General features: G+C 38.1%; 6 protein-coding genes across 12 annotated transcripts in view; 3 read left to right on the top strand and 3 right to left on the bottom strand.

Annotated features, from left to right (window-relative positions):
- Positions 1–24,444: 24,444 nt before the first annotated feature.
- Positions 24,445–24,852, bottom strand: LOC145637360 (uncharacterized). The gene has a single exon (XM_081688815.1). It carries the CDS (start codon positions 24,850–24,852, stop codon positions 24,445–24,447), a length of 408 nt encoding a protein of 135 aa, XP_081544941.1.
- A 5,285-nt stretch (positions 24,853–30,137) lies between these two features.
- LOC145636515 (uncharacterized) lies at positions 30,138–44,954 on the top strand. Of its 6 annotated transcripts, none has more exons than XM_081688095.1 (14): positions 30,138–30,257; positions 31,915–32,161; positions 32,891–32,972; positions 33,099–33,202; positions 33,291–33,417; positions 33,514–33,608; positions 34,158–34,281; positions 38,666–38,746; positions 41,231–41,329; positions 41,439–41,624; positions 42,073–42,213; positions 42,459–42,507; positions 42,977–43,104; positions 44,621–44,954. In XM_081688095.1, the coding sequence occupies exons 2-14, from the start codon at positions 32,097–32,099 to the stop codon at positions 44,783–44,785; spliced, it is 1,446 nt and encodes a 481-aa protein (XP_081544221.1). In that variant the 5' UTR covers positions 30,138–30,257; positions 31,915–32,096; the 3' UTR covers positions 44,786–44,954. The 6 variants fall into 6 exon arrangements, with proteins under 6 accessions (XP_081544221.1, XP_081544223.1, XP_081544222.1 ...); XM_081688097.1 differs by having other exon boundaries at positions 30,139–30,273; positions 38,672–38,746; XM_081688096.1 differs by having other exon boundaries at positions 30,139–30,273; positions 42,076–42,213.
- A 439-nt stretch (positions 44,955–45,393) lies between these two features.
- On the bottom strand, positions 45,394–48,762 carry LOC145636514 (glucan endo-1,3-beta-glucosidase 5-like). Its single transcript, XM_081688092.1, has 2 exons — positions 48,151–48,762; positions 45,394–46,531 (listed from the first exon to the last, which is right to left on the bottom strand). Exons 1-2 carry the CDS (start codon positions 48,501–48,503, stop codon positions 45,424–45,426), a joined length of 1,461 nt encoding a protein of 486 aa, XP_081544218.1. The 5' UTR covers positions 48,504–48,762; the 3' UTR covers positions 45,394–45,423.
- A 1,753-nt stretch (positions 48,763–50,515) lies between these two features.
- LOC145636513 (putative galacturonosyltransferase 4) lies at positions 50,516–54,393 on the top strand. Its single transcript, XM_081688091.1, has 9 exons — positions 50,516–50,894; positions 50,996–51,036; positions 51,152–51,193; positions 51,292–51,355; positions 51,462–51,712; positions 52,049–52,329; positions 52,449–52,806; positions 53,056–53,631; positions 53,744–54,393. Exons 1-9 carry the CDS (start codon positions 50,783–50,785, stop codon positions 54,017–54,019), a joined length of 2,001 nt encoding a protein of 666 aa, XP_081544217.1. The 5' UTR covers positions 50,516–50,782; the 3' UTR covers positions 54,020–54,393.
- A 5,660-nt stretch (positions 54,394–60,053) lies between these two features.
- LOC145636511 (myb family transcription factor PHL7-like) lies at positions 60,054–67,485 on the top strand. Of its 2 annotated transcripts, none has more exons than XM_081688090.1 (8): positions 60,054–60,903; positions 61,315–61,470; positions 63,752–63,828; positions 63,959–64,001; positions 64,218–64,263; positions 64,511–64,580; positions 66,412–66,907; positions 67,058–67,485. In XM_081688090.1, the coding sequence occupies exons 2-7, from the start codon at positions 61,344–61,346 to the stop codon at positions 66,889–66,891; spliced, it is 843 nt and encodes a 280-aa protein (XP_081544216.1). In that variant the 5' UTR covers positions 60,054–60,903; positions 61,315–61,343; the 3' UTR covers positions 66,892–66,907; positions 67,058–67,485. The 2 variants fall into 2 exon arrangements, with proteins under 2 accessions (XP_081544216.1, XP_081544215.1); XM_081688089.1 differs by having other exon boundaries at positions 64,206–64,263.
- Positions 67,486–71,246: 3,761 nt separating this feature from the next.
- LOC145636510 (C2 and GRAM domain-containing protein At1g03370-like) overlaps positions 71,247–71,390 on the bottom strand; it is a 7,183-nt gene continuing 7,039 nt past the window's right edge. Inside the window, exon 9 of the mRNA XM_081688088.1 lies at positions 71,247–71,390. This exon is cut by the window's right edge and continues 581 nt beyond it. The gene's annotated coding sequence lies outside the window, so the exon portion shown is untranslated.

The raw sequence follows: 71,390 nt of genomic DNA, 5'->3' as shown, positions 1-71,390 counted from the left end.
CACGGCTCCTAGTGCAAAGTCACTTGCATCACACATGATCTCGAAAGGAAGGTTCCAATCGGGAGCACATATGATGGGTGCCGATATCAAAGCCTGCTTGATCCTGTTGAAAGCCTCAAGACACTCGTCAGTAAAAATAAATGGGGCATCCTTGAGCAAAAGATGTGTCAGTGGTTTAGCAATTTTAGAAAAATCTGTGATAAAGCGGCGATAGAACCGCGCATGACCCAAGAAACTTCTAACTCCCTTAACATTAACTGGGGGAGGTAATTGCTCAATCACTGATATTTTAGCCTTGTCTACTTGTATGCCCTTATCAGATACAATATGACCTAGGACTACTCCCTCTGTCACCATAAAGTGACATTTTTCCCAATTAAGGACTAAGTTGCACTCTTCACATCTTTTCAAAATTTTAGCGAGATTAATTAAGCATGAATCAAATGAAGAACCATATACGCTAAAATCATCCATAAAGACCTCCATAATAGACTCTATGAAATCAGAAAAAATGCTCATCATACAACGTTGAAAGGTAGCGGGTGCATTACATAAACCAAAGGGCATTCTACGATATGCAAAAGTGCCATAAGGGCATGTAAAAGTAGTCTTTTCCTGATCTTCAGGGTGAATCGGAATTTGGAAAAATCCCGAATACCCATCCAAATAGCAAAAGAATTTATGATTGGCTAACCTCTCAAGCATTTGATCAATAAAGGGAAGAGGAAAGTGATCCTTTTTAGTGGCGATATTTAATCTACGATAGTCTATGCACATACGCCACCCTGTTACAGTTCTAGTGGGAACTAATTCATTCTTTTCATTTGTTATCACAGTCATCCCACCTTTCTTTGGCACTACCTGCACAGGACTTACCCACTTGGAGTCAGAAATAGGATAGATAATACCTGCATCAAGTAATTTCATCACCTCCTTCTTGACTACTTCCTGCATGTTGGGATTTAATCTTCGTTGGAGTTGAATGCAGGGCTTATAATTTTCCTCTAGATGTATCTTGTGCATACAAAAGTCAGGGCTAATACCCTTGAGATCATCAATACTGTACCCTATAGCCTTCTTATAGGTTTTGAGAACCCCTAGTAGTTGGGAAGATTGTAGGTCAGTAAGTGCAGTACTGATGATCACGGGGTGTAGTTCCTGTTCATCCAGAAAAACATATTTTAAATGAGAAGGGAGAGGTTTTAGCTCAGGTTTCTTGACCTCTGCAGGTTTTGATTCCTGAACTAAATTTACTACCTTCATTGATTCCTTGGGGCTTAACTCTTTTAAGGAAAGAGCCTTTTCAATATCCTGTACCTCACTACCCCAAATGCTTGCATTGTCGCTAGATAAATTCCCGCAGAGAACTTACATTAAGGGATCCTTCGCAAGAACCTGTGGCAAGATATCATCACAAATATCATCCATTATATCAATTATATCAATGTAGCAACAATTTTCCTCTAGCATAGGCCCTTTCAAAACCTTCCCTAAATTGAAAGTAACGTTGTCGTCACCTACAGAAAGGGTTAGTTTACCATTTTTAATATCAATAATCGCTCCTGCAGTATGGAGGAAGGGCCTACCTAATATAATGGGTATTTGTGTGTCCTCTGCCATGTCTAAAACAACAAAATCAACAGGAATAAAAAATTTACCAACTCTGACAGGTACGTCCTCTAAAATACCTAAGGGGTATTTTATCGAACGATCTGCCATTTGCAAAGTTATATTAGTAACTTTTAATTCCCCCATATTAATTTTAGCGCAGACAGACGAGGGCATGACACTGACACTAGCACCCAAATCACATAAAGCTTTATCAATAAAAACATTCCCAATATGACAAGGGATAGAAAAACTACCGGGATCCTTTAATTTAGGAGGGGATTTTTTTTGCAATAAAGCGCTACACTCCTTTGTGAAAGCTACAGTTTCTACTTCATTAAAGGCCCTTTTCCTAGTCAGAATGTCTTTCATAAATTTAGCATAAGCAGGAACTTGAGTGATTAAGTCAGTAAAAGGAACTGTTACCTGCAGGTTTTTCACGACTTCTAAAAACTTACCAAATTGTTTATCAAGCTTACTCTTTAGATGTCTATTAGGGAATGGAAGCTTGATAACTGGGCTCTGCACATCTCCTCCCTTATCCTGCGATTTACCCTGTACAGAAACATTAGTAGGGTTAGTATCTATTTGTAGCCCTGCAGGGCTACCAGGATTACCGTTTGGTATAGAGGAATCTAGATCAGGAACTGGTCTATCTTCCTTTGGCATAGGAGGTCCATCATAATGTGAACCACTCTTTAGAGTGATTACATTGGCATGATCTATAGGATGGATAGGTTGTGATGGTAGAGCTCCCTGCTGACGGGATTGTAGGGTAGATGAAAGTTGTGCAATTTGATTGTCCATGATTTTATTATGGGCTAGGATAGAATCAATTTGCGCATCCTTACTCTCCATATGCTTCTGCATGTTGGCAAGCATTGCTCTAATTTCTGTCATGGCAGGGTCGGAAGATGATGAGGGTGATGCTTGGTTTTTCTGGCTAGCATTAGGATGATAATATTTTTGCTGTGGTGGTATTTGCTGCTGTGGTTGTTGTGGAGGATTTTGTACATTGGTGCTCCGGTACGAAAGATAAGGATGATTTTTATAACCGACATTGTAGGAATTGGAATAGGGGTTATTCTGCCTATAGGTTTGAAAGGCATTAACTTGTTCCATAGAGCTCCTACAATCTTGCTCCCAATGACCTACAATTCCACAATTTTCACAAAAAGCTTTATGGTTAGCAACAGCAGAAACATAAGCTACAGAGTTAGGAGCAGCAGTAAGATTATCGAATTTCTGACAAATAGATGTTAATTGAGCTTGCAAAAAGGATACGGAATCGACACTATGTTTTCCTTTATTTGCAAACCCTCTCGGATTCCCATATTGGGAATTGTGTATTGCCATGTCTTCGATAACCTGTCCTGCATTATCCACATTTAAATTCATAAACCTCCCACTAGCTACCGAATCTAGCACTGATCTAGAAGAATTTCCAAGTCCATTATAGAATGCTTGGATCAATTGCCATTGTGCTAGATTGTGGTGGGGGCACTCTCTCTGTAGGTCCTTGAACCTCTCCCAAGCCTCATATAACGTTTCGTCGGCCTCTTGAGCGAAGTTCTGAATAGCACTCCTTAGCACCGCTGTTCTCTCTGTAGGATAATATTTATTATAGAAATTCAAAGCAAGAGTTTCTTAGTCAGTAATACCAAGTGCAGTTCTATTCAAACCATTAAACCATAATTTTTCTTTTCCACATAATGAAAAGGGAAAAATAATCTCCCTGATTTGGTCTTGCGTGACCCCGGCTTGTCTAATGGTGTTACAATATTGGCAGAAATCTGCGATGTGAAGATTAGGATCTTCACCCTTAGCTCCGCTGAACTGCTTCCTCTCTATCATAGTGATAAATTCGGGCTTGATCTCAAATTGAACTCCATCTAGAGCCGGAGTGGGAGTAAGGTGCGGGAAATCTGTGAGCTTCGGTTGCGAGTAGTCACTGAGTTTCTTCTGGGCCGTCATCTCTGATTCTGAATCTGAAGGAATATATGTGTCACTAGAATCAGAGGGAGGATCACGGTGATTATTGTTATTATCACCAGAATCCGCCAGGATTTGCTTGTAGAGATTTTTCTGTCTATGGAAGGAACGTTCGATCTCAGGATCGAATGGGATGTAACCTGATTTGGAACACCTGGGCATAAGCAAAAACTAGAAGCAAATATGAGAATTGCCTCGAAGAACTAACGTTCACTGAGGCAAAAAGGGGATAATCTAGACTACAAAAATATAATCAGAAAAAAAAAATAAAACCGTTTCCCCGGCAACGGCGCCAAATTTTGACAGGGTAAAGTTGTATCCCCTAATCAAAAGTAATTCCTAAGTCCTCTAACTAAAGTAGATAGGGAAGTAGGGTCGAACTCCACAGGGAAACAGATCTTTTCACTCCTAATTAATTATTACGGAGTATAGTCTAAATTATCTAAGTAACCAATATTTTTGGGAATAAATTCTATACTACGAAGAATAAGTTTAGGGAGGAAAGAAATAATAATAAGGAAGCCTAGGGTCACAGGTTCACCAACAATTAATATTCCGGGAACGAAGTAACTAATAATTAACAATGCACAAATAACATGATTAGCAGGCTCTCGCAATTTACTAATCAACATAGATCCAACAGGCTCTCGCAATTTACTAGATCTAAGTTCCTATTGAAAATAGCCTTTAATATTAAATTAACATCTGCTCGATTCACCAATTCAATATTGCTAAACATTCACAATCAAATTACATCTGCTCGATTCATAATCTAATTGCAAAGAATTAAAACAATTCAGTAAGAAATTATCATGCAATATCAATAATCAATAATAACAAACTATCCCTTCATATTAATTATGGATCCCCATAAACCCTAGAATGAAATTACTCATGCATCATCATAACTAAACTAATCAAATAATCAAATAAAGGCATAATCAAAGAAGCAAGTAAAATAGCTGAAATTAAAAGAGAAGAAATTGTTACCAAAAAGAAATCTAGAATTAATGGAATAATTAAGAACAAAAGTTGAGAGAGAATTTAAGAGAGAGAAAAATACTAAGTAGAGAGAGAAAGTCTAAGAAAGAAGGTAATCTAAAAATTCCGTACCAAATCGTCCTTAAACGTTTCCTAAAACAAGATTTAAAACTAAACTTAATCAGGTTTTCTAAAAACGCGCGCCCGATCGGGCGAAGGGCCGCCCGATCGAGCGCGCCTTTTTCTTCGCGTTCTTCCCAAGAAGCATCGCCCGATCGTGCTAGAGGTTGCCCGATCGGGCGGTTGCTTCTCCTTGTGCTTGGACTTCGATTGGGCTAGATTTCTCGGCCCAATCCGGATTTCCTCTTGGGTCTTAATACTTGGTCCAAATGCCTCGAGATCCCAATTACCGAGCCCTTAATCACCGGCTCTCACCGATCCTGGGCTCCAAAAGTGGTCGTGTCCTTCTAGCTTCCGTAGTTGATCCATAAAGCCCGGGAAAATGCTCCAAGAGTGCAATTTCCTGTAAAATACAACTAAAACTACGAAAAAACTAGAACACACAAATTAGTAATAAAAGTGGCTCGAAAGAGCCAAAAACACTACTAATAACGACCAAGGGACGGGGGTAAAACACTATATAAAATGGACATATCATAGAGCCTGAGTCCTTTGACGCCTGGGTCAACTCCAACAATGAGCCCCCCGCGCTTGAGCTACTTGGTCCGGGTGTAGCAGAAGAGATTCCCTCAGATGATGAGGAAGAGGATCAGGAGGCACCGTCTGCAGGCCAGAAGTGATTTTTCAGCGGCAGTATGCCAATCTCTGTTTTTTTTATTATTATTTTTTTTATTTCTGCGGTAGTATGCCAAAACTTACTTTTCCGGCCTGCGTGCCGAGTATCTTTGTATTTACCGGCTGTGGAGCCGGGTTAATTAACAATTTCTCTTTTCTCCCGGACGGGGTCCGGTTAACATTTGATCCACTACAACCGTTTGGTTGGGTGGACTTTTATGGAATGCACCGATTGAGTCGGTTTTGATCATTTTGCGTTTGCGTTTGAATTTCAATTTTTGCGAATTTCAATTTTTGCATTTTTTTCCTAACTTGTCAAAAGCGTGCGGCGATTCTTTGCCGAACTTCTCAAAAGCCTGGCTGTCCTTGCCCCTTAACGGCTGTGTGGTTGGTTTCAAATGGAGTTGGTTGATTGACTTAGGAACGTCTGATGCTGCAAAGAGCATGATACGTTCGTAAGTCGATCAATCAAAGTAGTGATTACCCCAAACCAAGTGCACAGCCGTACACCAACAGGCGTTCCAGTCACTACCCAGACAGAGTTTGTCCGTCTTGGTGGAGATTGCATAGTCATTGCTCAATTCTTTCGCCTAATTGGGATAGAAAGTGCAACTTTGGAATAAATAACCTAAGTGAGAACTTCAACCGGTGACCGACTGATGCCCTAAGGCATCCGGTAACTTGATCGTTCTTCACAGATCATTCTGGTTAGACGGCTATGAGACCAATTTGGTCATGCAATTTTTGCCGTCTACATAGATAAGTAGAACCGACAAATAGTCTGCTCTCTGCGACGATTGCACCCGGAGGGGTGTCGCCGGACACCTTTTTCCATGTTGGGACAGGCGATTTTATAAAATGAGCAACCATCCGGCCATTTTAGCCTTTGGTCTTGTTTGAGACCGGTTGTATAGCCACTAAGCGTTTTTGTGCTTAATTTTTAATCGGAGCATTGGCCGAACATTATTGAATTACACTAAGTGTCGAACTTAGTTAGTTAAACAGTAAGTCCGTCTGGATCATTACCCAGGCGAACAGGTAATTATTAAGTCAAGACGGTTAAGCAGCTATAACCCTTACTAAGTGTCAAACTTAGTTAGTTATATAAGAATCCGTCTAGATATTATCCAGGCGGAAAAATGAAAACAATTTTGCAAACAAAGTCTGAATTCTCATTAATTGACTCAATTGTTTACAAAAAACTGTCATTCTCAGAAGTAGTATTTTTTCAAATTGTCTACATTCCATGTTCTAGGCAGGCGCCTGCCGTCTGGAGTTTCCAGGAAATAGGTTCCGTCCCTTACTTTTCATAGATCCGGTAGGGACCTTCCCAATTTGGAGTTAGCTTTCCCAGCTCATTAGCCCTACCGGTTGCCTCCATTTTTCGTAACACTAAGTCGTCAACTTTCAAGGGACGCTTGTGTACTCTCTTGTTGTAGGCTCTGGTCATTCTCAGACGGTAAATCTCATGACGCAAGGCGGCATTGCCCCTGCGTTCTGGGAATGAATCCAATGCCAGGCGCATTGCTTCCTAGTTTGCCTCTTCATCATATAGCATGACTCTGATAGTCGGCTCATAATGTTCGATGGGCAAGACGGCTTCAGCACCGTAAACCATGAGAAATGGGGTTTCACCGGTTGCCCCTTTTGCTGTTGTCCGAATGGCCCATAGGACATGGATTAACTCTTCTGCCCACAAGCCACCGGCTTTTTCTATTTTCTTCTTAAAGTCGTCTGAGATGAGTTTGTTGAAAGCTTCAACTTGGCCGTTTGCTTGGGGTCGGCGACGGATGCAAAATATCTTGAGATCCCTTGATCTCCCAACTAAGTTTTTAGCTGAGGCGTCTCAAACTGAGGACCGTTATCAAACACCATAGACATAGGTACCCCGTACCGGGTGATAATGTTCTTCCAGATGAAGGAAATTACGTCTGAATTCTTGATGTTCTTAACCGCCTCAGCCTCCACCCACGTGGTGAAATAATCCACAGCCACCAAGATGTAGCGTTTTTCGCCTGGAGCAGGCGTGTAAGGACCTAGGATGTCCATGCCCCATTTTGCAAACGGGATTGGGCTGGGATGACCGTCAGATCAGTAGCCGGACGGTGAATAAGTTTGCCAAATTTTTGGCACTTGTCACATTTCTTCACCAACTCCTTGGCGTCTGCCTCAAGAGTAGGCCAAAAATAATGTCGTCTGGCTCTGATGGCTAGGGACCTGCCGCCTATGTGGGAGGCGCAGAATCCCGAGTGCAAGTCTTCGAGAACTTCCTTCCCTTTTTCTGGGGTGACACACTTCAACAAGGGGTTAAGAAACCCCGCCTTGAAGAGTTCTCCGTTTCTCAACTCGAAGCTTGCAGCTCGCTTTTTCAGGACGGCTGCCTCCTGTGGCGAATCAGGAAGTGTTCCGTCTGAAAGATAGGCCCGGATGCCATCCATCCAGGTAGAGCTTCGGTCCAGAATTCCAATGGGATCTTCATAGATGCTTCTCTTTTCAAGAACTTCCCAAAAGACTGACCGAGGCGTATCATGGCAGGCGAAAGATGCCAGTTTTGACAATGCATCCGCCTGGTTGTTTTCCGACCTAGGCACTTGATTCAGCCGGAATTCCTCAAGTGCCCTGGCCTCTTCTTTGACTGCCTGAAGATATTTGATCATAGTCGGATGAGTTGCCTCATAGCTTCCCTCATACTGGCTAACGACCAATTGGGAATCAGAGTAGGCGTCAATTTTCATGGCCCCTACCGCCTTACACATACGGATGCCAGCTAACAGAGCTTCATATTCCGCCTCATTATTAGAGGCCTGAAACTTGAAGCGTAGTGCATATTCAAATATGTCCCCTTCAGGAGACTCGTAGATTACGCCTGCACCACAGCCGTTCTTTGTAGAGCTCCCGTCTACATACACTTTCCAACCTGATCAAGATTATCCGGAGCCACCAGACGGGTCATTTCAACAATGAAGTCGGCAAACGCCTGACCTTTCACTGCCTTTCTTGGTTCGTAAGTGATTTCAAGGCTTTGCATTTCAATAGCCCATTTCAACATTCTCCCGGATGACTCCAAGGTAGACATTGGCCGCTTGAGTGGCTGGTTGGTGTAAATCACCACCGGATGTGCCAAAAAGTAAGGCTTCAGTTTTTTGAATGTCATATACAAAGCAAGGCCAAATTTTTCAACCATGGGGTACCGGAGTTCAGCATTTTTGAGAACATGGCTAATGAAGTAAACCGGGAGCTGCACGCCGTCTCGCTCAGCAAGGAGAACGACACTGAGGGCATGATCTGAGACGGCTAAATACATGTACAACGTCTCCCTAGGCAAAGGACTGACCAACCTAGGTAGAGAATGCAAATGTTCTTTCAACTTCTGGAATGCCGCCTCAGCATCATCCCCCCATTCAAACCTGGTCTTCTTCCTGATTGCTTGGAAGAAATAAAGGCATTTGTCGCCTGACCGGCTGAGGAACCTTCCCAAGGCGGCCAGGCAACCAGTGAGTCTCTGAACTTCCTTGACAGAACGGGGTGACTTCATGTTAATCACCGCCTGTATCTTTTCGGGGTTAGCCTCTATCCCTCTTTGATCAATCAGGAATCCGAGAAACTTCCCAGACTCAACACCAAAAACGCATTTCTTTGGATTCAACATGACCTTATGCCGCCTGAGGGTGGTGAATGTTTCTTGGAGATCAGCAAGGTGATCCGTCTGTAGCTTGGATTTGACTATCATGTCATCAATGTACGCCTCCACATTCCTCCTAATTTGATTAATGAAGACCGTATTAATCATCCGCTGGAAAGTGGAAGGTGCGTTTTTCAAGCCAAACGGCATCACAGTATAACAGAGCAACCCCTGATCAGTGACGAAGGTCGTCTTCTCTTGATCCTTTTTCCACAGGGGTATCTGATGGAAGCCGGAGTAGGCATCCATAAAGCTCATCAAGGCGTGGCCGGCTATAGAGTCGACCAGACTGTCGATCTTTGGAAGCGGGTAACTGTCCTTTGGATACGCCTTGTTGAGGTATGTGTAATCAACACACATGCGCCAGGTCCCATTCGGTTTCTTGACAAGGACCACATTGGCCACCCAGTCGGGAAAATTACAAGGCCGAATGAACCTGGCGTCTAGCAGCTTTTTGACTTCGGCAGCTGCCGCCTGACTTCTTTCCTCACCGTGGTTTCTTTTCTTTTGTCGGATAGGCTTCTTTTTGGGGTCCACGGCGAGTTTGTGGACAGCGAGATCCGGGTTGACGCCTGGCATCTCTTCCACTTCAAAGGCAAAGATGTCTTTGAATTCCTTCAGCAGGAGGTGCAAGCTTGCACCAAAGGTAGCATGAGCAACCGTCCCAACCTTTACAGTACGCTCTGGACGGCTGTCATCCAGAACGAGATCAATGTTTTCACCAGCCGGTTGGGGACGGAGCTCATCTGACCGTTCACCGGTCAGTGATTGCTATTTTTTCTCTTTCTTCACCTCCACCAGCAGAGGTGCCTTTCTTTTCTTCCCGACTGCTGGTGGGACAGGTGCTGGGTCGGCATCCTTGACATTGTCAAGGTCTATTGGTTCCTGGCCGCCTAGGGCCACAATATCTTTGACGGCTGAGAGATAGTACTCCCGGGCCGTCTTCTGATCCCCATTTAAGGAACCAACAGAGCCATCATCCCTCTCATACTTGATGAGCATGAGAGACGGGATGATTACCGTCTTGGCTTCGTTGAGAGTTGGCCAACCAAGGATAATGTTGTAGGCGGTCAACTCCTCAACGACCAAGAATCTGACGACAATATGTCGTCCCTGGCCTTTCTCTCCCAGCCGGATGGGTAAGTTAATTCTCCCGGCTGGGTAGACCATCCCGCCCCCAAAACCAACCAGGGGATGGGTGACCGGATGCATGCTGCTGACATTGTATTTTAGCTTTTGCAGGCACCGGAGGCTAATGATGTCTGATGAGTTGTCGGTGTCAATAAGGATTCTTCCAACCAGCTGGTTGGCAACCTTACATTCAATGATGACCGGGTCATCATGCGGACGGCGGACGCTGCCCCTGTCCTTCTCAGTGATCAAGACGTCTGGGAAGGAGGTGCTTGCAGACCGCCTGCTCATCATCATCCTTGTCCATCTTTCGAAGATGGCTCTTGGTGCCCCGGATGGTAGGGCCACCACAGGGGAACCCGCCTGCTATTGTGTAGACCGGCTCCTTGTCGGTATCCGAGCTACTAGCAGGCTGGGGGGTAGTCTTGGATGACTGACCCTTGTTCTTCTTTTTTGCCCCGGCTGGGGATTTAGAAATGTAGGACTTCAATATCCCCTTGTCGGCCAGACGGTCCAACGCCCATTGTAGGCTGAAGCAGTCATTGGTGTCATGGCCAACCTCCTCATGGTATTGGCAGAATTTGTTCTTGTTCCTTGATTGAATATAACTTTTCATTGGATTCGGCTTCTCTAAGGACAGCCGGTCCTTAATTTCCATGAGGATGGAGTTGCAGTCCTTGTTAAACACGTACTTAGGAACGTACGGTTTAAACTCTTTCTTTTTCTTCTGGGACGGCTGGTTAGAGTCATTAACCGCCCAAATTTCTTTTCTTTTCTTGCTCTCTTCTTTATTTTTGGCCGGCTGAGCGGGCCGGCTGTCTTTTTGCTTGTCGGACTTTTTGGAGTCCGACTGGTTACCAGGCAAGCAGAGGTCGGTAGCTTGAATGTAGCTTTCCGCCTCCCTCAGGGCCACCTGTAAGGTGAAAGCCCCTTTTCTGACTAGGTCGAACTTAAAGGTCGACCCGTCTCTCAGACCCTTGAAGAAGTCTGTAAAAGCTACCTCATCAGACAGTCCTTGAATCTGAATTCTGATCAGATTGAACCGCCTGACATATGAGCGCATCCCTTCTCTCTCTCCCTGCTTAACAGTGCTCAAGTCAAGGCTTGTTTTCTTAGCATGGATGTTCATTGAGAAGTTGGAAGCAAACAGGAAGGCGAGCTTCCTGAAATTGTCAATGGACTCGGCTGGCAAGTTGCCAAACCATTGTTGGGCAATGCCCTTCAATGTAGCCGAGAAGCACCGACACCAGGTGTCATCATCCAACCCCTGTAGGTACATGAGGTTGGTGTATGCCATAAGGTGATCTTCCGGGTTGGTGTTACCATCATAGGTACCCACCAATACATTCTTACCCTTGGCCGGATGTGCCGCCTCGGTTATCTCCCGGGTGAACGCAGAAGGTTGTTCACCCAGGCGTAGCAGACGGAGCTGCCAGTCCAGTGGCTGGACATTTTGATATGCCGCCTGACCTCCGAAGAGAGCCGGCTGCATGAAGTGAGGGGGATACTGACCGTAAACCTGAGTAGGTACATACGGCACAGTTCCAATCATCTGAGGGCCAGAATGGACGGTATTACCACCCGTATGGCTCTCATGCAGGGAGAGAGCATTCCCTGCAGAAGTATTGTTGAAGCTGTCAGGAAAGTTCGACGTTGAAGCCGACTCAGACAGCTGTTGATTTCTGTTCCGGTTGATTATTTCCCGGACATCAAGAGATGACTTTTTACTTCCCACCGGCTGTTGGGTCCGGCGGGTATTATTGTTATTCCTCTTAGGAAGAAGAATCTTGGACCAATCAATGGTCCCGGCTGCCTTCTCCTTTGGATGGGGAGTTGGCTGCCGATCTTTGACTGACTTCCCCTTTTCTAGAAGAGCCTTCTTGGCCGACTGACCTCTGCTTGGGCCAGCCCAGCTCTGGGTGATCAGCTCTTTAATCTCACCCTTGAAACTTGTCATGAACCTCATGAGTTCGTCTCGGGTGACAGGTGCTGATCCTGCGGCCGTATGGGTTTCCCCTTCCGGCTGCCCAGGGGGTCGACTTGTACCCGCTTGGGTGGCACCCCGCTCCAGAGTATCTTTGGGCCGGATGCGCTTGATTCTAAGAGAGCCATCATCGGCTGTAAAGGTTTCGACCTGAGGATCTTCATCCTCATGGTCTATAAAGACTTCTGGGTCATCGCCCAGACGGTTAGGGGGTACAGACTCTTGAACCATCTTCGAGGTACTCTCCCCACAGACGGCGCCAAATGTTTTAGGTGTTTTTGTCCCTCGGGAGAGTTACAGCATGAAGACTGATCCGGCGCGAGCTGTACCTGCAAAACAAACGGAGACACCATTTGGGTGGTGCTCCGCCTCCGACGCGCAAGTTAGTAACTTGAAGGGAGAGAAAAAGGTGCGGAAATTTAGGTGGGTATCTGCTCGGATTCCAAGCTCAGATGTATCTATCACAGGGACTGTTTGTAATAAATGGTAAAACGTGCTCCCAAAAAGAGGGAAATCTCCCTATTTATAAAGTCCTGGGGATTTGTGCCCCTAATTAGGTCACTGAACCTTAATCATTGGTGGGTTGCGCCGCTTTGCGGCTTTCGCGGGATTTGGGCCTGAAGGCCGCCATTTTCCCCCTAATTTCTGGAGTGACACAGGGATTGGTCCACTTTGGGCCAACCTGAGGCTGACACGTGTCAACCTCTGATTGGACCACGTGGCGGGGTAAAATTACCCTAAACAGCGGGTACAACTTAAAATCCACCCCCGCCCCATCACCCATGGCGGGTATGATTTTTATCCCCATCCCCGCCCCACCACCCGCCAAACCGAGACCCATCCCTAATGGGGCGGGGATGGGGCGGGTCTTTTACTTGACCCGCCCCACTGACATCCCTACCTATTTGGCAATTACTGCCGCGAAATAAAAAACTTGCAAATTACTATTGCAAAAAAATTTAAAAATTCGCTATTACTACTAGACTTCACTTTAGGCCAATTACTAGGTTAGGTCCTGTGCCATGTACGGTAATTTTCAATAACTATTTTTAAAAGTAACATTGTATTATATTTTTTTAACTTCCATATGTTATATTCATATCAATTGAATATTGAAAATCTACAAAAAAAAATTACAGGAAAAATTACACTAAGAATAATCAATATGTGTTGTTCTTGACATGTATTATTGAAGTATCTATACAGTACTAATGGATTGAAAATATAATCATAATCAAGGAAATAAAAATAAATAAATAAAGCATCATTTGATGATTTGATATTCGCATTTCGTTATTTAAGCTTGTAACTTCGTTCTATTACATAATTTAAAACAAAATAAAAAAAATATATATAATCTTGTTTTAATAAACGTACATAGTACCTAATATGTCTTTCTTACCAAAAATAGTCCATAACAAATTATGTTAAGACTTAAGAATTTATACTTACTTTTTTTTGCTTAAGTTTATGATTCTCAATCTGTTTTATTTTGGAAAGAATCATCAAAATCTTTTCTTACACTTTGTAGGAAATTAATATAATACTTTATATATTTAAAAAGATTTTTTTCTTAAATATTTTTTTTTTAAAAAAAAAAATCTAAGGACACACCAGGAGATGACACGTGTCATTGCTGGTGTGTCTTTTAGTATATAGTTATTGATGACGTCACCTTCCCCCCTTAACCAACGTTTAACCCTAGTTAAGCAATAAAACGATAAAAAAAAAAATCCCTCCTAACCTAAGGTTACCCAATTTACCCAACGTTCTTTTCTCTTTCATAGCTTCACTTTAAACCTTTACATTCAACCTCCATTAAAGAACACTATGCACTTTGACCCTTCTAATCTTCTTCCTAAATTATCTTTGATACAAGACTTCATAATTAAAGCCTTCACAGTTGCATTTCTATCCTATCGAACTTGTCAAATAACATATTATGCTTAATTCAAAGAAAAAAAAAATACAAAAGCCCTATGTTAATCAACAAAAATAATAATCCATAAACCCTAAATTGCAAAAACCCTAAAATTTGAAAACGAATTTGTTTGAGGCGAATTACACATGTGTCTGGAGCAATTGGAGAATAGATGAGAGGAATAATTAGTGTCAATTTTGGAGCACGAAGCTTGAAGGGACTTTAGCAATAGTGAAGGAGGAAGATCAATAAGAGAGAAAGAAAGGAAAAGGGGGTTAGTTAGGTTAGTTTGCTAGGGTGACCATGGGTTGGGGATTTTATTTTTCTTTTTTTAGGGTCATTTAAATGCTTAATTAAGGGTTAAACGTGGGTTAAGGGAATAAATGACGTCATAAATAATCTATGTTTCAATTTTTTAATATATATATATATATATATATATATATATATATATATATATATATATATATATATAGGGGAGGGATCCGGTAAGAACCCCTCCTTATATAAGAACCCTATTTATATAAGAACCAATCTCAGCCGTAGGATTAGATTGGGATGAGCGGTCGGGATTAAAACAAAATAAAAACCACTTTAATCTTTCAAATAAAAACGTAACCCATGACTTTCTCTCTCTTTCATAATTGTTCATGACTTTCTCTCTCCTCAAACTCCCAAAAGCTGCCATTGATGCTGCAATTCAAAGGTTTTTCAACGATTTTCCTTCAATTTTCCGCATAAGTTCTACGACATTAATAATGAAGCAAGTTAAATTGTTTAATCAAAGTACTAATTTGTTCGTCAATTTTGTATGATTGATTTCGTCATTCTTTTGCGATATTTGGCGATTTTATGTTAGATTTCTATTTGATTTCAAGAGGATAATATTTTTTAGATTTTTTCGTTTTTCTATTTAAACTTATTCATTTTTTATGGTTTGATTTTTGTGCGATTTTTTTTGGGGCGATTTTTTTGGTTGTTGATGTCGTTGTTGTGTGGGTACTTCTATTGTTTTGTGGCTGCTATGGTAGTGTGAATTTGGTGGTGATTGTTGGCTGTGATTGGTGGCAGAGGAATGAGAAGGTTGGTGATGTTGGCAGAGGTGGAGGGTTTTGCGTGAGGGAGCAGCAGGGGGTAGGCCGAATTGGGTGGCTGTGAGTGAGGGGTGTGGATTGGAGATGCGGTGTAGGATAAGATAGGGTGTGGTGAAGGTTTAGTGGCTGAGCAGCAAGGGAGAACATAAAAAAAATTTAGAGCACAGGTTTAGAACATAGGATAAATTTAGAACATAGGGAAAAAAAATTAAAGCACATGTTTAGAACATAGGAAAAAAAATTTAAAGCACATGTTTAGAACATAGGAAAACATTTAACATAGATAAAAAAAAAATAATTTAGAACATATGCAAAAGAAAATTTAAAACATTTGAAAAAAATTAGAACATAGGCCGAAGAAATCAAAATATAGAACATAGGTAAATTTAGAACATAGGCTAAATAATTAAAAAAAAAAATTTAAGGCACAGGTTTAGAACATAGGAAAACATTTAGAACATAGACAAAAATACAATTTAGAACATAAGAAGAAATGTAGAGTATACGTTTAGAATAAAGGAAAAAATTTAGAACATCGGAAAAAAAAATATTAGAACATAGGAAAAAAATTTAGAACATAAAAATAATATTTAGAACATAGGAAAAAAATAATATTTAGAACATAGGAAAAAAAAAATTAGAACATAGGTAGAAAAAATTTAGAACATAGGAAAATAGAACTTTAGAACATAAGTAGACTAAATTTAGAACATAGGAAAATAAAACTTTAGAACATAAGTAGACTAAATTTAGAACATAGAAAAATAAAACTTTAGAACATAAGTAGACTAATTTTTTTTTTTTTTTTTTTTAACGAGAAGTAGACTAAATTTAGAACATAGGAGTAGGCAAAAAAAACTTCAGAACGTAGGAAAATAAAACTTTAGAACATAAGTAGACTAAATTTAGATCATGATAATAAAACTTTAGAACATAAGTAGACTAAATTTAGAACATAGGAAAATAAAACTTTAGAACATAGGAGTAGGCAAAAAAAACTTTAGAACATAGAAAAAGAATATTCTGCCTATGTTCTAAAGTACGTAGTATGATTATACGAATCTTTTTTATTTTCTCGGTCATGCTTTAGAACAAATTCAGTAAATTTTAGAACAAATTTAGTATATTTTAGAACATATGCTAAACCTATTAGCTCAATTGGCAGAGCACTATGCAAATGCATAGAAGATGTAGGTTCGATTCCTACATAGGTTAACTCTAAAAATAATTTCAAAAAGAAAATTAAATTAGCACTAAGTTATATTTTGTACAAGAATAAATTGGTTGATCGAAATGATTAACGACTATGGAAACTTTGTTACAACTTAATTCACATACAAACTCTTGTCTCCACATTATGAAAATGAACCTACGTGGGATTCGAACCCACATCTTTTGCGCATTTGCACAATGCTCTACCCGTTGAGCTAGTAGGTTGATGTATTTAAAGTATTCGAACTAAAAAAAATTACAAAAAAGATAGACATTAAGTTTGCTTATACTGTCATTAGTAGTCCTTTAGTGCACATTTTGGGAGGGCAAGGACTATCCCATGTTAAGACTAGTACTAACCAAGCAAGCTTTAAGACAGACATTAAGTTTGCTTATACTGTCATTAGTAGTCCTTTAGTGCACATTTTGGGAGGGAAAGGATTATCCCATGTTAAGACTAGTACTAACCAAGCAAGCTTTGACAAAAATATGACTAACAATAAAGGGTAATGCTTAAATAAGAAAGTATACTCATGATTGATATGCATATTATGTGAGGTTGTTCGAGAAGAGTACACTTGTAGTGCTCATATGATATGCATAGTGATGATATAGTATGCCCAAGTATGCAAGTAATCAAAATCATATTCTATTTTTAACCCTAGATTTCACAATAATAAATTATTTAAAGTTGCAGCTAATTCAAACAAATCAACTTATGACATAAAAACATTCATTTAGATGCAAAAAGAACTATATTTGTTCAAACTTGCAGTCGATTTAAGGACTCAACTTCATAATCAATACTACTATACTAAATAGTCCTTGCTAGAAAATGCTTAACAGCCAAAAAGATATAGATCAATCTTTACAACATAAAGATCAAACTTTTGAACAGAGGGAAAATTTAGAACATATAGAATAACTTTGGAACATAGAGAGAAAACTTTAGAACATAAAGAAAAACTTAATAACATAAAATGATAAACTCTAAAATATATAAGCTAAACTTTAGAATATATATAGTAAGCTCTAGAACATAAAGAGTAAATTTTAGAATATTAAAGATTAACTTTAGAACATAAAAGGATAAACTTTCGAACATAGTGGATTTGATCCTATGAACAATAACTAAATGGGATCCCAATAAGGCAACAAATTAACCAAGGTCTATCAAAGGTTGTACTTTTCTAAAAAAAAAAAACCAAAAATTATATGATGAAATTAAAATTATAAACCTGAATTGAGATCAACAACAATATTAAAATTACAAACAAAATCAACATTCAAAACAATTGCAAAGTAGAAATTAGAATGAACCAAGCAACCAAACCAAGAGTATGCAATTTTGACAACCAAACTAAGCAATCAACCTTAGTATTATATTTAAACAAGATCTGGAATGATTAGAACAAAAATAAAAACAAGCAAATCAAACTGAAGAACAAAAAAAGGCAAAAAAATCGATCAAAAGAAAACAATAATGAAAAACTACACAATCGATTGAAATTGAATAAACAAAACTTGATATTCAACACAAAAATCAATGAAATTATAATTCGAATCAAACATAAATTCAATAAAAAAAAAGTATAGAAATTATAAGATTGATAAATAAACCCTAATTTAACATCATACCTTTAAAATAACACCATAACAAAAAATTTGTAAAAATTGATGATGATAATCAATGATATGTTGTAATATATCAATAGTTTACACAGATTTTATGAAGATTTTGAAGAAACTTGTATGATTTTGGGGGGAGATTAGAGGGGAAAATGTTGAGAGAAGAGAGAAAGATAGTTGTAAGAAGAGACAGAAAGTGTGCGGGGAAGCAAAAAACAAAGAAAATATCAAATTGTTAGTTGCTTAAAATTACAAAATTGCCATTACTAAAAGTGTGTTTTGTGCGGTTAGATCAAAGGAAATTAACGGTGCAGATAATTTTCTTAATATCAAATGATAATATTACTAATTTAAACTGAAAAATCTCATTCGCCAATTTTAGTTATGTGTTATTTAAATTATTTAATTCTAAAAAAAAATTAATATTCTCGTATTTAATTGGCTACCACTAAAATTTATAATCCTACATGGCGAGCTGAAAAAATTAAATCCTACGTGGCTCTCTAAAAATTCGGGAAAAAAACTCCCCTTTAAATATATACTCCCTCCGTTAATAGTTATGTGCAACTTTGGAGGGAATAACGGATACCAATGCAAAAGATGGAGGGCATAGATTAGAGGGAGATAAGGGAGGTAATTAATAAAAGTGGAGAGAGACAGTTGGTCGTCCCCCCCTGCAAATATGGAGGGGAAATCTGATTTGTTTTGGAGGGGTTTGTTTTCCCCATCAATTTTTTACAAAAAATTTGAATTTGGAAATTTTAAAATTCCCTCTAACTTCTTTTTTTTTAAAAAAAAGGAAGAATACATTCCCAAATTCTGATCTTCCCTTCAGCATTTATGAGGCTTATAAATACCAGCCTCCACTATTCATGAAGCATTCAATGCTTCTCATTAATTACAGAACCATGTTTTTTCAAAAGATTGTTCAAATCATCCAAAAATTAGAACTAATTACACCCGTTTAGCCCACATTAACCCCAAAAAATTACACCTAATCTAAAATTAGTGCTATACATAATTAGTCTTCAAATTAGTATTGCGTAATGTGAGGACAGCTTCATCTCCTCAAAAATCTTCATCAGCCACCCCCACACCATCTAAAGCAATCTGCAAGTTGAAACAACAAACAGAAGACATGGAAGACATAGATGATGATCTTTTTTTCAACATTGATCAATTAATCACAGAGGAAGAAATGACATATCTGTACTTTGAGCATGAAGAACAGATGCAAGTGCAGACTTTGAGGCATACAACTCAGAAAATGAAAACATGCAAGAAGAGGAAGACTCAAGCATGCACTACAACAATCAAACTCAGCAAGATGAAGCTCAAGCATCATTGTTTGCAGAAGGGACTCTCCAACCAAACAGAATACAACTCAACATGCATCAAAAGAGAGAGATAGTTGATGCAATGCCGCTGAAAATGCAAGATGGTAACTTACCTAGAGGCTACAAGATGGAATTATTAGTCAAATTCAAGGTTCACAAATCAACAATCACAAGAATTTTCACAGAAATAAAAAGGCAAATGGCAGAAGGGAATTTGATTGATGTCAGGTCCAAAAATATAGGGAGGACAGGTCAAAAGCCAAGGGAATTCTTTGATGAATTCCTACAGTCAGTTCCATTACACTTAAGGCAGACAAATTGATCATATGCTGCAGCACTGAATATTTCACATGTAACTCTTCATTATTTGAATAAAAAGGGAAGGCTCAGAACTCACACAGCAAGCAGTAAGCCAGCACTGACATCATATCACAAGGTTGTTAGAATGAAATGGGTTTTGTCTCACATAAACCCAATCCAAGGTAATGAGAACCCCACATTTGAGGACATGCAATATACCATACACATTGATGAGAAATGGTTTTATCTCAACCCAAATAAGAGGAGATTCTAATTGCTACCAAGTAAGGAAGATCCCTATATGGCTCAACAATCAAGGAGGTTCAAATTAAAAGCTATGTTCATGGCCATTATTGGGAAGCCTCTGTATGGGAGAAATGGGGAACTCCTATATGATGGGAAGTATGAGATATTCCCATTCACACAACAAGAAATGGCAAAGAAGTCAAGTAAAAACAGACCAGCTGGCACATTGGTCACTAAAGCCACTCAAAATGTGAACAGAGAGGCAATAAGACACATGTTATTGAACAAGGTCATACTAGCTATAGTGTCAAAATGGCTAGAAAGTGTGCCAAAAAATGTGGTCATACAGTGGGATAATGCAAGGCCACATCAAATACCAACAGATGAAGAGTTCATTGCAGCAACACAAGCACATGGATTTAACATTTAGTTTGTGTTCCAACCAGCACAATCACCAGATTTGAATGTATTGGATTTAGGTCTATTCAGATCAATTCAATCTTTGCAATATCAGTCTTTTCCTAAGAATGTAGATGAGCTAGTTGAAAAGGTTATTGAGTCTTATAACACTTTCAAACCAAAAGTAAACAAGTACATTTGGGTGACATTACAAAGATGCATGATCAAGATACTCAAGGCAAAGGGAGGGAACAAGCACAAAATTCCACATATGAACAAGAAAAAACTAGAGAATCTTGATATTATGCCAAATCTGATTGAAGTGGATAGGAAGATAGTTTTGGATGCTGTAGAGTACCTGAACACAATGTTTAGGCCAGCACCCTAAGGAAATCATGAGGCAGAAATAGAAGACATGGAGGTAGATGCAGACTTGTTACAGAGAGACACAGAAGACAACCAAACACCGCCACACATAACCACTTAGGAGCCTATAATGCTAGGTTTTATTTCTCCTTTGTTTAGTTCTTTTTTTGTAGGAAAAATTGACATTTGCTACCAACGAAAGCACCTTGAGTCACATTTGCTACCCGTTTAAAATTTTATTTTATAAAACTACCACCCATATCCCAAAAAAATATATATTGCTACCACTTAACAAATCTGTTAAGTTTCTGTTAAGTGGAACCCAATATTGCATTAGATAATTTAATTTATTAAAGTGGGACCCAACACCATTTTCTCTCTCCTGGTGTAACAATGGCGGCCGAGAATTTGCTTGGTTTTATGAGTACCAAATTCAAAAATGGCAGCCACCATTATCATCTAACAATTTAACAAAAACCCCAACTCACATTGGAAAATTGAAGACTCAAAACCATGATTTCAGCAAAAATTGCTCAAATTTCACGAAGATTTAAGATGCCCAGATGAAAATTGAAGCAGATTTCACATTTTCAACCCATAAATCAGCTTTTTTTTCCGCCAAAAAAAAATGTGGGAAATCATCCGAACTCTGCTGCAATCTTACATTCAAAGAAAAACCCAGAAAAATTCGAATCTTGTTGAGTAAATTTTGGGTAGTAGTAATTTAAATAAATCTAAACCATAATGAGCTAGGGCGAGGAGCGATTGAGAGGGTTAAGGAGGAGGGGTTTTTCTGGGTTTTGTGTGAGGGAAAGGGGATCGTGGTTTAGGGGCTAGGAGAGAAAGGGTGGTGTCGCACGAAAGGGGAGAAGGTGGTGCGCCGGCCACGGGAAGAGATTTGCGGCGTCGCCTGGGTTAGGGGTAGTCGGAAGGGGGGACATGGAGGAGGTAGGGTTTGCCAGCGTTGGGGGAATGTATGGACGCCGGCAAGGGTGGTGAGGAGGGTGGCAGAAGGGAAGGGGAGGTGTTTGGGAATTTATTAATTTTTTTAAGTTTTTTTTTAATAAAATAAATTATTATTTAATGAAATATTGGGTCCCACTTAACGGAACCTTAACGGATTCTGTTAAGTGGTAGTAATATATAATTTTTTAGGATTTGGGTGGTAGTAATGTAAAATAAAATTTTAAACGGGTAGCAAACGTGACACAAGGTGTTTTCGCTGGTAGCAAATGTCAATTTTTCCTTTTTTGTACCAATCAATAGGTGGTTAGGTGTATTTTGTATGTCGGTAATTGAAACAAACATCAAAGGCAGTGATGGTTTAGTTCTAATGCACATGTAACATGCTTTTTGTAGCCATATTTTGAATGGAATGAAAATGGGAATAATACTTAAGTTAATGAATCCATCAGGAGATAATTTTTTTTAAAACACAACTCTTCAAACATGGTTACCTCAACATCAATCAATATGTACTGATTGGTGGAGCAAAACCTTTGTTCAAAAAGTATTTCATAGGAATCCCTTCATCATTTGGATTCCACTTCAAGTTTGTAGTCAATTAAAAGGGGGGACCAACCATATCCACAACAAGAACCATAAAAAGGGAACTCCATTACACAATGTTCTCTACAATATGATCATTGAGAACAATTTACACATAATTATCCAAAATCCAAAACAACAATTCATCATAAAGGCTCATCATTCAACAATCAAATCCAGCAACCAACACATAAGGCAACCAACACAAACACTAATCCAGTTAGCAGGGCCAAGACAACCAATATCATCCACCATAAATTACTCCACTAGTCCTCAACACCAGCCAAAATCATCAAAATCAGCATAAACAAGCATCAAGATCAGAATAGATCCAGCATAAACAACCCACAAATAAAGGGGACTCATCAAAACAGAACAATTTAACCAACCACAATTGTGATAGATGGAGCAACATACTTGTTAAAATTGTTCTCTTCCAAAAAGATCATTGAGAACATTATATGCAACACACAAGCCAAAATAGCTTCATCATTCATCAATCATATTCCTTTAAAGGCCATAACTAACTCAAAAAGAGTAATCAAACATCAACTACAACAAAGGCCATTACCACACAACAAAACCCAACATTCTGTCCATATTCCAACAAACTCAAAAAATAAATCAACCAACAAACACCCACAAACATAATCAACAACAATAATCAGCCAACCAACAACAACAATAATCAGTCAACCAAAAATAAATCCACCATCCAAAATTTGTCATACTACATACTCCAACAACAATAATCAGTCAACCAACAGCACCCACAACCATAATCAAGGCCAAAATACAACAGATCCAAGAATTTATCCACAACCCAAAAGAATCATATACCATACTCCAACAACAACAATCAATCAACCAATAGAACCCACAAACAGCATTACTCAACAGCCAAAATAAACCATTAAATAGGGACTTAGCAACAAAATAACCAACACACAATCACACACAAACACCAGATCAATTCACCACCATACACAAGCATCAATAAAGAGGGACTCAAATAATTTAAGAAATAAGTTAGGGTTAGGAATCGTTACGAGAGTAGTCACTCAGAGGGTTGAACCCTAGGGTTCATCCGCCTCACATAGCAGTGCACAACAGGGACAGAACAAGAGCCAGCTTCAGGTTCCTTGGAAGGAGGTGCCTCATCAAGCTCCTCATCAGATGATAGGACGATGAGCTCCTCATCGGGAAGCCCACACATCCTTCTCAAAGCAACACGCGCCGCCTTCCGAGTAGCACGCACCTTGTAGGGAGGCCTTTCCCTCTTAGATCTAGGTTTTTTTAAAGCCACAACACTCCCCTCTCCACTCTCAGCAACCAGATCTACAAGAGCCTCAGAGAAATCGAGTGACTTCCTATGGGACTCACCCTGTCCCTTCTCCCTCTTCTGTTTTTCTTCCTCGTCAATACTTTTTAGGACTTGTCCCAGAGCTCTGTAGGTGTATAAGGTACAGTAGGGACCCGTTTTGCTTGACTCATAAAAACGACGAGGGAAGGGAGAACCAGTCTCAAAGCAGTGGATGAGATGCTGGATCAGATTCTCCTCTCCTTTGTCGTTGGTAGCCATGTACGCATCCTTCAAATGATCCAAGTTAACCATTGTTGAGAGGGGACTCGTGTTTGAGAAAGATCGAAGGAGAGAAGAATAGATCTGGAGAGATGAAGTGGGAAATCGAAGAAGAAGAGGAGAGAGCAAACGCCAAATGAAGAACTAGGGTTCATCTGGAGAAATCTCCAGAAGAAAAAGAGGAGCCCAAACATCGTCATAAATTTTAGGTAGTTGGGGGATGTGATTAAATGAAGAGAGTTGGGGGGAATTGGGGTAATAAATGGAGAGAGTCATTAGATTATGGAATGTGATTAGATTAGGTTAATGTAATTAGATTAGAATAAGGGCAAAGATTAAAAAATAAAAAAATGGTTAAGTAAGGGTAATATCGTAATTTCAGGATTTTTTTAAAACTAAAAATAGAAAGAAATCAGATAGTTGCACATAATACAAAATATCCTGAAAAGGCAAAAGTTGCACAAAACAATTAACGGAGGTAGTATATTAGATTGAAGTCTCGTAGTAAAATAAATTTTAAATTTTTTTACGGTAATATTCAAAAATTTTAAATTCATAGTAGCAATTTTCAAAATTACTTAAGCGATAGTAATTGACAAATTTTCCTTTTTTTTTTTAATAAAAGCCCTAAGGGCAACTAGATTTCATTCATATTAATATCAGAGTTGAGAAGAGATACAATGCAATCCGGGAAATCCGACAACCAAAGGCGTCTACCTATGCACCACGGACTCATGTGAGCAAGTTCGTGTGCAACCTTATTTCCTTCTCTGCGAATGAAATTAAAAGACACACTAACAAAGGATCGAAAAACATGATAAATATCGTCAAATATAATATGAAGAGAGCTGCCACCCCTTTCTTGTGATTTCAACGCGTTCATAAGGCCAAGACAGTCACCTTCCACAATCACCTTGCGAAACCCGTACTCTGCTGCTATTCTCAGGCCAAGCAAAACCGCCATAACTTCTGCAACTTCTGGCTGCCATCGTTCTTCTCTACCCCACGCTGCTGCCAGAAGAGCAGTTCCAGCATTGTTCCTCATAACAGCTCCCACCGAGGATCCTAACCCCTCCAACACCCCAACATCGACATTAAGCTTAACCAACTCTCCACCAGGAGGCTGCCAATGCTGCCTAGCAGCACTACCTCCCCCCACTGAACCCCTTTCCTCTCCTTATAGCTCCCCCATCAGTTTGTCAATGAACTTCGCCACGCTGCAAGGATCACATTGCTCACCCTCAAACAACCATTTATTACGGGCATTCCAGACAGACCAGCAAACAGTCATAAACCTACCATGCTCCTTCCTCGGCAACTGATCTAAACAAGATAAGGCCATGTCTCCAAAATTTAGATAAGGACCTTGAAGACTCACCACAGAACCATAAGTATCCCAGATTAGGCGTGCTAGAACACAATCCCTTAGACAGTGCAACTCAGATTCCTCCTCTACCTGGCAGAGAGAGCAGATTGGAGAAATGTTTGTCATCCTCCTATGCAAGCCCTTAGCAGTAGGCAACGCACCACAGCAGGCACGCCAAAAAAACATCTTGATCCGGGGTAAAGTGACAACATGCCAAAGTTTCATCCATGTGTTCGATGGACTAGAAGAAGAAGGCATCACCTCTCCATTTGAATCACCAAATATAGCACGATATGCAGAACGGACCGAATAATCCCCATTCTTCTCGAGATCCCAACATCACGTATCATTCGGAAGTTGGAAACTGATTGGAATACTAAGAATGCGATCTCTCTCAAAAGGAAAGAACAAATCGTTGATTAAACTCACATTCCACTTGGCCGTCGGCAGGTGGATTAAGTCACATACCATCAATTCTTCACTAGCATTGCCCCTAGGAGAAATAATTCTCCTAGTTTGAGTACCAGGAATCCAAGGACTGTTCCAAACCGAGATGTTTAGTCCATCCCCCACACACCATCTCACACCACAATTGACAACCCATTTGACACCACAAATACCGCGCCATGAATAACTCGAATTACTCCCCAATTCCGCACACAAATACTCCCCATTCGCATAATACTTTGCCTTGAGAACCTGAGCAACCAAACTATCCGGAAATGCCATGAGTCTCCAAGCTTGCTTAGCTAGGAGTGCCGAGTTAAACAATTTATAATCACGAAGTCCAAGACCCCCCCGCAGCTTTAGGCTCGCACAACTTCTTCCAAGCCAACTAATGTATTTTACGCTCACCTTGATTTTGACCCCACCAAAAATTTGCCACCAAAGAACGCAATTCATCACAAAAGGAGGAGGGAAATTTAAACACACTCATCGCATAGGTCGGAATAGATTGGGCCACGACCTTAATCAAAACTTCCCGACCCGCCTTAGAAAGAAATCCCCCCTTCTACCCTTGAAGTCTCTTCAACAACTTCTCCCTAACACCCTTCGTAAGCACTCTCTTAGACCTACCAATAACTGTAGGTAGCCCTAGATATTTATCATGGATATCCACAACATTCACAACCAACCGACTAGCAAGAGCCTCCCTTCTTTCTGATGGGACACCCTTACTAAAACTCACCGTAGTCTTCCCTAGATTCACCATTTGTCCCGAGGCCGACTATAAATTTTCAGAGTGTCCCGAATAGTACGTATTCACTTCCTACATACTTGCCTTAGAGAAAATAATACTATCATCGGCAAAAAGCAAATGAGAGATAGAAGGTGCTGACGGAGCCACCTTTATCCCATGTAATCCACCCTGTTCCACAGCTTTATTTAATAGGCCCGACAAAGCCTCAGCACACAGAATAAATAAATACGGGGATAGAGGGTCACCGTGCCGAATACCCCGAGACGGAGTAAACTCCCCTGAAGGTGTCCCATTTATAAGGACATAAAATGATACTGAGGAAACACAATGCATAACCCGATCAATCCAGTTATCAGCAAAACCAAATTTGACCATTACCGCTCGTAGAAAATCCCATTCAACTCTATCATATGCCTTGGCCATATCAAGCTTCAGAGCCATCGTACCCCTATCACTTCCCGAACATTTCATATGGTGGAAAACCTCAAAAGCAACTAGAATATTATCCGTAATCAATCTTCCCGGAGTAAAAGTAATCAATTTGTACACCACATTACATAAGCTTATTGGCCTAAACTCTGTCATTTTCTCGGGATCTTTTATTTTCGGAATCAAAACAATGAAAGTATTATTTATTGACTCCGGGATTGCATTACCATTAAGAATACCAAGAATTAAAGTAGTGACAGAAGGGCCAACAATATGCCAATAAGTCTGAAAAAACAATGGGCACATACCATCTGGACCAGGAGCTTTGAGCGGATGCATTTGCTTTAGAGCCGTATAAATCTCCCCTTCCGTATACTCTGCAGTAAGAACCCGATTCATGTCATCAGATACCCGTTGCTCAATACCCACCAAGGCTGCCTCGAAATCTGATGGGTTCGAAGAAGTGAACAGGTTCATAAAATAATCAACCGCCACCTTACTAATTCCCTCGTCATCACCCACTCTTTCCCCATCACCATTAACCAAAGATCGAATGCGATTTTTGGTCCTACGATTGGAAGCTTTCCTATGGAAAAAACTAGAGTTACGATCCCCCGAGTTGAGCCAAAGCACTCTAGACCTCTGGCGCCAATATATTTCCTCCATGTGCAATAATTCAGAGATCTCCTTCATCACTCTCCTACGCTCTATCACCCTATCAGCTGACCTTCCCCCTTTATTCAGTTGCGCTAGCTTCTTTCTTTTCTTTCTAATCTCCTTGAACACCTTGCTATACTCCTTATCACTCCAAGAAGCCAACAATTCGGCACAACATTTTATTTTACCATCAACGTTCGCACCACCAGTCAGCCAGGCTTGCTCCACCACCTCTTCGCACTTCGGGTTCTTGGTCCAAATTTGTTCAAAACGAAACAACTTTTCCTTGTTGACAGTGGGATTATCCTCATCACACAGCAAAAGTTTGGTCGGTGAGTGATCCGACCATTCCCTTTCCAAGTGAACAAGTTTAGCTTTCGGGAAGCTCTCAACCCATCTATGCACCGCTAGAGCCCTATCCAATCTACATTGGACGTTATCATCTCCACTTTGGCCATTGCCATATGTAAATTCATAGCCCAAGAACGGAACTTCTTGTAAAGCACATGTATCAACAACTTCTCTAAAATTCTCCATCTGCCATAGCGCCCTATCACGCCCTCCTTTTTTCTCCGACTCTAACAAAATTTCATTAAAATCCCCTAGACACACCCAACAATCATCCCCTCTGCCATATAGCTCCCCTAATAGCTTCCACGAAAGATGCCTGTTTTGTACTTCCGGCCACCCATAGAATCCAGTCAGCCGCCATTCCTCCACCCCTCCGACTTTCCTAACCAACACATCAATGTGATGTATTGACATCGATCGTAGAGTCACATCCAAACCCTTCAACCAGAACATAGCAATGCCCCCAGACCTGCCACGGCTATCAACTGTCAAACCATCATAGTTAAGAAGTTTCACCCGAATTTTTGACATCTCAATACTACTCAGCTTCGTCTCCATTAGAAAAATGATAGACGGGGCCTCTCTTCGGATCAAATTTCGAAGATTATTAACTGCAGGGGCGTTGCCCAAACCCCTACAGTTAAAGCTTAAGACACTCATTGAGCTAGGCGGGGTAGCTCATTAGTTACCGCCGCCAACCGCAATCCGTTTGAATTCCCATCAACCAAAGACTTTTTTGTAACACTCTCCATCTCCATCAAGTCATCCTTCCCTTCTCTATTTCGCTTCCCAAGAAGAACCTCCCCCTCATACTCCATTCTACACGCCTCCTCACTTTGAACCCCCTTCCCCCATCTTCTACCTTTTTTCACATAATGTTTCCCTGCTTTGCCTCCTTCTCCAGCTTTAAAAATTAAAACAGATGGCCTATCCCCTTCACTTTCATTCACCACATCCGTCCTCTCCCCCCTCCCCTCCTCCTCGTCCACCCCATTCAAGTCCCCTTCTCCCTCATTCCCACTATCCTTAGTCACTTCCAACACTTGAACACTCTGCTGTCCTGCCCCCTTCAACCCCCTATGCACCTCTGAAGCATCTGACATCCCACTCCCCACACTCCATTTCCCCAGGTAATTTTCTCCCTCTATCCCCGAATCTATTAAACTTGTATTTAATGTTCGTGATTCCCCTTCCAGACTCCCATCCCCTTCCCCTGCCTTCCTAGTCTTCTGAGGTTTATGCGTAAAAATCAGAGCTTTCTTGGCTGCAGACTTGAGCTTTCCTATTTCTTCTTCTAGTCTAGCTCTCCCTTTACGAGGAGAAGCTCTAAGCCACAACCCCCATTGCTTCTCATCCTCATCTTCGTCTTCTACTGTATTCGGGCAGTCTTTCTCTGTATGGTCCAAGATTCCACAGCCAAAGCAAAATGTAGAAAGTCGTTCGTATTTGATTTGAACAGCAGTAACAATCCCCTTTTTATTTCGAATCTTCTGTATTCTGAGCAGAGGTTTCGATGTGTCAACCAAAACACAAACCCTTTGAGAAACATCCCATCCCAACTCATCCTGTTCAACCTTCAACACTATGCCAATCTTCTCAGCCACGGTTTTAATATCATTGTTCGAGCGACAGTCCAGCGGGAGATTGTATAGCCTCACCCAAAAAGGGAAAAATTTCAGTTCAATAGAGTCAGGTTGCTCATCCCCATGTATTTCTCCCATCAATAGCAATTGATTATCAAAGTTCCAAGGGGCACCATCCAATACCTTCTCCTTGTCACGCCAATGGAAAAATTGGATGATAAATAAGTTATTTTCAATTTTACGAAAGATTACATCACGCTTCAAGGCCCAAATTTGTTTCAAGGTTCTTTGAAGAGCCTCGAAATTATATGATCTCACCGTTAACAATTTTGCAACAATCGAAAAGGCCATTTTGCTTTCCTAGGCATTCGAACTGGAATCGCCCAATTCTGCAATCTCTTCCTCCTCAGATGTTATTTTTAGACTAGACCACTTCTCAGTTAACTCCTCCGCCATCGATCACCGGTAAACACCCCGCAGTAGGGGAGTTAGGCTTGAACACGCAAGAGCACAACCTCAGACCTCCGCCGCAAGAAAGAAACCCTATTCTCCAAAGCGAGACTCTAAGTATTTTTGTAACAAATTTTCCTTTTTTGAATAAACTTAAAGCAAAGTAATTTTTTTTATAAACCGGTAGTAAATATAAAGCAAGGTGTTTTTTCTGATAGCAAATGTCAAAATTTCTAGAATGATAGACAGGAGAGAGGCAAAGAGCTAACTAACCTCGAAGGGTGTGAGAGTGGGGTTTAGTCACTTGCATTATAGGATTTCACTACTCAGACTCTCTCCTCCTCGCCCTGAAATTTTCACAACCGCAAACCATTCTCTTTTGCCAGATTTAAGCTGCATTCAACTAAGTTCTGGTGCGCCATTTTCAGCGTTAGTCTTCACTTTTCTCTTTCTTGCAATTTTCTAATTTGTTTGAGTTACTTCCGAACTTCTAATTTTTTTGTTTTGATAATTGAGTTTTGTGATCGGATTAGGGGTTTGGTAAATTAGTTAGATGATTACTTCATTTGGGTTGATTTGTTGGAAGATTAAACTTTGATCTTGTTTGGAAATCCAGGTTGAGTTTTCCAGTGATTTGTTTCTTACAAGTAGTTACTAGGTTGTGGATTGTTAAGTTCATTAGTAAATTGCTTTGTAAATTATTGTGAGCACCATTTAATTTTGTTTCATAGCTGGATTATTAAGCTATCAAACTAAATAAGGACTCAATTGTTTGATTTTGTATCTTTTTATTGCAATTTGACATGTTATTATTTTAGTTTGTGAATTGTTTGTTGCAACTATTGGTTTTATGGGGTTGGACTTGTGAGTAGTGGCGCGCCGCTTTTACCAAATTGCTTGATCTAACACCGTCAATTTCTAGTTTTTAGGTGGCAAGTTTGATTTGGAAGCTTTTGTTTGGGCGTTAGCATTGGGTGGGATTAGTACTAGTTCTTTTACTTAAACTACTATGTTGGGCCTAGGGGCTAGTAAGTCTCGTCCACATGTCTTCCTGCATTATGAATGACAAGGTTACCTTTTGTAGAGATTGTTTGCTATGTATTAAGAGGCATGGGTTTGCCCCTTGTTGGTAGTGGGTTGGTTAAAAATTAGTTTTGCAAGAGTTGGTATGGATGAAGAGAAGTTGTCGCACAATGCCATTATGGAAATTTTGTGGTGTATTTGTGTCTTTTTGTGTTCAAATTATAGCTGTTAATTTTGTAAAAAATAAAAAGTAAAAAAAGAAAAAACCCTCACACAGGTGTCTTAGCACCTATGCTAAGTACTCCCTCCAATTCTATACAATAGTCCCATATGGAATCAATCATATAAAATAAGAAAAGAAGAATATTTGGAATCCAACATTTAAATTTTTTTATTTTTTATTGGAAAGCATCAATCATACTTCCTCTAACGCTTGCCAATGTAAAACTTTAACGATCAATAACTTAAATTCTCCATAAGTAGAAATTATAAAAGTTATATATTATGATAGTACTTATTGAGACGAATCCAAAAAATCATACATGAATATATTTTTCCTTACATATTATTTACAAAAGACGGTCAAAGGAGGGGTGGTGAATAGTGTAAAAGTCAAACCGGGTCAAGTAATAAAGAACGGAGGAAGTAATTGCATAATTTATGGGAGAAAATTACTTACTTAATGCCATGCCATTAATCAACAATCAATTAATTTAACTAATAAGAATTTAATATGTATAAAATAGGAAATAAAGACTAAGTTAAAAACGGAATATGAGTAGATTATTTTGAAACGCCTAAAATAGTATATGGGACTAACATCATGAAACTGAGGGAGTATTATCTTTGTTGCTCCCTCCAAGTGGAAGGATTCAAATCATCTAATTTATTTCCTACAAAAAAATACGATAAAAAATTGAGAATTTGGGGATTGTGGACCTGGAATTTGTGTATAATGTTCCTTCAATCAGTGCGTGTTTCTATAGCGTTTCAGTTGGATATAAAGCTTCTTTTTTTAATGGATACATTTGTCAATGTCAAATTCAGGGATATTTTCTTATCAACTTGAAGCTGATGATATAAGAGTTAGCTATTTCCTCTGCCCAAGTTCTATCGTATTGCCGGGAGCTCTGATCAGCTGGCTCATTCTGGGGTCTGCATTGTTTTACATGCCAGTTGATTTTACAGAAGCACTTAAGAGAATTTATCATGGTTCTCACCCATAGTATATGTATACCATCATTGTCACAAATATGATTGAACAATTCATCAATTTTGTAATTCGACCTCCCAGGTATCAAGTTCATTTCTCCTGTATCAAGCTTATGTTGTTGTCAGCATGCCATCATTGACAAACATTTTTGTTGTTGCTTTGTAAAACACCAATTTGTATCCTCAACATCCTCTTAATATTACTTGAACTTACTACCAAAGTTTTGAAAAGTGAAAGATAATAGAGAGAATTTCTAGACAGACATGATTAAATCAGCATTGTCATCCCATCCTGAGAGAAGTAGACCCCCTCACTTCTCTTGGAAATCCTCGTGATAACCGGTTTCCAAAAGGATTTCTGCCCCAAAGAGGTAAACCCAAATTATGAGAACCAATGTTTAATAGGTTCACAAGTTCCTCTCAGAAAGGAAGGGGTACATCTCCCATCTGTTGCAGCTCATCTAATAATTATCTGGTCTTCTTTATGCTCACTCCACACATCATCGAACTCACCGTCTTGACCTCATGTCCTCTCATACCTGTGAGCATGTACTTGAGTAAGAGGGACAATACTGTTCTATGGCTTCTGCCCCCTCTAATTTTCCTCTGTAGCCACACGCCCGCACCCCCCTGATATGCGAATTCTTCATCCCCGTCTTTCTCTTATGTTTTTTTTTTCTTCCCATTTTTGAAAATATGAATTTTTACTTTAGAATTAGTAATGTTATTTTTATTTTGGTCATCATCATATAGTGTTGTTGTGTTATTGCTGTTACTACTATGGCTCTCTTACATGTTCTGTATTACATAGGGCCGTGTATGATCCAGATCAGTACTTATGGGAGAAGGATTTTACACTTGCTGGCAGAGCATACAAAAGAGAGGATTTGGAGGCAAGTATGGGAATTGTCTCATTGATATTCAATTTATTTTTTTCTTTAGTAGAAGTCATATGTGTTAATGCTGCATCATTTTGTCATTTAAACTTGGTACAATGCTTCCCCCATGAGAATTTGCAGCTTCAAAATGGAAGAGGCCAGACCTTGAAGTGTAGTCATTATGTCCCATCTCTTCTCCCAGAAGATTTTGCTCTTCCGTGTGTTGTATACTGTCACGGAAACAGGTCTGTCAAGAATTTTGATTTATATGTTTTTTTGATACATTAATATTACACATAAAATTTCCAAAAACCCATTTTGTTACTACTACAGCGGATGTCGGGCAGATGCAAATGAGGCTGCTGTAATACTTCTTCCAGCAAATATTACTGTCTTTACCCTGGACTTCTCTGGATCTGGCTTATCTGATGGTAATTATGTTAGCCTGGGATGGCATGAGGTTCGTTTATGTTCTAGATAACTGTCATTATCAGTAACTATAAAAGCATGGTTGCATGACCATCAATTTCATTCGCTCTCTTTTTATTTGTGACAGAAAGATGACCTCAGAGTTGTCGTCTCTTATTTAAGAAGTAACAAGCGCGTGTCGCAAATTGGTCTTTGGGGACGATCTATGGGTGCCATTACAAGGTACAAAGCACCTGGCGTCCTTTTTATTTCTTCTCCAATTATCAATCATCCAATAAATTGTATCTTTCTCTGTTGCAGTGTAATTTTATTCAAATTATTTGCCTGTTTATTATGTTCATATTTTGAGATTTTTCTTAAAAGTTTTCATCCTATATATGCTTATACGACTTTCATTATATCCAGTAGGCTTGTCAAAATTGGTAGAGCCATTATTATCAATGTTCTTTCAAGCGTTGTCGGAGGTGGTGATGAAACAATCAATTTCATTTTAAATTTCTTACCCTTTGAATGATTAGTTTGTTCTTTAGTCAGAGATTAATTACATGGATTTTGTCATGGTGTATATATTATTTAAATAAACTTGGGGCTTGATATTCTGTTAGTGACTTAGTGAGTACCGTTAGATCAAATTACAAACTTGAAACTTGTGTGAGCATTTCGAGTATTATGAATACGTGATTATGACTTTGTGGACGAAATAGTTTGAATTAGAGGACGATTTTGAGATTTGTTGAATAACTTATTGTTGCTGTTCTGTTTCTTATGCAGCCTTCTTTATGGATCAGAGGACCCTTCAATCTCTGGGATGGTTTTAGATAGTGCTTTCTCTAATTTATTTGATCTTATGATGGAACTTGTTGATGTTTACAAGATTCGGCTCCCAAAATTCACTGTATGTATTATTTCCTTGCAAGTATGGTGTAGTAGTAGACTTGTAAGATCGCCAAATTTTACTACTTGATATCATGCGCTATTTTCAAAGTTTTCTTGTTAGGCATTATTCTGTCTTTGCTCACCCAAGCTTTTTCTTTGCAAGCTGTTGCCAACCCTACCGTTGGGATGATAAAGTCACCACAAACAATAATGTACTCCCTCCGTCCCTTTATTTTTGCCCCAAGGACTTATGTTCACTTTATTAAGTTTTGGTTGATTGTAGTTGTGAGAGGGATAATTGGTGGGACTAAAAAAATTGTTTGTGAGAGTAGAGTAATGCTCCCAATAGCCATTTATGGAATGGAGCAAACTTAAGGGGACAGCCCAAAAAGGAAAAGCAAACTTTAAGGAACAGAGGGAGTACTTTGTATCATTCTAGCATAGCTCTGAGCATTCCTCCCATTTCAACAAAACCCATATTTGTTTTTGATACCAGCGTGCCAGAAAAATGCTAGAGCAAAATTTGTAGATGCCAACCTCCCGAATCCCAAATTTCTTTCTGCCTATGGACTACACACTTAATCTCAAAGCTGATCCTTCTTCACACACACACACACACACACACAATATATATATATATATATATATATATATATATATATATATATATATATATATATATATATATATATATATATATATATATATATATATATATATATATATATATATATCATTAATATGTTACTTTTACTTGCAATAATTTCCGGAATTTAGAATAGGGGGGTGACAATGTGAGTCTTGTATTAACTAGACTCTCATGAGCTTCTTCCACCTTCTAGTTTTCTGGAAATAATCATAACCTAGTTATTATTCACACCTGGATTGTCTATGTGGATCTTGATACCATGGTACAAACTTTATAATTTCAAACTCAAATGCTAAGCCTATTTGTTCTCCTTATTTCCACCTATTTTAGGAAAAATAAGTTCAATTAAGTACATATAAAGGCTGATTAGGCTACCAAGTTCAATTTAAATCTAGTTCTATTAAATATTTAAGTTAACATATGTTCAAATAAGGTTAGATTAGTAAAAACGAGATAAATAACTTCTCTCTTTCCACCTTAATCACACCCCCAACACTCTCATAGGATCCTCTCAATTATATAAACTATAAGAAAGTGAAAGAAAAGGTGTCGTAGGGTGCTCAGGGGTAAGAGATTTATTCTGTGGGGGTAATATTCACCATCATCAAAAAAATTATAATTACATTCTTTAATCTAGGGGTGAACCCCATGCTTAAACTAAGATTCATAAGCCTTCTTAAAATTTATCATAAAGTAATTCTCCAAACTACTTCATGATGTGCCTTTTCCATAACTTCATTGGCTTCCAAAGCCACCTCCAAAATTTTCCTTCACTCTACGGAAAAACGTGACAATGATATTGTTTTTTGATTTGCCAACACATTCGAGAGTCGTGACAATCTTGCATGCACTAGTAAGAAAATTGATGAGATGAGAATGTGTCTTAGATGATCAATCCCTAGTTAAAACTAGTAAGTGAAGTTAGATTTCATACTCTTCCCAGTAACCCTAGTTAGATTAAATTCTACAAAAGCTCCTAGCAAAATCATCCTTGACCACATCACAATAAGGCAAAGATCACAGCAAATAGCTGTTTTGAACCCATTCATAATGTTGCCTGATCGATCTCTAACCGCAATTCCGCTTATCTAGTACAGAAGGATATGGTTTCAATCCATTCTAATGGGAACATCTTACAAATAGCATGAACATCACTTAAAACCTCTCCAAACACTCTGTATCTCTTCAATAAATTTTGATGCCTCCTCCCATTTCACACCTTCAAGGAAAAGTTCTGGGGAAGCTTCCTTCCTCTTGCCACCTTAATCTTTATCATTTATAACTTGACTCTGCCTCTCCCTTTACGCTTCCTCATTCCTAAGATCCACAGTCTGTGTGCTAACTGCTTACTCTTCTTCTTCATCACAAAGTTTCTAATGAACTTAACAATTTCCTAAAAGAGAGTCACTTCTCACTTGTCATCTCTGAAAAATTCTTTTTCCACAACTTTCAGCTTCTCTTAAGAAATGCTACTTCTTTACGATATAAATTTCCCTCCAGCGTACTCTCAACATCTCATTCACCCCACCACTCCTTCATTACTTAAAATTCAGGTTTGTAGTCTACATTTTTTGTCAAAAGGAAACAGCGATGAAAATTAAGGTAATAATCACACCTAGGCTGGGGAAGTATCTCTTGAATTAACATAGGAAAGTCATCGTCAATAACAGTGATTTTTTATCTTGGAGATGGGATATAGTTGGGTGACGTCATTATTATACCTAAAGTGTTATTGGTATCCTCCCAATTCTCCTATTTCTTTTTTGTCACATCTGTATTTCCGACCTTTGAGTTCAATCATATGGGATGTCTTTTCTTTTTTGTTTTTTCTTTATCTCCTTCACAGGCTTTGGTGAGATTCAATAATGCGCTTCATTATTAATTTTGGAAAAACTTAATGAGTTAGAATTTTACTAGTTGTAGCTATATAATTATATGATTTGCTAAGATACAACATACAAGGGTGTTTTTGGCTGGAGGAACATCAGCTATTTGATAGATTTATACCAATTGTATATCTGTTAGCCTAGCATTTTCTAGAGAAGACTGGGATCTCATACTAGTAAGCTCCATAAATTATACTATCATTTGACCCCATCATGACCAATTAACCACAATAGTTGTAGATATGTAAAATCGTAAACTAAGAGAGGTCAGAGGGTAGCAAAGCAATTATGACCTCTTGAAACTAGGTATCAGTGTGTCACAAAAGCATGTAAACCTTGGGAAAGGTTTGTTTTAGGAGTTAAATACCTTTGAGCGATTTGCTGGAAATTTGTGATTATATATTGTGACTATGAAGTGTGCTGAGTGAAGAGGATAAATTGGTGGTAGTCTAGGTGATCGAAAATCCTTATAGTAAAGGTAAGGGGTTTTGGAATTTGTTGTTGAGAATAATAGGGCTCTAAGATGAAAGTGTTAGGGTCCTTTCATTTTCTTGTGTCTTCATTATTTCATTTCGTTTGTTTTTGTAGTATCTACTAACTACTTGTATAATTTTTGAGAGGCAGGGGTGGAGGGAGGGGGAATTACCACCCCTGAGGCATTTTAAAAATATCACTTCCAAGCTGCATTTCTGAATGATAATAGGACAGAACTTGGAAAGTAGTACCCCTTGATATTACATCTAATTGTATTCTTCTGGAGCTGTCCTTTAAAGGTCACGAGGTGAATTTTTGTTGATTTTTGGCCTCATTAGAGGCTAGACAAAAAAGGCAGCTGATACTTTTTTTTATAGTGCATTGGTTTTTGAAGTTGGCGATCTGACATTGACCAAGGGTAGTTATGGGCTGTTTTAAACTTTCAGATTTATTCTCCAAGTACGTATTGGGTTACCGTTACCACAAGACTAACACAATCCCACCACAACAGCTTGAAGTTTGTAGTTTTCCACCCATTTTTTGCACTTCAGCTGCTAGGTAATGGAGGTGAGAGGGAAAACCCTCGTCTTTTTATTGGGACATGAGAATGAGAGTAAGAGTTGAAAGAGAATTGTTGACAGTGGATGCTGATTTCAGCTATTAATACAGGCATTAAGTGGGATTTTCTTATTTTATGGGATTTTCTTATTTTACATTTGATACTATGCTCTTTGTAGTGTTGCCTGGTATGTGGTATATTTCATGTACTTTATATATTTTTGAAATGGAGAATGTGGGTTCTATTTTATATTTCCATGACCAAGTTTCAGTGTTAGTCAATGGATGATTGTCATGATTCTTATCAGGCTGATTTCGGACTTTTCTCTTCATTGATTCTGATAATCAAGGAGTCACTGATGTAGGCTTTCTATTTTTACTCTCCTGGCTAGTGTGGCTTTAAAGCTAGACAAAATTTGAATGAGACAAAAATTGAATGAGACTTTCTCTGGGTAACAACGATTGTGATTAGGGTTTTTATTGGGTTAAGTGGGAAGAATCACCAGAAGCATGTTGGAGGTCTTGGCATTAGGCCTATCCGAGCTGTGAATGAAGCTCTTATGGCGAAGGGGCTTTGAGAGTCCGAGGTGTATGAATGAAAATGAAGTAATGTGAAAGAACACCATCAAACTCAAGCACTGTATAGTACCCTCCTTGTTTGCTCAAACATTTTAATATTGTGAAATAAATGCATCAGTGAATTTGCTCCAAAATTGCTGTATTGTAATATGAAGGTTGACTTTTGTGTTTAGCAGAATATGCAAGTGATAATGAACTGGTAAGAGTAGAGAATATGATTTACTTAATGACAAGTTCTGACCGTGATTTCTGAATAGGTGAAGATGGCTGTGCAGTACATGCGGCGGGTGATTAAAAGGAGGGCAAAGTTTGATATCAAAGACCTCAATTCTTTGCAGGTTTAACAAAAATCAATTTACCGTACACATACTTACTTACAGATATTGAATTAGTCCCTTCTCACTTTTGCATTTATTAACCTCCTCCTCATCGGATCTCTCCTCATGGTGGGTGCATGTGTTTGTGTGTGTGCGCGTGTGAGAGAGAGAGAGAGAGAGAGAGTGTTTCGCATGCTTGTTACTGCGCATTCGTGCATGCTTGTGTTTGTCCATGAGTGCACTTGCATGTTTACCATTTAAAATAAACTTGATTTAAAATAGGAAGATTGATAAGGACTTGATAAGATATGTACAATGAAGATAAGATTGATAAGATATATGTACAATGAAGATAAGATTGATAAGATATTTTAGGCTCATTTTTAAAAAAAAATTAAGGATAACTTATCTTTTTGGAATTGCAAGAATCGGTTAATTTATCAATTTAAAACTTTCATAGCATGGATGAAATCAAGAAAACGACTAATTATTCATCTCAAACGTAGAACTAATGTGAGAAATAGTTTATACATCTACATATTATATTTACCTCTCTCATTGTTAAAGTTTTTCGAATTAGGATCTCCTAAGTTTTTTGATATAGAGGAACAGAGTAATTCGAGGGAATATTTGGGGAAATATAAGATTGGGTGGTATTCCGTTGAACACGTGGGTAGTCAACGCCTGCGTTTTCCGTTGAAAGGTATGATTTTGTAAAAAAAAATTTGATTAAGGTATGATCTTACAAAAATATTTTTATAAGGAGGTTTTTCACAAAAAAAATGCTTTTAAAAGGAGGTTTCTGACAAAATTTCCTTTTCAAAATTTAGCGTACCATTGGAGCCATTTTAGCACCGTCATAACCATTCGCAGTATATCAATGGTACAATTTCACCAATTAATGTTACTGATGCAGCTTTAAAAGTATTTCTTTAATACCATTATAACCATTTGTAGTTTCATTGTCAATGGTACAATTGCACAACTCAATGGTACCTATATTAACTTTCAAAATAATTAACTAAAACCATGTTACGCATATACAAATAACAAATGTATAACATTTATCACTTTGCACTTCCTCAAATTAACCCCACAACCTTCTACTAGACCATCCCACTCATCCGACTTAAAAAGACAACATGCCGGCTCGCAATGAAGAAAAACATGTGAGCAAGGTTCATAATTAACTCAACAAAGCAAAGCCATCTCTAGTCCATTTTTGGAGCGTATCATTCGTATTTGTCCTTCCCATAACTCCTAAAGGTTGTATCCTAAAGAAATTTGCTTAAGGCTTGATATTCAGGGAGCTTACTCAAGCAGCAAAACTAGGATTTTCATGTAGAAAACCCAAAAGAATCTCCCTTCCATAAATCGATATCCTAATTTTCTCCATTGTGATCACATAGAGGGGAGCTCCTTTAACTTTATCGGTTGGCCTTCGGAAGTACAAATCCAGTGCATCACTACAATAAAAGGCTAAATCTTAATTTAAAGTCGGAGCATCTAGTGGAGAAGATAGGCAGACTAGATGTGGAAATTTCCATACCTTAATATGTATCTCATAGTGGGGTTGAAAAGGGAAGTAAGTAATCAAAACTTGCTCTTAGTGACACTATAGTAGAAAAAGAAAGAGGTTCATGAGGACGCCCCATTTTATCCACCTAAGAAATGCTTTTGAAATCACCCATCTGAAAACTAAACCTCCATCGCCTTTGGTGACATAATAAATCTCATCTAACAAGGTGGTTCTTCCTTCTCTTGCTCCAGTTTATTAAAAAAAAAAATCCTCATTAGTTTCTCACCAAGGACATTTTTTTTGCTATAGCCACCGGAATATTGAACAAAGAGTGATAATATAGTGGTATACTTTACAAGCAAGGTCAGATTGGTGTAATCCTCACACCAAGGAAATTTTCTTCCATCTATGTAACCTTCGTGAAATGCTTAATAGTATCACTTCCCTACAAATTTCCGAGTTAACTTAGGGGCCCAATTTTCTACTTGCCATCCCACTAAAGCAGTAGGGTTTCTGGCCAATCCCCACTTAGCTACATTTAAAGAGTATCAATTCTTAAAACTTCAGAACACCTCAAAAATATTAAGGTTTGTAAGCACAATTTGAAATTCTGGAGATTAGTTATAGGTATAGATGGCTACATGAACATAGTGCAAATGGGACCCTAATTTTTTCTTACAAATTTGCTACAATATAAAGTACTTGACAGGCCCCTCATAGCTTAAATTTTGCTATCGTAATTTTAAATTTATTTGATTGTGGAAGATGGTTCCTTTTGCAGTTTGTGGTTGCACTTAGAAAGAAAAAAATCAATAGAATTTTGTGGGTAGTGTTTCCCCTAGTCAACGTTTCAATTCATTTTCAAGGCTTTGCTTATGAGCAATGTTTCTCGATTTTGTTATTAAAGCTTCGTATATAACAATATTTGTAAGAATAACTCTGAGTTTGCTCTTCTGCAATAATTATTTTGATCATGATTCCTGCAGGTTGCAAGCCAAACATTCATCCCTGTCTTATTTGGACATGCTAATGGGGATAAATTTATTCAACCACACCACTCTGATGTCATCTTTAAATTGTATGCGGTATATATACTAATATACATATGCATTTGTGTTGAAGTTTCTATACATTATACTGTTAGTGGCTGCTTCATGACTGCCTTTTGCTACTGGTGTCATTGTGTCAATGTAGGGTGATAAAAACATCATAAAATTTGATGGTGATCATAACTCTTCTAGGCCACAGTTCTACTATGACTCAGTTTCCATATTCTTCTATGATGCCCTACATCCTCCACAAGTTTCATCTGTTTGGTCCAATAAGATTCAGGAATATCATAGTCTGAAGGATCTGAGAGTTGATGCTGGTATGGATGAGGTAATTTGTTTTGAACATTATATACAAAGTCAGGTCATGAAATCAACCGCTTTGTTTTGGTATCTTTTAATATTTAATCAAAAATTTAAAGAAATATTATGTGGCACACAATTTTTGAATTTGAAAATCCCCCCAATGTGGAGGTAAAAGACTACTACTGGTGAACAAACGGTTTTATTCGCACTTTGGCAAGATAAAGAACATACACAAATTTTGTGAACTATCTTGTGCCTTATGTTGAGTTTGTAGATGTCATGGCTGTGACTCAATTGTGGTCAACTTTCAATAGAAATTTTCCTTCTATAGCTGACACCTCTTTCGTATACTGTATGCATATCTGTATAGTAATTACACAACAGGTGTATCTTTTCAAGTGCATTCTGAAAAGAACATGGTCATATTTTTCTTAATTTAAGACTAATATATGTGTATTTTATCATTTGTTTAGAAGCTGCTGTATGAGATAATATCTAATCTTCATATTGCGAGTACTGATGCTGCAAGCTCATCTTCTGCTCCGCCGAGCTTTTCAACTGCTAAGTCTGTCGGAGATTTTCTCTCTGAAATCGTACCAGTCTTGGGCACAAGTGTATGTAAAATTCTTGAACCTTTATTTGGATGTTGTTCATTAATTGGCTTTCGGGCTTACCGTAGCACACAATGGGTCTGTAGATGATATATGTCCTTATCAACTTGTACCTATGAACTAAACTTATAAGGAGCTATGACTTTATCAACACCTAGGCTGCAAGAAGAGACATGTATCATCTGAAAGTATTCTTCTCTTCGTGGAACATGGTTTCATCATTGACATGTTTCTGGTGGTAAATGCAGGACTTGATGTCTAATGAAGACATATGTGCTGCTGATGGGTATTTCCAGGTAAACTGTACTATGTGTGATGTGTCTTGTAGTATTTGATTGTGCTCATTCTATCATAAACGAGACTTGATTTGTCTGTGAACCTGTAATGAAAGAATTATTGTGTCCATTAAGCTTACAAACATGTTTAAGTCGGTTTGACTGTGTTACCTCTTGTTTGTTCTTTGTATATAAAAAGACCCAAAGGCCCTCCTTGATAACACTTTCCATTGTTTTGACTGCTTCTGTCCACTAGTACATACGTCTTGCATCAATATAGCACATTGATGTTATGTGAAAATTTTTGCTTGTCAAAATGTGTTTAAAGTAAAAAAATGACTTCTTCTGGAACGTTCCTGGTCCGTCCTTACATTTTTTTTGCAGAGATGTCTCTTCTTGACTTATTTATCACTGGGTTTATGTTTCTTTGACAACATGATATATATATCTACTTTAGAAATTTTCTTATAATGAATTGATCTCATTTTCAGATAAAATAAGTGGATCATTTGAAGAATGCTGCTCGCATGCTAGCTCTAACAAGGAGAGTTTAGGAAGATGTTCATCTTTAGAAGGCTATGATTACATAGAGTATGTTGATCCAAGTAACAGCCATCAGGTTTATGTCCTACTTTTACCATGAATTATTATTATTTTACTTATGCCTCCTGTAGACCTCTTGAAGGCCATGGTATAATAATTTCGTTCTTGTAGTTGTGCTAGGTTTTAGAGCAATTAAAAAAAAAAAAAAAATATTACTCTTGTTAAATGAACATAAAGTTTCCATTTTGGGATGTTGGATAATATACTTGCCCAACATTATACAGAGCAAGTTAGTACATTGTATAACATTTCCCCAACATTACATAGCATTCTCGTTTGCTCCTTAAAGGGCAATCACCTTGATGGGAGAATTGTTATGTATACGATCTATTATTAAAAGATAGGGATTTGCTTATAGAATCAAAGCAAGTTGCTTGAAGTGGAAGGGTACTATGGCGGTTTTATGTTATCCTGCATACCCCATAGATTAAAGGGAAAATTCTACTGTATGCTATGGGAATAAGGCATGCATTATTATATGGTACGAAATGTTGGCTATTTACCATTTACATTCATAAGATGAATGTGGAGGAGTTGCATATGTTGGGGTGGATTTGTAGCCATATAAAAAAGGATCAATTGAGGAATGAAATAATTAGGAAGAAAGTAATACGTATATTGAGAACATAATTTTTTTTTTTTTTTTTTTTTTGGGGGGGGGGGGGGGGGGGGGGGAGAATCATAGGTGGCTGAGATTGAGTGAGCTCCAGTAAGTAAACTTGAAGAGTGCAAAATGAAAAGATCATGATGGGTAGGGGAAGACTTTATTATTCTTGGAAAGGGTGATTAAGAGTAACATTAGCCTTTAAAGGATTGTGGAACTGGAAAGTGCGGAATAACTTTAAATTCATATACTTTTTTCTACCTAAACTCGCTGTGTTTTACAAACTTAAATTATTATCCTATGTTAAGATTTTCTCGACCTTATTATTTGTTTTTACTCGCTTGTTTTCCTCTCTATTTATATCCCCTTAGCTCCCTTTCATCTAATTTTATTTGTAAATCATATTTTGTGGTTTTCACTTTGCACTGCTCTCTGTTTTTGCTCACTATATTCTTTCTAGTTTTTCATCCACTTTCATCTATCACTTTTCTTTCTATGTTCCTATTTTTGGCGGATGGTTTATTATGATGATTCATGTTAGCTGACCTCAAATCATTTTGGGACTAAGGCTTTGTTGTTTTGCAAGCTTAAACTATTTACGTCCCGTTTGCCCGTTTGGTAGGTTTACATAAATGATGGTATTGAATTTGTATGTAAATTTTTAAGGAAAATCAAAGGTTTATTCATATGGTAATGATATTTTACCCTAAGTTGTCTTTTTCTCTAAATAAATCTTTATTCCCACCTTATACCTCCTCCCAAGTGGTAATAAATCTTTATTCCCACCTAAAACCTCCTCCAAAGTGGTAATCACCAACGATTGCCAAAATAGTGTGTGAATAATCCAACAGTCCTGATGTAATAAGCTTAGTGAATTTTGTGGCTAAGGTGTTATATAAGTTGTTTAAATTGCTTTACCTTTATGCAGATGAGCCCCAATGTGTCGAGTACCTGCACTGCGCAAGACGTAGGCAGATCACCCAAAGACAATGAGAAAAAGGTCCCTCTAGGGAAGTCGGAAAAACTTGGGACCTTGAGTCAACTTTTGCGCTTTTGCATTCTAAAGAGAGCTAATCATCGTAACTCCTGTTGATGAGTGTACATGCTCACACGAATTGAAATTTGTTCTATTGTACAACATCTGATCTTTCTAACTGCAGAATTATTTATGTACTATGACGAGTCTTAACAAAAAAAAAAAGTCAACATGATAGTTAGAAACGTTATGTTTGGATATGTATTATTCACTAATCATTCTTGTGGATAGGATTAGCAAAACTTTCCAATTTCGTTAATCTAATCCAATGGTGCATTGATTCGAACTAGAAGTCATGAACCTGGTCCGGATGTCTAGTTAGTTTCAGATAATTCATGTACTCGGAATTATTTTTTTAAAAAAGTGTTGTTTTCAAAATGATTTATTTATTATTTCATCATTAAATCATACTAGTAGTATATGACTAAGAAAGTAAATTAATTTTTGCTCCATCTGATGTACAAATTTTGTTTTGTTTCTAAAATAATTGATTTTTAATTTCATCATTTATGACTGGAAGATTGTAAAAATATTTCATTACCCTCGTCAGATATTTTTTTTTTATTCTGGAGTAATTTTTTTTTTATTCCGGAGTAATTTTTTTTGTATTATTTGGTTGTTCAAACAATCAAACCCAAATCATGACGTACTGACATGGAGAAAGATAAGCAAATATAACCCTGTTCTTTTTTGTCTTATTTGACCTGAAGTAGAATTACAATGCTCCCTGAAAAGAATAATGTCCAGATAATTATCCATTTGCCGCGCAATCCATGACTTGAAGAAGGGTTTATGATACCAACAAGAAATCGACATTGTCCAACTGAAGGATCCAAGAAAGTGACCACACCAAGACCGTCAAAGTCACAACTCTGTACATCTTGTTTCTGTAGCTGATAGTAGCTATTGAATGCGAATGATACATTCCCATTTACCCCGATTCCATTGCATGAACCACCATAATTAAGTCTGGTGCAGTCAGCAGCACTACAAGCAAGTTTTAAATGGTTTGACACACGAGATAGATCCTTTGATGGATTTGCAATGCACCATCTAGCTGGGAGATACCTAACATCCATAGCATTTTTCAATAACCCACCACCTAGACCAAGATTCAGTTGATACTTAGCTTGCCCATCAAAGGAGAAAATTCCCCAATGCCTTTCAAAGTTCCCAGGGAGAGTGCTCTTTGAGTCTTCATCAAGAAGGCTGAAGATATAAACGTCCATAGGTGGGGCCCCGGGCTTGAGAGGAGTTCCTTTGTTGCTGAGGACATGATTTATAAGGCCCTGGTTAAAGACCCTGGCTGCAGTAAGATTTGCGCCAATGGCTCCATCTGTAGGCCAACCTACCTCCCCAATCACTATGGGCATCTGACCATACCCAATTCTGTTAAGTGCTGCAACTAACGTGTCATAGTTACCGTCAAAGGCATTGTAGTAGACATTTGGTCCATCGATTACAGGATGGTTTGTCCCTGCAAAAAATGCATAGTCTTGGGGGAAATCTGAATTTCCATAGAGACTTAAAAAGGGATAGATGTTGACAACAAATGGAGAAGCATTGGAATTGAGGAAGGAAACAAGTTCAGTCATAATCTGGGAGAGTTCGGGACGAAAGGCTCCTTGAGATGGTACAGTTGACTCGTAGGCATCAGCATTACAGGGAACTACTAGCTTGACAGAGGCAGCAAGATTTGCTTTGACCAATGACTGCTGCAAGTTAAGTAGAGCTGGCACGACATAAGACTGAAATTGGCCAGAGTAGCTAGTGAGAAAGGGCTCATTCCCAACAGCTACATACCTGAAATTGAGTAAGATGTTTATTTAGAGGTTTGCATTTCCATGACAAGAAGTTACTCAGGCTCAGCTCAGGATCAAATAAATGTACCAACTGCCAATTAGGAAACTAGTCAGAAGTTAAAAACTGAAATTAGAGCAGCAACCTACAACAGTAAATGCTTGACAGTTTTTATTTTGTAGACAGGAAGTTTGCATATTCTACAACAGCAGTCGATGGTGAATAAACATAAAATGGGACCAAAAAACACCCCCAAAGAAATCCCTAGAACCCAGGCACTAAAGGCAAAGTAGCGGTTCTTGTTTTAGAGACTATACATAATCAGGGCAAGTAGTTGGGGATGGTTTTCTGCCAGAGTTTAATAAAGGCAAGTAGTAAAAAACCATACCAAAATCAACTTCTTTGACTCTACAAGCAGGCACCATCTTATGTAACCATAAGACAATCTCAATGAAGTTTGTACCTATCACTTGGGCACGATTCATCCTTTTGACGGCTAGGCTACAGCTCTTTGCTGAGGCCATTCAACAGCGTTCTCCAACTGGAATTTGAGACAAAGAAATCAGAGAGGACAGCCTGCTTGTTTTGACTCCAATTTGGTTGATAGGTACCAAATTGCTTGTGAAATTGTGATGGCAAAGATAAGAATCTACATGGGTGGATTTCTAGTCTTCCGCAGACCATGGAATTGAAATGTGGATGCTAACACCAAGTCACCATGTGAAGAATTTCGAATGAGAGGACCACTTAAACGAGACCTTATATCTCATGTGATCTAACTATGCTTGCTATATAACTCCGGCTAAGAAACCATACCCTATATTATCTACAACTTATTGTGCACAAGCTACTATCAATGTATCATGTTTTACTGGTGTTTAATGGTAACTATCTGAGAATGAAGTTAAAGAACAGAGTGCACAAGGAAAAGGGTATATGGAACATACTTTATTTGTGCATTTAAAATGCATTACCATCCAGGGAAAGGCAATAATAAAACAGTATAATATAGCAAGATGCAAAAGATCAGGTACATAAATATCACCATATTATTTAATTAACATTCCTGATCAAGCAAACTTTATCAGACTAATCAGCTACATATTGCCTTAACAACTTTTGGTTGTGCCAGATGCTCCAAAAGGTTGAGAGATAGCCTTATTACTTCCCATTCTCTAAAAATAATCCTAACCCTAATCAACACGGGTCGGTTGTGGGAAGTCTGCTTGCCTGTAAGGGGTATTTTCTTGAATCTTTTTTATTACCCTCAACCTAATATACAAAGTGCATAAGGTTATAATACTCCAATGAATCATCATAAATCTAAAACAAATTCTGGGTGAGTTGGTTTGGCTCAGTCCGGTGATGCGGCTCATAGGGTCATTATCATTAGGGCCGACAAAAATGGTATTATGATGGCAAGACTGTAATACACAAATGTTTCTCAAACTAAAATCAAATACTTATACTTATGTATTATACAATTAGAGAGTGAGGATTGCTCATGTGGGTAGAGTTTCCCTCCCGATTCCAATAGATCATGGGATTGATTCTCATCCCCCGCCCTTGTACTTTAAAAAAAAAAAAAGAAATAGAAAAACGGAGAGAGCGAAAGGATAGACCTGATGTCGGCGGGAGGGTTAGAAGAGACATAAGCGGAAAGGTTGCGGCGAACCCAAGAATCAGCAGCAATGGAAGAAGAGCTAAGAATAGACAGAAAATCATTAGGAATGCCAATCATAACTTGAATGTGGGTACCCCTAAGAGCATTAACAGCTTCTGGGTCGGCATCGAAAAGCTTCACTTTAGAGATCTTGTTCTGTATCAACAGATCCACCACTTTGGTTGCTGGTAGTCTGTGCTGTGATAGGGTTCCCCAGTTTACTCCTATTGCAGCTTCGCCGCCTTTTGATGTCATCATTGTTACTAGTATTACCAACCATACTAACACTGCTTGTTTCTTCCAGATTTTCATCTTTTTGAGTTGCAACTTCCAATTATAGTTTCAAGTTGAAATTCAATTTAATGACTATAATACAGTGAAATAGTGTACACCAATTTGTTGAGTGTTTTTCCTCTTTTTCTAACCAGTCCACACTAGACATCTTTTATTAGTGGAGCAGCAGCCGGAGCCCAAAATATCTATCACTTGTCATTATTCATACTACCCTTTAACGGAGGAGTATAATCTAGTACAGTAATACCAAGTACTACTGTACTAGAAGGTGGGTGTGTGTTAGCAATGTTCGGGAATCAGGATATATTGTGTACTTGTAAAGAGAAATGATACAAGTATTACAAACTGCCGTTTGTAACAATCGACAAGTAAACTTTAATTTACAAGAACGTCATTCCAAATGTTACTAAATTTAACATCATATTGATGAATTCCTAAAGATATTCAAGTTTTCCTCCGTGGTAAACTTGAGAATTTATCACAAGGTATTTTCGTCATTTTGTAATCAAAAATAGGAGTGCATTAGGAATTCATCAATATGATGTTAAATTTAGTAACATTTGGAATGACGTTCTTGTAAATTAAAGTTTACTTGTCGATTGCTACAAACGGCAGTTTGTGTTCACACTTAGTGAAGTTAGGCAATTTGAGATTCACAAAACATAGATGACGAGTAACTTGAAACCCTAAATGAGGGATGATCTTAGAGCAGACATTAATACCCGTCGGAGCATTAGGTGACTTGCAATGTTAGCACTTGAGTAGTAGGCAACCTGTTGGCGAAACATTAGGCGACTGTGGAAAATTCAAGCAGTCTGTTTATTGTTCTTCATTTTTCTATAAAAGAGAGTGCACATAAATTACTATTTGACAATTTGAATAGCTAAATCTATTTACTTTGGTATCTAATCCCTTTTCTCTTTAGATTGTTCCTTTAAATTTTCTCCATAGTTTAAATAGCCATAGACACCCTTCCTTTACTTTTCACAAACAACATTATTAGCCTACCAAATTTTTACTTTCATCAACTTTACACAACCAAAACTAAATCAGCAAACGATTGTTAAGTTTTCTAGCAAATCAGCAAACGAAAGGAAACGAAGGGAGTATGTGATTCCGCCCACAATTCTAATACTCGTATTGAGGGGTGATAATGAGACTGAGCTATTCGTGAACTATTCGAGCTCGATTCGGTCAAATAAAAGGTGGCTTGGCTCGGGTTCGAGTTTGGCTCAAGACCTTAACGAACCAAGCTGAGTTATGCCAAGCTCGACTCAAAAAGTTAGTGAACAAGCTCGATTATTGAAAAAAAAAAATCATGTACTACCTCCGTCCCTAAAAGAACGACCCATTTGGCCTAATTTTAGTCCCAAAAAGAATGACTCATTTGCATTAAAATCCCCAACAATTTGCAATAATATTTGTGCAAAATTAATTTCCCCATATAAAATTTTGTTTCTCTATGTACTTTTATTACTTTCTCTCTCTACTTTTTTATAAACCCCATGTAAATTTATCTTTCCAATATACTTCTTTTTATTTAACATTCTTAATACCCGCAAAATCAACCCAAATGGGTCGTTTTTTCGGGGACATAGGGAGTATATAAATATAGATGTTACACAATAATAAGTTAGTATTTTCATTATTAAATAAATAAACCCATTGTAAAATAAAAAATTTAACAATGAACAACAAAGAAGACAAGTAAACTATGGATAAGAATAAATCAAGGTTGTTTGTGAACAGTTCAAATTCGGCTCGGTCAACGCTTAATCACAGCTCGACTCGGTCAATGCTTAGTCAAAGCTCGGCTCGATCAAAGCTTGACTGATAAAGGTTTGAAATCGGTTCGAGTTCGAACAAATTTAAACGATTACAAGCCGAGCTGATCATAGTTTGGGCTCTGCTCGCCCGAGCACCTCTGTCTGGTAGCTAAATCGAACACGGGACAGTGCGAGTATTACTTTAACTAACCAATACTAGTTATAGCGAGCTCAGGTTTACAGTAAATGAAAGAGCAAGTTGTATCCACATTCCATAATCCAGACTGTCAAAACTCAAAAGAAAGAGACACACACAACTACACACATTCACTCTTCCTCTATATCACTCGCTTCTCCCCCGTCCATTCACTGTTGTCATCAAATTCAAGATTACAACAGCTATAACTGAACAACACCTGATTTCTTTTCTTTCTTTCAAGATCCAAATTCATCAACAAATTCAAGATCCAATCTTTCTTGAAATGAAGTAGAGATTTTATTGAATTACAATTCAATTTAATTGGATTTCCGATGAAGTTGAAGATGGGTTTCAGAAAACCCGTTTTATGTTTGCTTTTTATCACAGTGGTTTCCCCTATTCTTCTTTACACCGACAAGCTTGGCATCCTTTTTCCTTCTTCCTGTAAGAACCCTTTCCCCCTTTTTTATTTTACTTCTCAAAATTCATCTTTTTTTTTTTTTTTTAGTGATTTTTGTTTTGAATTTGTGTTTTTGCCTGTGCAGCTAGTGATGAGCTTGATGGAAGTGAAGAAATTTCCACCTTTGTGAGTGTTTTTAAATTTTAATTCAATCCTTTTATTTTCAAAAATGGAAAAAAAAAAAAAAAAAATTGAAAATTGATTGATGATATTGGAACTTTATTTCAATTTTGTCTGCCAGGCTTTCACTGGTCGCACTGGACAACTTAATGTGCTTCCTCAGGTAAATTGAATTTGTTTATTTAGTGTGGTATAAAATAATGTGGCAATGTTTGTGTTTAATTTTAATTTTGTTAATATTTGCTGTTTAATTATTTATAGGAAAATGAAATGCTTGTTAAAGAACCTGTTGGAATAGTTTCCAAACTAAAACCCTCCATGCAAGGTTAGCTGTCTTACTAATTAATCCAACTAATTTGTCAAGATTTTGTGAGTTGTGGTTCATTTCAGTAGTTAAAATGGTTAATCTAAACAGTATTCTGCTTGATTAGATGGCAAGGTGCTGGAAGTGCAGCCTGTGGAGGTGGAGCACAAAAACCGCGTATTATCTACTACTACAACTAGCAGTGGGAGTAATAGTACTGAATTAGAAAACCCCATCAAACAAGTGACAGATAGGAGTGAGGTGAAAGGAGTTCATGGCTCGCAGATGGTGGAAAACAATGCTGCTAAGGATGCCAATGTCAATGTCAATGCCAATGCCAAGGACAACGATCCCTCGCACCTTGCTTCCAACAACATGGTATTCATATTTTAAGCTTGGCTCTCTTGTCAATTTTTTTTCTTAAGCTTTAAGGTTTGATTGCTTTAAAACTTTATGTGAATCCATTGGGTATATGTCCATACCCATGTTGGAGTGTCAGATCATTTGACATATATAATTGAGCTAGTAAAATGAATAGTATGAGTAGCATAGGCCCCCATGGGATGTCGGGAAATAGTGCAGATTTGCCATGGAATTTCTTATCTTTGCTTTCCTTCCGTCTCCACGCTTGCCCTTCTTCTGGCTGTGGAAGGTATATATATGTCTGCAACATGCCTTTCCTGTCAGCTTATATTCCTTTTCTCAATCCTTCAGGAGACAACACCTAAGATGCAATCTGTCGAAAAAGGTGGCAATGTTGGCACAAGAGAAACTGTCAGTCGAGGTCATAAAAATGAGAAGAATAGTAACCAAGTGGACAGCGTGTCTAATACTCAGGTTCGGTATCTGAAAGATCAACTGATCAGGGCAAAGGTATATCTTTCACTCACAGCAACAAGAAGCAATGCTCATTTCATCAGGGAACTTCGACAAAGGATAAAGGAAGTTCAAAGGGCACTTGGTGATGCAACAAAGGATTCAGATCTTCCAAGGAAGTATGTATTGATGTTAACTCCCTTGTTAGTTATTACTAAGACTCACTGTGGTGAAAATAGTCAAAATATTCTTCGAATCTTGTTCTGTGTCATAATTTGATTACTTGGTTCAACTGCAGTGCCCATGAGAAACTGAGAGCGATGGATCAGACATTGGCCAAGGGCAAACAAATTCAAGATGATTGTGCAGCTATGGTGAAGAAGCTCCGTGCTATCCTTCACTCAACAGAAGAGCAGCTGCGTGTTCACAGAAAGCAGACCATGTTCTTGACTCAGTTAACAGCAAAAACACTCCCCAAGGGTCTTCACTGTCTTCCTTTGCGCCTCTCAACTGAATTCTATGCCCTGAATTATTCTCAGCAGCAGTTCCCTTTCCAAGAGAAATTGGATGACCCTCAGTTGTATCATTATGCATTATTTTCAGACAATGTATTGGCGGCTGCAGTGGTTGTAAACTCTACTGTATCACATGCTAAGGTAAGATATGCCAAAGAGCTTTCTCTGTTTAGTTTTGCACCTTATTGCTATTAGGAAGTTTAATAGAAGACAAATCATGGTGATACACTGAACTTTTGACTATTTGTGGCTACTGATATTTGATCCATTTTGTAATTGCTAAACTATTTTCTAGATGTCTGTTAATCTCGTAGCAAATATATTTGTGTTTGCCTGGCTTGTTGATCAAAATATTTAAGAGCTTCCGCCTTTACTTTTTGCATCTGGCAGGACCCATCAAGACATGTTTTCCACATTGTTACCGATAGACTCAATTATGCAGCGATGAGGATGTGGTTCTTAGTTAATCCTCCGAGTAATGCTGCCATTCATGTTCAGAATGTTGAAGAATTTACATGGTTGAATTCAAGTTACAGCCCGGTACTCAAGCAGTTGGGATCTCCATCTATGATAGACTACTACTTTAAGACACACCGTGCTGCTTCAGATTCAAATTTGAAATTCCGGAACCCAAAATATCTGTCTATTCTCAACCATCTTCGATTTTATCTGCCAGAGATATTCCCAAAGCTGAATAAAGTTCTATTCTTGGATGATGATATAGTTGTCCAGAAGGACCTTACCAGGCTTTGGTCCATTGATATGAGGGGCAATGTGAATGGTGCTGTTGAGACCTGCGGTGAAACTTTTCATCGTTTTGACCGATATCTTAATTTCTCTAACCCTCTTATCTCAAAGAATTTTGACCCCCATGCTTGTGGATGGGCATATGGAATGAACATTTTTGATTTGGAAGAGTGGAAGAGACAAAACATCACTGAGGTGTACCACAATTGGCAAAAGCTGGTAAGACTTCAAGATGCATGCTCATTTTCTCAGCCTCTTATGGTTTGGTTGCTTTTACAGTGCATGTGTCTGAGCTTCCTAACTATTTTGATATTTTCTACTGTCTTTGCAGAATCATGATAGACAGTTGTGGAAGCTAGGAACTTTGCCTCCGGGCCTCATTACATTTTGGAAACGTACCTACCCTCTAGATCGATCATGGCATGTGCTTGGTTTAGGATATAATCCTAGTGTCAACTCAAGGGACATTGAGAAGGCCGCAGTTGTTCATTACAATGGCAACATGAAACCGTGGCTTGAGATAGGGATGCCTAAGTACCGAGGTCATTGGTCAAAATACATTGATTATGACCAAGTATATATGCGGGAGTGCAACATCAATCCCTAACTGGCTCTTTCCTCTGTCTTGCGATTACACATCTTTAGTTCCTAAGCTACTGTTTTGCTGCTAGTCGTCGTCAGAATTCGTTTTGGAATATTATGTTCTTACACGATACGTGTGTCAGTGTAGAAGTACTACATAATATATCTCAAATGCACAACCCCTATGGTAAATACATTCTTTTGTATTTTTTTTGTGACCGGGACTGCCCATGTATTTTGTAAATGATCGAAGTTATTTATTTTTTGGCAATTCTCTTGGTGTTTTTGTACAATGTAAGAACGATTTTGCTTGGAATTAATTTATGAGTGTAGTTTACATTTCTAAGTTGGTGCAACCGTGCAACTACGGTTGTGTTTCAATCAGAGAAAGTCTTAATACATCATTGTCAAACACAAATAAAAGTTTGTATAACAACCTTTTGTACTACTGAAAGTCCAATTAGTACTACTGAGATTTTTTTTAGTACTACTCATAGTGTTTTTTATACTACTGAAATCATATATACTATATAGCACTATTGAGAATGTTCAGTAGTACTATATTGCCTCTCAGTAGTATTCTTAAAATGTCATTATTTACAAAATTGCCATTGCTATGTTATTGCTTGTGTCTAACTGTGAGTCTGTGAGGACCTAGGAAGCGCTCGTTTCAATCATTGATAATTTGAGCTTCTTTGAAAGTGTATCCAGTTAAGCATCAACATTTGAATAAGAACAAAAATACTTATAATACTTTGGCAGCCTAATACTTTTTCCGTTTCTTTTTAATTGCATCACTTTTCTAAAACGGAAGTTTCAAATGAGGTGCTTCACTTTCTTTTTTAGTTACCGTAATAAACTCTATGTCTCTCTCTCTCTCTCTCTCTCTCTCTCTCTCTCTCTCTCTCTCTCTCTCTCTCCTTTTACATGGGTCCATGTTTTTTTTTTTAAATTTTATATCTTCCCTTTTCAAAAATTGTCTAGGAATTTGCAATTTATAAAGTGATGCAACTAAAAAAAAAAAAAGAAGTAAATAGAATATGAAATATAATAGGATCGTGTTTTTTTTTTTCAAACCATTTGAAATCATTTTAAAGAGAAATTTAGAGAGTAAAGTTTTTTATCATTAAAAAAAAAAAGTCAGTATTTTTAGGAATTTAATAAATTCTTTTAAAAAAAAAGGAATTCAATAAGTTATTTGTATTTCCTTTGTCCCTATTTATTTTGCCCCATTACATTTTTGGGCGGCAAAATTTTAAAAAAGGGAATAAAATCATATAAAATGATTTAAATTAGATTAGGGGTGAGCATGGATCGGATATCCGATCCGAATTCAGGTTTCGGATCGGATATCCGTATCCGAAAATCCAAATATTTGATATCCGATATCCGATCCGAAAGTGTCGGATATCCGATTTTCGAATATCCGAAAAATTCGGATCGGATAGCCCGGATATCCAATATCCGACTCTTTATAATAATATAGCTAAAATTCGGTCATTTGGCAGCAAAATCAAATTCGTAATTACCAAGTACCAACTACAATTATACATATTTTTGAATCTATTAACTCCACAAATTAGAAAATGTGATAATCCCAAAATATTAGAATAAAACATCGATCAAAGAATATCGCATAAAAAACCCAAATGAAAACCAAATACAAAGTATTATTTTGGCATAAAGAACCCAAAATAATTAAATAATGTAAGACTTATGTATAGAACAAATAATCATTTAGACCCATTTTCAATTACAAAAAATCAGCAAAGAACAGCCGCGCCTGATGGTTGAGAACGAACGGTGAGGTGTTGGTTGTAAGATACTAAGATGAAGCCGCGGAGGTTGTGGAACTGCCAGAAATCTGCACATTAATCTCTTTTGATTTGATATAAACTTATGAAGAGGCTTCTTTGAAAACAGGAGAGAGAATGTAGCAAAGAAAGAGGTTTAAGAATGAGGGATGAAAAGGGCGGAGGTGCCGAGGTGAACTGGTGAAGGAGAGAGAAAGAGGAGAAGAAGAGAGAGAGTAGAAAGTGAGGCGGTTGGGGGGTCTGAGGGATTTTATATTGGGGTCTCAAATTCTAGGGTTTGACATGTTTTATACGTAGTACTCGTAACATGTAAAAAAGATACAGTATAATACTCCTATAGTAAATGCTTCGGATATTTTTTCGGATATCGGATATCCGAAATCCGAAATTTGGATATCCGATATCCGATCCGATATCCGAATTTTTCGGATCGGATATCCGATCCGAAAATGTTTTCGGATCGGATATCCATAATTTCCGGATCGGATGCGGATCGGATCATCGGATTTTCGGATATTCAGATAGTTTTGCTCAGCCCTAAATTAGATTTGATGTCTATTTTACATCACACTTTTAATTATTATTATTATTATTATTATTATTATTATTATTATTATTATTATTATTATTATTATTATTAAATACTGCATTGATTTTTATAAGGGATTCGACTACTTCCCGACGTTTTGATTCTTAGTTCGCGGAGGTGATGGATGCACATACAATCTTTGTCAACACAAAAGCTTCTGCAAACACTTGGTCTGCCCTCTGCCCAGTTTTTACATAGCTCAACTTGGCCTCGAATATCATGGGTTAGCTTCCCTTTCTCTTCAAATAGATGGGTCTTGGTTCAAAGATTCTTTGCAAGCTGGATGGGATGGTGCGTGGATAATGTTGACCCGTTGGATGAGCGGATCTTTGGTGGAAGTAATTTTGGGGTTTGTACCTCGGCTTTACATGCAGAGGCTCTGGCTTGCTTGTATGGGTTACAGTGGGCGATTGATCGCGGGTTTCATTCTCTTACAGTGTTTACTGTTTCCTACAATCTTGTTTCCCTTCTTCGGGGGGATGGTCATGGCAACGTTGCTTATCTTTGGCTCATTCGTAAGATTAAATTGCTTGGCTCTATTCTTCACTATTGTGTTATTCACAAGGCGGATCGTCATCGTGTTCATCAAATAGCTGGGGAAGCGGCGGTTCATTTTATTTGCTTTAATAGTAATATGTAATCTGTTTGTATCCTTTGTCAAAAAAAAAAAAAAAAAAAAAAAAAAAAATTAAATCAAGAGTACTCCACTATCTTATTTTATACTCCGTACTAGTTTAATCTCGTGCGTTGCACGGATTAAATAGATTTTGCTTAAAATAATTGTCAATATTCTTTATTTGAAAAGTGTAATCATATCTCATTAATTAATTTTGAAAGAAAAGTTGTATTTGTTTAGTTTTAATAGAAATAAAATGATGATGTCAAAAATAGTTTTGACGGGAAAAATTTTCTTAAAAAGTTGACAAGTGTCCCTTAATGATGTCAGATTGTCTGCAAGTTTTGTTTTAATAATAGTTAAATAGATTTAGGGGCCGTTTGGTTCGCACGGGGTAAACGGAATGGAATGAACAAAGGGAAAGAATGGAATGGAAATACCTCAAATTTAGTATGTTGTTTGTTTTTAAAAAAAAACAAAGAGAATCAAACCACCAATTAAACCACCACATCACCACCGCACACAACCTATCTCCTTCACTTCCCACGTTTTTCGGCCACCACCCAGCCACACCACCGTTCGCCGCGCTTCCCCCATCAGTCGGTGCGATTCGCCGCCCTCCTCTCCCCCCGCAAACACCTTGCCTCCCTCGGAAAACTTCACCCAAAAACCCTAGAAACCCCTTCTCCCTCCCCATATAACCATCGTGCGACCCTCCCTCCACCGTGTAAACCCTAGCGGCTAGGGATTTGAGGGTGGGGGAGGGTCAGGCGACGTTTTTACGAGGAGATAGAAAGGGTTTTACGGGGAGAGAGAAGGGGGTTTTACGGGGAGAGAGAAGGGGATTTCGAGGCTGGTGAAGTTTTTCCGGGGAAGAGGAGGGGTGACGAGCGGCGGCGAAGCGCGCCGAGTGGTGGGGGAAGTGCGCCGGCTTGGTTTACCGGTGGTCTGGGTAGATCAGTGTGGTTGTATGGTGGTGATGTGGTGGCTATGGAATGGGAATGGGAATACCTAGGGGGTGGGGAATCAACTTAGAAGGATTTAGGGGAATGGGGAGGGTAAAGGGAATGGGATAATATGCCTAACAAACAACAACAAAGGGAATCAGTACATTTGATTCTCTTTCCCTTTGATGATTAACCCCAACCAAATGGCCCCTTAGTAATTTTTTTAATATTTACTGTCCTATTAAATATTAATAAGCTTTGTATTTTTATAAGACATTCAAATCAATTAATTTACCTAAATTTAGCCCTCGTGAGCACCAAAATTTTTTTTTTACCTAAATTTAGTTGGCGATCAAAGTAAAAACTTTATCAAAATATATCAAAATTTAAAAAACACATTCCTTGAAAAAAAAGGAAAAATTGAAACAATAATCCCATCTTTGCTTCATCTGCTCAAAACAGACCAATCTTTGCGTATTCTGGGAACAATCCCACCTTTCATCCCTATTTTCTCAAAACAAGCCCTTTTACCTACAACTTGTTTAACAGGTTAATTTTTTTTTTTCAATTTTTTTAATCTTTCCTCCCTAAAATAAAATAAAAATAAATAAAGTTAAAAACAAAAAAACCACCTTTTCCCTCCTCCCCCTTCCCTCACCAGTTCCCCACCACGGCCACTAGCCACCAATTCATCAAGGCACCACTCTATCACCTTACCCACCTCCGTATCCCCACCTCCCTGCCCACCACCTCCACTACCTCTATCCATGTCACCACTCACCACTAACCCACCACCAACGACGCCTCTCACACCACCGCTGACCCTCATCGCCACGAAAACCCTTCCAATAGCACCGCCTCTCTCATCACCCACAAAACCTCACCCCCTAAAACCCACCAGCACCACTGCATCACATACAATCTCCACACCACAATTGACTTCCACCTCAAAACACCAACCACAACTCGTGAAACCCCACCTGACACCACATCCCTCTTTGACGCGTACTCCACCAACCCCCACATTACCATTTCTAGATGTTCCCCACATTACCATTTCTAGCTATTAATGGAGCATTCAAGCAAGTAAGGCAGGTAGCAGCTTTTACCCACAATTCTACCTAGAAAAATTCAATTACAAACTTAAATTAAATAATAAAAACCTCAATTTTTGCTAATACCCACAAAAATTCACATCTACCCAATTTCACAATCACCAAATATAAATCAAATGTTGGGTAATAAATTAACCATGAACAAAAGTAATTTTCAAGGGAAGGGGAAGATGAGGGTGGTCGTTGAGGTGGCGGATTTGTTTAAGACCGGCGGGGTGGGGTTGAGTCGAGGACGATGATAATCGTTCAGGCAAGGGCGGCTCAGGGGTTGGGGAATGGTTGTCGTTCAGGGGCTAAGCTGGGGTTGGGTTGTATTTTTTTTTTTTTTAAATTTATGTTTTTATTTTTAATTTTTAATAATTTAAAAATATTGGGCCAATTAGTAAGTGACACATGGCATGTCACTTGCTAAAACCGGTTAACAATTTAGAAAACAGGTCAAGGGCTTGCTTTGAGAAAATAGGGATGAAAGGTGGGATTGTTCCCAGAATACGCAAAGGTTGGCCTGTTTTGAGCAGATGGAGCAAAGGTGAGATCATTCTTTTCAATTTTTCCAAAAAAAAGGAAAAAATGGAAATAAATAATCCCACTTGCGTGATTAGACAATAATAATCCCACCTTTTGATTATTACGAGGTAATCCCACATTTGTATGTCATCTTCTTAGACCTTGAGGTCCTTGACTGGTTAGTGACCGATTTTTGTAGGTTATATGCCACGTGTTAGATTTTAATTGGTTTATTATATATTTTTTTTTTAAAAAAAAAACTAAACTTAAATACAGAAAAAAAAAAAAAACCCAGCCACCACCCATCAACCCCCACAAGCCACCGTAAAACCCTCACCCCAGCCACCACCAAAGATCGGTCGGTCGCCCTCCTTAATGTCCGAAAAGCGCCCGCCGACACCTACCCACCCACCAGGTGACATGTTTTTAGGGTGTTTAGGGGGGTTTTCGGGGCTGAGAGCCTAAGATAGTGATATAGGAATTGGGGATTTTTGTGGCCGAGATGGGGAATTTCGGGGTATTTAGGGAGGTTGAGTGGGATTGTCGATAGTTTTTCGGTGGTTATAGGGGTTAATCAAGGCTGGGATGGAAGTTTTCGGTGGTTATTCGGTGGTAATAAGGGTTAATCGAGGCTGGGATGGGGTGTTTTCGTTAGTGTTTTCGGCGGTGTAGGGGGTTTATCGGGGCTGGGATGGCGGTATTCAGCGGTCATAGGGGTTTTCGGCGGCTGGGTAGTGTTTTAGGGTGGTGGTTATGGTGTCGGGGTTAAATTTGGGTTAGGGGTGATTTCGGGGGTGACTTTTGGTGGTTCTGGTTGGCGTTTTTGGGGGTCTAGGCTGGTATCCGACCGTTTTTAGGTGGGCCTAGGGTATGTGGGTAGGGGTTTCTCGGCGGCCGGGGGGGTGGCTGGTGGGTTTTTTTTGTTTTTTATTTTTATTTTTTACTTGTTTTTTTGTTAACTTTTATTAATTTTGCCCAATCATCAAGCGACATATGGCTTTGAAAAAAATTAAAAAAAAAACATGTTAACCTGTTTAATAGGTTGTAGGTAAAAAGACCTATTAAAAGAAGATGACATATAATTGATACAAAGGTGATTGCCTCGTAATAATAAAAAGGTGGGATTGTTATGGTCAGATTAGGCAAAGATGAGATTATTTATTTCTATTTTTCATAAAAAAAATTGAAAACTTTAAAAAACGTGGTGAAACTTGAATTTCATTCCTCCTACTCCTACTCCTACTTTCTTCATTCTCCAGTCCGGCAGTCCCTCTCCTGAAAGCTCCGGTCGGCAAGCAAGCTGTTCTCTTGCGGCCTTCTGGTAAGTCTCGTCTCTTACCCCTTTTCATTCACGCTTTGTCTCCTTCAATCTAACAAACAACTAAGAAACAGGAACAGACAAGATTTGTCTTTTCGAAAATCTGTGCTATCTTCTCCCCCTTTTTTTGGGCTTAATTGTCTCTTGTTCTCATCTTACTGAACGATTTTCAATACATTTAAACCAACTTCTTACAATTCATTATCTCATTTTAGCGAATGTGGCTTAACTTAATTTGGGATTTATTTGATTTGTTGTTCTTTACCCTTTTGTTGAATTTGGGGAATCTCTTCACTAAAATCTGTTTTTTTTTTAGGTTGTAATGTCTGATGCTTTTGTGAATTTTGTTTTCTTTCCGTTGTAAACTTGATTGTCAATTTTGTCAAACTTACATTTTGAAAATCTTTCATCTAGTTGACATTTGGACTTTGGTGCTGGCAACAATGGATCCAGTCAACAACAATAGCCTCAGTAACAATACTAGTATGTCTTCAAAGCAACGACTCCGATGGACCAATGAACTTCATGAGCGTTTTGTTGATGCTGTAGCGCAACTGGGTGGGCCAGACCGTATGTTCCTTTAACTCTGATGATGCTTTCTGAAATTGTGATTGCCTTGGTTGAGAATGAACATGCTTGTTAATGCATCGCCTGGAACTCTTTATACGAGGGGTTTTAGTATTCATGCTTGCTTGACAATTTGACCCTCACTTTTCTTATTGTGATTCTGTATTGGGTTTATGACGGTCATATGCCTTGACTGAAAAACAACTAGAACTAGCATTTCTTGGCAAAGTTGAAGTTTTTATCACTACATGATGCCTATCTTTGAGTATTCCCTCTGTTTAAAGAGGGAAAAAGGTATTTAGAAGGGGAATTACCTGTTCATGATCTACCACAAATGCACGTCGAAGTACTGTTAGGCCCTAGACAAGGAGGAGACATGATCTACCACTCATAAGTCAAGCGTGGTTCCTTTTTAAACCATATGGAATTAGAAGTATTCCACAAACCTTATAAGTTATAAGCTAGCCACCCTTCTACCACTTTCGACCCGGGACTATTACTCCATACACACATGGGAAAGTAGATGTTGGGGAGTGTCTCCCGTGGCTTTAAAAGCTGGTTTGGAACCATAATAGGCTGATCAATATGGAAATATTGTATTGTAGTCAAGAGCTGTAATATATCGATCACCAAATAGATCTCTAAGGGTCTTATTAAGTTGTCAAAATTCCTTCATTGGGTTATCATACCTTTGTTGATGGTGGTTGTTTATAATTGTGTTACACCCGCAGTTGTTAATGTTGGTAGTGAATAGTTATTTATCGTAAAACCTATGTGATACAGAGTACACAAAACATGTATAATTCTTGATAGAAAATTATTACACTTATATTTCCTCAATTTTCCTCATCACCCCTAATAGTTCATGACATGTGATTTTCGGGTGCTTTAAAAGTAGTGGTGCAATATCTATAATGGCCTAACAATGCAACACTAGTATTAAAGCAAGATAACATAAGGTAGGAAGCTTGATTCACAATTATTTATCATCATCAAAGTATGGGTTTTATAAATGAGCTTTTTTTATTGGATTTGTGTGTTAAGTAGTTTTAAGTTGTAGGGGTTAAGTATTGATTTGTTCAGTAATTTGTTTTAATTGGTATTGCATTTTTATCTTACTTGGCTATTAATTTTCCTTTTTTTTAAAAAAATTCTTTTCTCCCTACAGTGTCTTGTCTGTTTTCCTACTCTTCATCTTTTCTTTTGATGTTAACAACTTTCTTTGCCTTAATTATATATCTCTTTAACGTGAATGATTTTTACAGGCTATTATCGTATGCTCTATTAACTTTGATATGTATATCTCCCTCTCCTTGTATCCACTATTGGAATTTCATTAAATTATCATGAAACCCTTTAAAATGAAAATGAAACATGCAAGATTATAATAGCCTAAGAACACAACACTTGTAAAGCAAGATAACACGGGGTAGGTAACTTTGATTTTCATTTATTCACAATCACTTTTGTAAAGTATGGGTTCTATGAGTGAACTTTTTTTATTGGACTAAATTAGGTGTTTTAGGTCTTCAAATAGATTTAAGTTGTAAGGGTTAAGCTCTTAAGCATTGGGCTAATCACTAGGCTACTTAGGGCCTGTTCATATTTACTTATTTTCAGTTCAGCTCAGCTCCAATCAGTTCAGTTCAGTTTAGTTTAGTTCAGCTCCAATCAGTTCAGTTCAGTTCAGCTCTTAATTTCCCTCTCTCATAAAATATTCATTTCAGCTTAGTTCAGTTCAGTTAAGTTCCAATCAGTTCAGTTCAGCTCAGTTTCTTTTTTCATACTTTCTCCTTGTAATGTTTTGTGTATTTTTCTACTCTTTATTCTTTGTTTTGATGCTAGCAATATTTATTTGCCATCTTTATACTTCCTCTGTTTTTTATTAGATGCATCACTTTCCATATATGAAAGTTTCAATTTAGATGCATCACTCCCCTTTTAATTAATAAATTCTCTCTATCTCTCTCATATCACATGGACCCTCTTTATTTTTTCTCTTTATCTCTCTGCTCCAAAATTGCCTAGGAGTCTGCAATTTCAAAAGTGATGCATCTAATAAAAAATAGAGGAAGTATATCACTTTCAAGGGAGCAATTTGTACATGCTATTGTCATATGCTCTAGTAACTTTGGAATGTAAATTTACCTCTTATTGAAACCCTTTTAGAAGAAACGTATTATGAAAGAACATTTTATCATAAATGGTTAAAGTGAATTACATCTTGTGTGGATCTCTATTTAACACTTTATTTGGAGATTGAGCCTAGTTTTCTGCTTTTCAGGTGCTACTCCCAAAGGTGTCCTTAGGGTCATGGGAGTACAAGGCTTGACAATATATCATGTCAAAAGCCATTTACAGGTAATTTTTTTTATTTTTTTTTATTTGTACTCATAGAACTTTGCTCTCTTTTTTTCCCTCTTATATTTTGTCAAAGCTTTTAGTTTTACTATGGCTTCTTTGTTTTCATTGTTCACGTTCTTTTTTTCAGAAATATCGTCTTGCTAAGTACCTCCCTGATTCCTTATCTGAGGGTTAGTGTTCTTTCATGATTCGGTGTAGGTTATCTTTTGATGTCCATTGTTGGCTGGTTAACTATGACCTGTTTATTAAATGTGGAGCATAAAGCCGGTTCTTTAGTTCTGGTTTTGATAGATTTGCTTTCATTTCTCTTTTAAGTTGATTTATTATGTTACTATTTCCTTCTTTTCTTTCAATTTTGGCATTGGTAATGCTAGGGAAAAAAGCAGACAAGAAGGAATCTGTGGATATGCTTTATGGTTTGGAAAGTTCATCGTAAGTTCATAATTTATTTGCTTTATGTTATTTGTCTTATAAAATTCAGTTGAGGAAGCAGATATTGTATTGATGAATATGAGGTATACTATGATTCTATGAGTCTCAACTGTTGTGTTAGGAAATATTTTGGGGCGCTGTGGGGATGCTTGTCAGATTAGCCTGTTGGTCTTCTTTTCAGAGTATTCATATTAGAAGGCTTATGAAGGTGGAAAGTTATGCTGATAGGAGTTTAATTCTTTTGCAGTGGTATGCAAATCACCGAGGCACTAAAGCTGCAAATGGAGGTGCAGAAGCGATTGCATGAGCAATTGGAGGCATGTGTTTCTTTGTGCAGTCTCTAAGAAACTGTTAGATCCTTTTTCTCTTTAAGCAAACTGATTCCAATTGTTGGTTGCCCTCTTTAAATCGTGTGCTAGGTGATAATTGTTTTGGAGTTGGACTGTGGAAGCCAAACTGATGTCATGTCTTCTTCCTGCCCCCAATTTCTACCCACACCCCGGGGTGGGGGGGGGGGGGAGTGGCTTGAGGGAGATATTATGCTGTTATGCTCCACAAAGAAAGAATTATAAAATCCAAAATTCTGGCATCATCTTCTTGCACTATTTTAACTTAGGAAAAATACACAATTTTAATAATCCCAACTATTGTCGATTTACCTCTAATAATCCCATCTAAGGTTTATTTTTTAATAATCCCAACTATTGGGTCAGTTTGCCTCCAAAGGTCCCAACCGGTCAACGACAGGTCCATGACCTGTTATTTCAGGTGGCCATGACATGTGTCAACACGTGATTGGTCCGAATTCAAAAAAAAAAAGTAAAAAATCCCAAAATCCCAGCAGCTAGTCAACCACCTTACCACCACCGGTGCCAAACCCTTCCCTCCACCAAAACCGGCAGGCCATTCCCTTTAACCACCAAAACCGGCCGGTCGGTCCTCTATCACCCATTTAACCCACCCCCAACCCAACCCTACCCATCCCGACCACAAAAACCACCAACGTAACCCACCCCTACTCAAAAATAATGATTGGACAGCTTTCGTCGCCATTATTTGCGGCAATGCACCCCAACCCCCCTAACTTTGCCGGCTAGGACTCCTCTCTCAGCGCAAACTTGCGCCAGCTATCCTCCCTTCGTCGTCGCCGCCGTGAAGGATTTGTAGCCGGATTTATTTTGGACAGCGATTTGTTTCTTGGCTTGTGGATCGATCTGTTTAAGTGGGAGGCTGCCACCGATCCTTTGTCCACCGCCGTTCCTTCGTCGATGTCGCCAGTGATTTGGGTTTGGTGATTTGGTTAGATAAAGAGTTTGAAGAAGAGATAGAATCAATCAATTAATTAGGTGGGAAACGAGAGAGTGTGTTAAGGAGGAGAGAGAATCACTTAAGGATAGGGCGCCAGCCGTTTTTCGGTGGTTCTGGGGTTGGCCTGCCCGGTTTGCGGCTAGATTAGGGGGTGGAGTTAGGGCTCCGGTGAAGTTAGGGGGTGGGGAAAGGGTGGTTGAATTTATTTATTTATTTTTTTAAAAAAAATTTCTATGTGTTATTTATTTATTATTTTTTTTTTTATTTCTTAATTTTGAACCATTCAAGTATTGACGCATGGCATTAAATAAAAAAAAAATTACCCTTTCAATAGGTAACCGGTTTTTGGGACTGTTGGAGGCAAAATAACCCAATAGTTAGGATTATCAAAAAAATAAACCTTAGTTAGGATTATTTAAAGTAAATCGGTAATAGTTGGGATTATTAAAGTATTTTTACTTTAACTTAAGATTGCAAATACAAAGTATTTAAGTATAAATTTAGCCATGGAGAGAAGAAATGATCAAACACCCAGGTTTTTGAGATATTATCCCTTTGGCTATTAGTTGTTAATTGATTGTATGAGAAAATCTGGGATGAGGTAATTTTTAAGGGTCGGATATAATTTGTGCCATCCGGTTTAAAGGGCCATTAAACATCTTAAAGGTGGTGAAACAATTATCTGTGGCAGATTTCTGTTCCTCTTGATTTATTGTTACAGGTCTTGTTCTGCATAGCTCCCCAGAGACCCCCCCCCCCTCCTTTTTTTTTTTTTTTTTTTTTCTGAAACTAGAACAAATCATAGTTTCAGGATCAGTTGATGTATTTGATGTGCAATAGGTGCAAAGACAGCTACAGTTACGAATAGAAGCTCAGGGTAAATACTTGAAGAAGATAATAGAGGAGCAGCAGCGCCTAAGTGGAACTCTTGCTGAAGTGCCCGGCTCTGAAGATTCAGAATCTATAAAGAGTGACCCTACAACTCCTGCTCCTACATCAGAATCACCCTTGGGCATATACAGCAAAGATTGTGCAGTTGCTAAGACCACATCTTTAGATGAGTCTTTCTCATCTCAACAGGAACCATTGACTCCAGACTCTATTTGCCATGATGCTACCATATGTGAAAATCTTAATGAAGAAAGATCAGTAAAGCAGCCATGTTTGACCAATAATGATGAAGCATTTTCAAATCAAGAGATGTTCTTCACCCAGCAGATACTAGAGTCGAGTATGACTCCATCTCTTCAACAAAGGAACCTCATTTATGCTGGAGAACCATGTGAACCTTCTTCTTTATCAATTGGCAAAGAGGACTGATCAGAAGAACTATGAAGTAAGTATCTCATGTCTCTTTCTTTTGCTGTCAGGCTTTAACTTCAAAGTAATTCCAGATGCTTAGTTTCCAAGTGAACAAATCTTCTGTTACATCTGTAACTATTGGGGCTTCTATTGCTAATTCGATCATGTTTTTTAAAAATTGTAGTTGCCACTTGCCAGTCTTGCATCTGAAAACTTGAGCTCTGTGAACCCTTTGCAATATTAACCCTGGGGATGCTTCATTCTGAGCTTGGTTACTCTGGTTGATGCCAAAAAGCAGCACATGCCCACATCCAAACCAATTTTTTCCCATACCTTTGGAACTTTTGAGCATATTCCATGCATTTATACTGCGTATCATGTTGACCATGTTTCTTGCTCATAAACATTTCGAATTTCTATTTTTTTATTATTATTTTTTTTTTCATCAAAAGTACATGTTTCTTGCTCATACAATGTATTTGGCCACACAGGAGGTCTTTTCTTCTTTCCGATAAAAATTAGTGTAGGATATGTAACAAACCTTGAAAATGGATCTACGAAAGCTATTGAATTTCACTGATACTAAATGAGCATCTGGTACAAAGTTGTATATGTTTGTGAGTGATTTTTGTATGGCCTTGCTCGATCGCATCCCATGAACAGCTTTTCTTCAGGAAGATAATATATTTAATGTTCTGACTTGATTTAACTAGGAATGTATTCGGAGTACAACTTATTTGTGTTTTATCTTCTAACTTGCAGCTCCCCAGTGATTTTATCATATTCATACCTCGATGAAAATATTAGAGCCCATTGTTATAATTGAATCCGGTGTTGGAGAAAACCTCCTAGGGTCAAAAAGGCCTCATTATATCATTGGAATTAGGGGATGGTACTAAGAGGGTTTATTTAAGTTAGGCTTCATTTGTTTTGATAGGAAATATTTCCTAAAAAAATTACTTTTCCCAATTTCCTTAAGGGCATGCTTGGATTGAGGGAAATGTATACAAGTGTAATAAAAGTCAGCCTAAGCAAAATGAATGTGAAAATAGAGAAGAAGGAGATATTGATGATGTGATTGTAAAGAAATTATGTAGTGATGTGGTATGAGGTGAAGAAAGAGGAATCAATACCCTCATTTTGGAGGTAATAGTTACACTAAGGGAAGGGTGGGTAACTATTACCCTCTTTAGGAGAGTAATTATTTGTCCATCTCTCTCTTTTCCTCATGGAACAACTACCTTCTTTCATTTGTAAACACAATGTCTACTATAGCAAACACTACTAATTACTTTTGTTTTTTCAAGTTTGACTTTTATTATCCCCCTTAATATATTACCCCTAAACCAAGTATGCAAAAGTGTGTTTACATTAAGGGAAAGGAAATAGAGGGATTAAATTTCTTTTATTTGGATAACAAATTAAGGGAGGGAATTAGAGGGGAGAGAGAATATTGAATTAGGGGGATTGAATTTCTTTTCTTCCAAAACTCATTATTCTTCCATTCCTTCCCTTTCCCTTCTCTCCTCTTTCCCTCCCTCCCCTTCTTTTCCTTGCCCTTCATCTATCCAAAATTGTTTTTGTATGTAAATTATTTAAACTTTGAGTAAGCAATCACCAAAAGACGCCCAGTATTATGGATGAATCCTAAAGTCTAATGTTTTCCTCCAAAGTACATCTTGCTTTCAAGTTCAATTTAGGGTGGTGTTAGTCATGTCTATTTTAGATTTTATTGTCTTCATTCTAACATTAATTATGCTAAGAATCCTTGTCATATCCTAAAAAAAAAATCCTATTTTTACTTTCTCTGTTAAATCACAAAGTCTTATATGTGACTAGCCACATGGTGTGGCCACTAAGCAAACGGGGTTATCTTAACGCGTATGCAGGTTACTTAAATAAAAAATAAGGGTTACTCTCTTAAATAAGTGAAATTATTCTTTTATTTTCTAAAACAAAATAATAGGGTTACTCAAATGAACAAATATAGTTACTTATTCTAAATTACTTTGAATTCACTCGTATAATGAATTTGGGTTACTTTTATGGACAACATGAGGTTACTCATACAGTCATACATATAAATAAATATTACTCTTATAAATTAATGTGGTCACACCGTATGGGGCGGTGTGGCTTATCACATACAAGACTTACCCATTCTCTTTAGTTTTTGTGTGTGTGTGTGTGTGTGTTTTTTTTTTTTTTTTTTTTTTTGGGTGGGGGAGGGGGGAGGGTAATATTGGTTTTATACTAGTAAGTTGAGTTTCGAACCAAAATTACCCTATATTTTCATGTGTACTCCCTCCATCCCTTATGGACAATTTTCACTGGAATTAATAAACATAAATAAGTAGTAAAGTGCATTGGAAAAGGTAAATTTACATTGAATATGATAAAAGTAGAGAGAGAAAAAAAATAAAAAGTACAAGAAAAGGCAAAATTTACGTGAGAAAGTTAAATTTACACAAATATTGTTGCAAATTGGAGAGAATTTTAATGTAAAATTCATAGTAATGGTACTTGAAAAAAGCAAATGAAACTATTATTCTAGGACTTAAATTTGGCCATAAGGGACTATCAATAAGGGATGGAGGGAGTAACACTTTAAGTTATTGTTATATTGAGTAGATTTTCGGACACAATCCATATTAATAAACTTCCATTCAAACGATAAAAACTAACAAATAAAAGTAAATTAACCAACCCCTCTTGGCTCCAATAGCAAGAGATGAGCGAGCTCATGAGCTACACTATTATCATCCGTATACACTATTATCATCCCTATAGATGTAACTCCATTAAACAATTATCAGCAAATGCCAAATGACAATAATTAGTAGGAAAATTTTTAAATTACCTCCCAAAAATGTATCAATTATCAAAATAACCACTCGTTTAATTAATTTTTTTTTTAAATTACCCTCCCGTAAATTATCACTCAGATTACCACCCATTTTAAAATTCTGATAAGTTTCTCTATTGTGGGCCCCACCTACCTTATTTCCCTCCCTTTTTTTTTGTTCATTTATCTCGACTTCACTCTTTCTCTATGCTATTGAACTTAACCAAACCCTTTGCTCATTCAAAGTCTTCATTAATTTTATGACAATCCACTATCTGCTACCTCTTTCTTCATAAATTCTCAACAATTATTTAAATTAGTAAACTAAAACCCTAATTTTTTATTTGTTCTGCAAAGAAGTAACTGTTAAGTAATTGATGTAAAAGAGTCAATTTCTTTGTCCTCCTCACTTGAAACCACCATGGGAGGCAAAGGAAGGAACCGCACTCAATAGAAAAACTTCAAGCAAAGGGGAAAGAGGAAGGAACCCTAATTTCATAACAACCCCAATTTAATTGAAGTAGGAACCCTAATTTCATAAAAAACCCCAATTCAATTAAAATAGTAATCTAAGAAAACCCCCAATTCAATTGAAGCATGAACCCAAATTTCATAAAACTCCCAATTCTACCTATTTACCCCAATTATTGTGAAATTTGGTGAAGGAAATACGAATTGAAGTTGGGAGAGCTATATTTCAGAGAAAAATCAAGGGGGAAAATCAATTAAAATAGCGGTTAGTAGCCGTTAAGTGGGGCCTACTGAAGGAAAACCTATCGGAACTTTGAAAAATGTGGTAATTTGAGTAATTATATTTTTTTAAAAAAATAAATAGATAAACGGGTTGTTATTTTGAAAATAGATACATTTTTAGGTGGTAATTTAAAAAATTTCCTAATAAGTATCACCCAACGCGATATGCAAAGTGTACTTTGGCATCTAGCATCTTCCCCTACCTATGGTCAGAGAGCTGTTCTCAGCCCCTCAAAACAGCCCATATCCATGATGACCTTAAGCACAGCAGCCCCAACAGCCTGACTTGCACAGTTGCACCACTCCCCTTCCCCAGTAATCTCTGATGCAAGCGGATCAACATATTCCAAGGCATTCTGAGGTTCACAAGTTTCCCCTTCAAACTCCCACCCATTCCTTGCATCCCAACTCCCAAGCAGCCGAACAGAGAACCATATATCAACAGCACATCAGAGTTCAGACCATTAAACAGGATCAAAAACCTGCAGAACGCACCCCCCCCCCCCCCTATCCCCCCCACCCCACAAACACCTGAGTCCTCACCCATACCATTCTTGCTAAGCACGCAATTCCATCTCATCAGCAGCCTGACAAATCCACAGTAGCAATACTTTTATGGCACTGTGGGGTCAATTTTAGTCAACTGTCTCCCCCCCCCCCCCCCCTTTGAAGGCCTGGAAAATAACTGGGCAGCTGTGATGGAGTATAAATAAACGACCAAAAAAAACAAAAACAAACGAAAAATTGAGATACAGAAGCATGAAAGAGTAAAACATCACCACAAAAAAATTCAGCCAAGGCCATTAAATTTCCAGACGTGCCCTTCACTACTGAATACCAGAGTCCAATCTAAACCTACTTTTAACAGGACTAATGCCTTGACATTGAAGGAACAGAAGTGAGTTCGACACTGGCAGAA

Source organism: Chenopodium album, chromosome 6 (genome assembly GCF_948465745.1).
Source record: "Chenopodium album chromosome 6, dcCheAlbu1.1, whole genome shotgun sequence".
NCBI lineage: Eukaryota > Viridiplantae > Streptophyta > Magnoliopsida > Caryophyllales > Amaranthaceae > Chenopodium > Chenopodium album.
Note: the sequence above shows the minus strand (reverse complement) of the source record. Positions and strands in the feature narration are given on the sequence as shown.

Coding starts and splice junctions, on each gene's coding strand:
- LOC145636514 (XM_081688092.1), bottom strand. CDS start 48,503: ATGAAAATCTGGAAGAAACAAGCAGTGTTAGTATGGTTGGTAATACTA. Junction 46,532..48,150: donor AACCCTCCCGCCGACATCAG/GTCTATCCTTTC, acceptor ACTCAATTTCAG/GTATGTAGCTGTTGGGAATG.
- LOC145636515 (XM_081688095.1), top strand. CDS start 32,097: ATGTATACCATCATTGTCACAAATATGATTGAACAATTCATCAATTTT. Junction 32,973..33,098: donor ACAAAAGAGAGGATTTGGAG/GCAAGTATGGGA, acceptor GAGAATTTGCAG/CTTCAAAATGGAAGAGGCCA. Junction 33,203..33,290: donor GTATACTGTCACGGAAACAG/GTCTGTCAAGAA, acceptor TTACTACTACAG/CGGATGTCGGGCAGATGCAA.
- LOC145637360 (XM_081688815.1), bottom strand. CDS start 24,852: ATGAGGAACAATGCTGGAACTGCTCTTCTGGCAGCAGCGTGGGGTAGA.
- LOC145636513 (XM_081688091.1), top strand. CDS start 50,783: ATGAAGTTGAAGATGGGTTTCAGAAAACCCGTTTTATGTTTGCTTTTT. Junction 51,037..51,151: donor GTGAAGAAATTTCCACCTTT/GTGAGTGTTTTT, acceptor TTTGTCTGCCAG/GCTTTCACTGGTCGCACTGG. Junction 51,194..51,291: donor AACTTAATGTGCTTCCTCAG/GTAAATTGAATT, acceptor AATTATTTATAG/GAAAATGAAATGCTTGTTAA.
- LOC145636511 (XM_081688089.1), top strand. CDS start 61,344: ATGGATCCAGTCAACAACAATAGCCTCAGTAACAATACTAGTATGTCT. Junction 63,829..63,958: donor ATGTCAAAAGCCATTTACAG/GTAATTTTTTTT, acceptor TCTTTTTTTCAG/AAATATCGTCTTGCTAAGTA. Junction 64,581..66,411: donor GATTGCATGAGCAATTGGAG/GCATGTGTTTCT, acceptor GATGTGCAATAG/GTGCAAAGACAGCTACAGTT.